The sequence below is a fragment of the Gossypium arboreum genome, chromosome 10 (assembly GCF_025698485.1).
Source record: "Gossypium arboreum isolate Shixiya-1 chromosome 10, ASM2569848v2, whole genome shotgun sequence".
Lineage (NCBI taxonomy): Eukaryota > Viridiplantae > Streptophyta > Magnoliopsida > Malvales > Malvaceae > Gossypium > Gossypium arboreum.
Genome location: NC_069079.1, coordinates 126,870,620 through 126,942,708, shown reverse-complemented (window position 1 = coordinate 126,942,708; position 72,089 = coordinate 126,870,620). Strand labels below are relative to the sequence as shown.

At 34.7% G+C, this 72,089-nt stretch overlaps 1 protein-coding gene and 2 long non-coding RNA genes across 3 annotated transcripts; 2 read left to right on the top strand and 1 right to left on the bottom strand.

The window, feature by feature from the left end:
* Positions 1–16,441: 16,441 nt before the first annotated feature.
* On the top strand, positions 16,442–19,135 carry LOC128281369 (uncharacterized). Its single transcript, XR_008271575.1, has 2 exons — positions 16,442–17,097; positions 18,936–19,135. It is a non-coding gene; the product is annotated as an uncharacterized LOC128281369 (long non-coding RNA).
* A 1,321-nt stretch (positions 19,136–20,456) lies between these two features.
* Positions 20,457–22,834, top strand: LOC108463586 (uncharacterized). Its single transcript, XM_017763510.2, has 2 exons — positions 20,457–20,651; positions 21,797–22,834. The coding sequence occupies exon 2, from the start codon at positions 21,812–21,814 to the stop codon at positions 22,565–22,567; it is 756 nt and encodes a 251-aa protein (XP_017618999.1). The 5' UTR covers positions 20,457–20,651; positions 21,797–21,811; the 3' UTR covers positions 22,568–22,834.
* Positions 22,835–43,938: 21,104 nt separating this feature from the next.
* LOC128281370 (uncharacterized) lies at positions 43,939–46,051 on the bottom strand. The gene is made up of 2 exons (XR_008271576.1): positions 45,868–46,051; positions 43,939–44,154 (listed from the first exon to the last, which is right to left on the bottom strand). It is a non-coding gene; the product is annotated as an uncharacterized LOC128281370 (long non-coding RNA).
* Positions 46,052–72,089: the final 26,038 nt, after the last annotated feature.

The following is a 72,089-nucleotide window of genomic DNA, read 5'->3' as shown; positions in this document are numbered from 1 at the left end:
GGGATAATTTATGGAGTTAGTGTATTGATGAATTTAAATTTGGATAAGTAATTTAGTTGGATTAGTGATTAATTATAGCTTAGGGACTAAATCATAAAATTTAATCACTATAGATTTTTAATTAGGAAATGGCTTGAGGACTTCAATTGTTATTAACCGAAGGTTCAAAATGGTGTATAAACCATTTTTCAATAAGAGATAGTGCATTATGATGACACCATCCACTAATTTATGATTAAAGGTTAATTATACTAATTAAACTATGTTTAATTAAATTATTTAAGATTAATTTATGGTTAATGTTAGTATAAAAGATAAACTTAATGGAAAGTTATCATCTTTTACACTTTTCAAATCATCCAAAGAAAATAAAAAGGAAAGGGACGCCATTTTCATAAGGTTTCAAGCTTTTAGCTTCTAATTTCAAGTAAGTCCTTAGTTATTTTTCTTTGATTTTTATTTTTTTTTATCTTGGGAGCTTGATTAAGCTGACCCAATGATCAATTTGATTAATTTATGAAGTTTGGATAAGATTCCATTATTTAGAATGAATGATTTAGATGTTAAGTTGATCAAAAATAAGCTTAGGTTAAGATGAGGACTAAATTGTAAAGCTTAATTGATAGTTTTATACATTAAGGACAAAATTGAATAAAATACAAAAATGTAACGAAATTTAAATAGAAATAGAAAGTAGGAGGTATCTAATGAGTAAATATGAAATCAAATTTTAATTTGAAGGTCTGGATTGAAAGTTATATTAGTCCCGATTTTAGGGACTAAATTGAATAACTTGCAAAACTTGTATAAATTGATTATTTATTGTGAATTGGTTGGAATTTGATAGTACTATATGTTTTGAGACTATTCATAGCTAACATTAACTCGGATCTGTCAAGAGGGAAATGAAAATTCAAAGTCGTCGACGAGTAGCTCGGAATTCCGATTTTGTATTTCTATAATTCATAATCAATTTATTTGTTGCCTAAACATAACATAATGCATTACATAGTGTTGAGGTGAGTTGGTAATGACCAATTGAATTGAATTACTATGGTTGAGGTTGAATATCGGAATATGGTTTAGGTTGAGGTTGAATTTGAATATCAGGATTTACTTGATATGTCATAATTGATGTAAAATTGTATTGAAACATGTTGTATATGTTAAGAAAGTGTAAAATTCCACAGGGTCAGGATATCTTCAATATTTCTTTTGATTATTTTTGTATATATTCATATTTAATATTTACAGACTTGGTTTATGGAAATGGAGTTTCGAAACCACATTTTTTTGTACCACTAAAAATCGGGCCATCACAATTCTCCCCCTTAAGAAATTTTGTCCTCGAAATTTTCTTGAGAAAAGCTGGGGTTACTGAGATCTCATAGTTCTTCTAGCTCCCATGTAGCCTTTTCTGCTCCGTGATGATGCTATAATACTTTCACCAACACCACACATTTATTTCTTAATTCTTTCACTTCCCAAGCTAAGATTTTAACTAGTTCCTTGCCATATGACAGATTAGGCTGTAGTTCAATTTTGTCAAGAGATAAAACATGGAAGGTATCGGATCTTTATCTTCTCAGTATCAACACATGAAAAATATTGTAGATTTTATCTAATTCCAGAGGTAGAGCTAATATGTATGTTACATGTCCAATCCTTTCGAAAACTTCATAAGGTCCAATAAACCTCAGATTGAGGTTCCTTTTTCTACCGAATCACAGGATTTTCTTCCAATGAGAGACTTTCAAGAAGACTTTATCACCAACTTCAAATTCAATGTCTTTTCTTTTCAGATCAACATAAGACTTTTGTCTATCAGAAGCAGTCTTTAAGGAATCTCGAATAGTCCTAACTTTATCTTTAGTCTCTTACATCAAATCCGTTCTTGTCATCTTTCTTCCACTCAACTTCGACCGGCACAGAGGAGTTTGAAACTTACGACCATATAAAGCTTCTTAAGGTGACATTTTCATACTTGATTGATAGCGCTATTATTGTATGCAAATTCAACCAAAGGTAGGAATCTTTCTTAGCTTCGCTTTAATTCAATTACACGACAATGCAACATATCTTTGAGTATTTGAATTACTCGCTCTGATTGATCATTTGTCTCAGGGCGAAACATTGTACTACAATTTAATCTAGTGCCTAGAGCTTCGTGTAATTTACTCCAAAATCTGAAGGTAAATCTCAAATCTCGATCCGAATCGATAGACATTGTTAGTCTATGTAACCTCACAGTTTCATAGATGAACAATTCAACTAGTTTATCAAGCGAATAATCAACTCTCACCGGAATAAAATGAGCAGACTTTATCAAGTTGTCAACTATCACCCAAATAGAGTCTTTCTTTTTTGGTGGTAATGACAATCCTGTTACGAAATCTATAGTAACTTGCTCCCACTTTCATTCAGGAATCAATATATGTTGCAACAATCCTAAAGAAACTTGATGTTCTGCCTTTACTTGCTAACATACTAAACACTACATATTCAATTATCTCCCTTTTCATGCTTCGCCACCAGTATAACGGTTTCAAGTCATCATACATTTTTTTTGCCACTAGGATGCATCGCGTGGACATTGTTGTGAGCTTCATGAAGAATATCTCATTTCATCCCTGGATCATTTGGCATACATAATCTATTATGATGGTTAAGCAATGGCTATAGCCATATTGACCTAAGTATTATCAATGGTTGAAAGTTGTTTGCCCTGGCTAGAAATCGCTTGGATTAGGGCATCAATCCTCTAATCAGGAGTGCTGGTGTGTCCAGTGACCTATGAAGGACTAACTGCATTTGTTTCTATGGAAGTTGTAGCTCCTTCATCCACAATCTTTAATGAGGTTGGGGCAAACAGTTCTGAAGAGGGATTGGACACAAAAGGCATTGACATAGTCAAGGTTACCTCTAGTTGGGAAGTGTTCAATGAGGTGGGAACTTCCTAGGTTTCATCAACTTCCTTTTAAACCTGGGGACTAGATGTCCCCACACTAATCTACTGCCGAGGTTGTTGTTGCTTTTCATAGTCCTCTGTGGAAGTGATCTTAGTTTGTTCCGTGATAAAAAATTGAAGATTTCTTGAACGGAGAGTTAGAGTTTCGAGCAAGAGAAAGAACTTTGGTAGTAAGAAAACTGATGAGGCTTATGAAGAGAATAGGGATTGAATACATATCAACAATAAGGATACGAGAAGATATGATTGAGCATTTATAGAAAGAAAAAGTTGTCACCTCCAAATATAATTGAGTTCGCTCCAAGATACGAAGAGAGAAACATCTCCAAGATTTATTCCCACCAAAAAAAATTGGAGGCAAAAAAATAATATTTTTTTAGCCTTCAAAACTTTAATAGATAAAAATCACCATGATGATCACAAAATAAGTCAAAAACAACATCAAGGATCGTCGTGCGGATACCGTCCATAATTGTCAACACTTTAAAGCTTGACACACCCCAACAAAGCTTGTTAAACTCTTGAATCTGTTGGACTCCAATGCTTGGGTGAACAAATCAGCTAGCTGGCCTTGAGTGGACATATACCTCAGCTCAACAAACCCATTCTCAACTAATTCTTGAATAAAATGGTGTTTGATATCAATGTGCTTGGTTCTTGAATGTTGCACAGGACTCTTTAAACTGTTTACGGCACTCATGTTGCCATTAGTTCATCACGAGATTTCCACATATTAACATTGATTAATATTTCATCAAATTGAGTTGAATTAAAAATAAAAATAATCGAACTCAAGAAGTAAGCTCGTTAATTAAAGTGAATTTATGTATGTTCGAGATTAGGGTTCAATTTGCAGGTCTACCAGTATAATAATGTAATGTGTGTGAGTTTATACTTACATTGTATAAAAAATTAATTACGTTAATAGAATGGATGAATCTAATTCTATATGTCAAACTTAAATTAAAACTTTATCATTTCAAACCAAATCGAATATATTTTATTTTTAAACAAAATCATATGTCGTTCATATTGAGATAAAATGACCGGTGTGTCATTGATTTACTTTTCATTTACCGAATAAATAAATCCATACCTAATATCATGAAGCAAACATTTTATATTTTTAATTAACTTTTAAAATAATTATAATGATGTTTTGAAGTAAACATTTTATTTTTTTCCTTCATACTTGTTTCTCGACATCATATTATATAAAATGACTCTGGAGATTATATTATACTTAAAACAAAAAGCCCTATTAACAACCACCATACATTCACAAAGATTAATTCGTGAATTTTTACTTTTACTTCTTGCATATACAATTGTTAATTAATTCATTTTTTTCGAGGAATAGATTCAAATATTGAGATCCACATTCATTATCTGCTTATTTATTTAAAACACAATTTAAAACATAAACCTAATGAAAGTTTCTATGAATACGGGTATCTAATACATCGAAACTCATTTTCCATGGATAAAGAAAAACCGTTTCAACATCAAAAATAACAAAAACTAGAGCAAACATATAGTAACGGATTCGAAATTGCAACCAAGCATCCCCCAATGGTTCTATACCCGATTCATAACTAGAAAGTTTTTCTGGACCATTTCTAATCGCGGCTAAAACTCCAGAAATTAGAAATGCCAAAATAGGAATAGCACTTGATATTATTAGAAATGCCCAAAAAATATCATATTCGTAAAGCAGAAACATAGACGAACTCCTATGAATGTGAAAAACAGATCGGATTAGTTGCTTCAACCTGGAATTCATTGTCAAGTCATCCGCAACTGTTTGTTTAGTCAATTCTACTGAATTCGAATATTTAATTGTAACGCCCCAATTTTTGGGAATCTTGTGAATGTTGGCATAGGTTTAATTATGTTAGTGGGCCTCTAGAAAGCCCAAACTTAAGATAGAACCCGACAATTTTAGTTAATTTTTGTTCCATAAGAAAAAGGGGGTGAAATTATGAAATAGGACCTATGTGAAAATGTTTGAAAATGATATAGGCTAAATTGAAGTGGCCAAATAAATAGGAGTGCAAAATAGGAGGATTTGCATGACAAACCTCCCATTTTACATGAAGTGGCCAACCATCATGTTGTTGTAGACAAAATGTACACTTGATATCCATAATTTATGGTACAAATTGATACAAATTGATAATAGGTTAGGTAAATGTTCCATGATAATGGGTTAGGTAAATGTTTCATGATAATAGGTTAGGTAAATGTTCCATGATAATGGGTTAGGTAAATGTTTCATGATAATGGGTTAGGTAAATGTTTCATGATAAGAATATCATGTATTTTGTATTAAAGAATTAAATGGATGAAATATGAAGTTTTATTAAAAGAAAAAGGGGTGAAAAGAACAAAGTTTTGTCCATCTTTGTTCATCATAGCTGAAAGTTAGAGAAGAGAAAGGAGAGGAGAAGGCTCTTGAGTATTCGGTCATTAGGAGGAGGAAAATTGAAGGTAAGTTCTTGGTACCTTGCTTCTATTTTGAGGTTCATGAGTTCTTCTTGATTCTACCTTAACTCTTGAAGTATATTTTGATTTTTAGTTGTGTTGTGAGCATTTAGTCATGAATTAAAATGAAGGAAATGGTTGTTGTTTCATGTTCTTTTGATGAAAAATGGAAGATAGGTGAAGTTGAGCCAAACAAATGAACATGCATGTGCCTTAGATGCTAAAGGAAAAATCGGCTAACATGTTGTGCTTTAAAATGATGAAATGGAGATTATACTTAAGTAAAATCATAGATATGTGATGATTGATTGGTGATATACATGTTTAAATAACATGCATTCAAGTTAGGTGTGAAAGAGTGATTTGGTAATAAATCTGCTTGGGACAGCAGCAGTAACGTGACTTTGGAAAATCACCATAAATTGTGGGAGATGAATTAGAAGCTGAATAAATTATGTAATTAAAGCTTATCGAGTCTAGTTTCTAATGAAATAAACAAGAATATATTTTGAATTCTGTACAATGAGAAATTTGATTCATAATGAAGAGTGGTCAGATTAGTCAAACAGTGAAACATGGGAAACTTTGAGAAAACTCTGGTATTGATTGGATAAACCAAAAATTCTGAAAATTTTATGGATAGAAGATATATGAGTCTATTTTCAGGGAAAATTAATGGAACTTGATTTGGAGTTTCGTAGCTCCAGTTATAAATGATTTAGTGACTGTTGCTCAGGAAGACAGCTTGCAGTGAAATTATGATTATGTGGTAAACATTGACAAAAATTTGTTAATGGGTTGCTTATTGATTTCTTATAAGCTTACTATGATCTGTAGGTGTGGTTGGCGAATATTGTAAGGTATTAATCGTAGTTCGTATTTGAATAGTTAGATTAACGTGTTAGTAATCCAATTGTAGGCGGTTCGTGTGTGGATCTAAATCGAATATAAATCGCAAGCAGTGTGTAACTAACACCCTCTTTCTTAGTCTAGATCGGCAAAAGCGAAAAGCGAAATGCAAAAGCGGTATTTTGTAGATTTGCGAGTGTGCGAATGCTCGTGAGGTAAATCGATTAATGTTTTTGGTAAGCTGCAATGTTTGGACTGCAAAGTGCATGATTTCTATGCCCTCGATATTTTTGGGCTTAATGGGCCAAAATTGGAATGATGGGCCAACGGGCCCAATTCGGTAAGAACCCTCGGTACGTGATTCTATTAGTACGTGAAAAGTAGGAATATGCATGAAAAACCCTAAAATAGATAAATTACTGAAATACCTTTAAAAGTGGAAAATTTACGGTTTACCCCTAGTAGATAAATTACCGAAATACCCCTAGGTTAAATTGACCTAAATGCATGTTTGATGTTGTTATTTCTTGCATGCCATGTTGTTATTATCGAATGCATGGGATTTGGGATATTGACGGAGGAAGTATCTGAAAGTGGCTTGTCCACGTCTTGGAGGCTTTGCCTCAATTCTTTGATAATCGACGACAAGAAGCAAGCGTGGAAGTGTGGAGTGTTTTGGGTGGGTTGAGCTATTCCCCACATGGAGTGTATGGCTGGTACGGGTGGAGTGTAGTGGTTGGTGGGTTGAGTAGTCTCCCAAATGGGCTTGCATATGTTTCTTGATGTTGCATGTATTTTGAAATAGGCCTATGGGCCATCTTCATTATCTGAATAAGGGCTAAGGCCCGTTTATTATAATCTGAAAAGGGCTCGGCCCAATACCACTATTACCGAATGGGCTTAGGCCCAATGGGCTTGAGTGACTTGGACTTTGAATGGGTTTTCCTTACACACTGAGTTTCCCCAAACTCACCCATTTTATTTTCATCCACGCAGAAATCCCCAACCATAGTGGGCTTGGAGCGTGAGGAATTTGAGTGGCCACCGCTCAAAGTTTGATTTTCTTCGGTGAACTGGACATCCTTTTAATTACGTTTGAGGTTTTGGGCTTTTAAATGTAATAAGGCCGCTTATTTATTTTTGATGGTTTTAATATGTATTACTAAGATAGGTAATACTTATTTTAACTATTGAAATTGGATAGCTTTAGGCGAGTTTTCAAAAACAACAGTTGATTTCAAAATAACACGATAACAAGCAAAGCTTCCGCAATGAAAGTATTTTCCAAAGTTAATCACTTTTCCCAAAAATGACTTAATCAAATCGGTTTCTAGAAATATCCATGACGTTAAGGTGTGGCAATGGCGGTATGCATGTCTAGGATTGGATCCGAAGGAGCTTGGTACTTAAGCGATCCGATGGACTCACCACCTCTTTTCGGTTTCCTACGGTGCATGACTTCCATTCACTTTAACCCTTAATGAATTAATCTTTTGAACATCAAGTACGATTTTCTAGACTTAGAATGAAATTTTTTTTTACGTTTTTGATGTGGCATGCCGGATCCGGCCATAACTTCTGGGCCGGGTTTGGGGTGCTACATTTAGTGGTATCAGAGCCTAGTTACAACAACTCGGCTGTGGAATGGGTTTACAAAATTTAGATCTTCGAAAAAAAAAATTATAAAGATTGTGAAAAATGCGATTTTCAAAATTTAGATCTTCAGAAGGTGGCATTCCGAATCTCCGGCTCAAGCCTGTAAGTATTACTCTGAACTTTTCTGAACATTGTCCTGAATTATCTCTCTGTACTGAAACACTATTAGGATACTCTAGCTAGGATGATACTGAAACCATAGGAAAATCGATAAGAGATCAAAGCGTAGCTAGACTTCGATTCTGCGAAAACAACTCTGAACTACTATCTGATTCATAAAACATCTGTAATAAACACTAGAATATTAATTGATGCATAAAATTAAGTAATCAAGATAATACGATATGAGTACAAGAGCTACTCGTGGAAGAGGCCGTAGACGTAGCCGAGGAAGGGCTCGGCGGTATCTTCGTCTTGGGACATATCTTGCGTGTGAGATGCACCGTACCACCGCAACAGAGGTAGAGTCTCATGACCGCGGTGCCGAGGATGATGCCCTGTCACATGCATTGCTTCGTGTTCTGGAAAGGGTTGCCGGACCAAGTTTGGGCAACGAAATTCAGGGATCTATTTCTGAATGACTTTGGGACTAACGGAACGGAGATCTTTAAGGGCGTGTCTGGTATAGCCCCGAATGTGGCGGAATATTGGTTGGAGGCCACAGAACGGATTATGGATGACTTGGACTGCTTTGAGGAGATTGTGAGTAGGGTATCTGTACTAAGTCCCTTGGGTCACTCGGTTGGGGTAGACAAACTGTATAGGAATGTACCCTTAGAAACTCAAGGGAAAGTTTTTCCTGGAGATCTGATGGAGTTACCATTCGGAGAGTTTGACCTCATTCTGGGAATGGATTGGCTTGTTAAGCATAAGGCGACTCTGGATTGTGCTGCTAAACGAATGGTGTTAAGAACTACAAAGGATGAGGAGGTTATGGTAATAGGTGAGAGAAGGGATTATTTGTCCAATGTGGTGTCGGCATTAAGAGCCGAAAAGTGGATTTGGAAAGGTTGTGAGGCCTAATTGGTATTTGTAAGTCAGTCGAAAGAGGAGGGACTGACAAGGATAAGGTTAGGACCATAAAGGAGTTCCAAGATGTTTTTTCGGAGGAGCTTCCAAGATTGCCTCCGAATCGAGAAGTTGAGTTTGGAATAGACTTGTTGCCTGGAATGGCGTCTGTGTCTATCGCTCCGTATAGGATGGCATCGAAGGAGTTAGTGGAGTTAAAGGCTCAAATTCAAGAGATGTTGGATAGGGACTTTATTAGGCCAAGCGTGTCTCCATGGGGAGCACCGGTGCTATTCGTGAAAAAGAAGGATGGTACGATGCGGATGTGCATTGATTATCTCTAGTTGAACAAACTGACGATTAAGAATAAGTATCCACTGCCAAGGATTGACGATCTATTCGACCAGCTTAGATGAGCTTCTGTATTTTCCAAGATCGACCTTCGATCTGGATATCATCAGTTAAGGGTCAAGGAGGCAGATATCCAAAAGATGACATTCAAGACTAGTTATGGTCATTACGAGTTTCTGGTTATGCCATTTGGACTAATGAACGCTCCTGCAGCGTTTATGGATCTGATGAATCGTGTGTTTCAACCATTTTTAGATCAGTTCGTAGTTGCCTTTATTGACGATATCCTGGTATATTCTAAAACTGAAACGAAACATGATGAGCATCTCCGTATAGTGCTATAAGTATTAAGGGAGAAGGAACTCTTTGCGAAGTTCAGCAAGTGTGAATTTTGGTTGAGGGAGGTAACCTTCTTAGGACATGTGGTCTCTGCTGAGGGGATTAAGGTGGACCCTCGAAAAATTGAAACGATTTTGGAGTGGAAGCCGCCTAGGTCGGTGTCAGAAATACGGAGTTTTCTAGGGTGGCGAGGATATTCTGAAGGTTTGTGGAAGGTTTTTCTGTGATGACAGCACCTTTGACAAAACTCATAAGGAAATAAGTACCGTTTATATGGACTAAGAAGCAGCAGGAAGCTTTTGAGAAGTTGAAGAAAGTTACATTGAAGCACTGAGTTGATTCAGTAGAGTGCGGGAAGGATTTTAGTGTGTGCAGTGGCGCATCACATGTGGGTTTGGGCTGCGTGTTAATACAAGAGGGTAAGGTGGTTGCATATGCATCACGATAGCTTAAGCCTCATGAGGGAAACTATTTGACTCATGATTTAGAGTTGGCGCGATGATATTTGCACTTAAGATTTGGAGACATTACTTGTGCGGAGAAAGGTGTATTATATACACCGACCATAAGAGTCTTAAGTATTTGTTGACTCGAAGGAGTGAACCTTAGGCAAAGGAGATGGATTGAGTTGCTTAAGGATTATGATTGTTTGATCGAGTATCACCCAAGCAAGGCTAATGTGGTAGCCGATGCTCTAAGTCGTAGAGTCAGATGTCGATCCGAGAGCAATGTTTGCTCGTCTGAGTCTCAGTATGATGATGGAAGTCTGTTGGTGAGTTACAAGTGAGGCCAACTGGGTGGATCAGATTAAGGAAAAACAGTTGAACGATGAGTCTTTGGTCGCTCGTTTTCAATAAGTTAAGGAAGGGGAAACTTCTGAGTTTGGGAGCCAGAAGAGACGATGCAACAGCAATACCCTCATTTGTTTGGAATAGGTAAATTTCGAGGATGAAATTTCTTTAAGGAGGGTAGAGTTGTAACGCCCCAATTTTCGGGAATCCTGTGAATGTTGGCATAGGTTTAATTATGTTAGTGGGCCTCTAGAAAGCCCAAACTTAAGATAGAACCCGACAATTTTAGTTAATTTTTGTTCCATAAGAAAAAGGGGGTGAAATTATGAAATAGGACCTATGTGAAAATGTTTGAAAATGATATAGGCTAAATTGAAGTGGCCAAATAAATAGGAGTGCAAAATAGGAGGATTTGCATGACAAACCTCCCATTTTACATGAAGTGGCCAACCATCATGTTGTTGTAGACAAAATGTACACTTGATATCCATAATTTGTAGTACAAATTGATACAAATTGATAATAGGTTAGGTAAATGTTCCATGATAATGGGTTAGGTAAATGTTTCATGATAATAGGTTAGGTAAATGTTCCATGATAATGGGTTAGGTAAATGTTTCATGATAATGGGTTAGGTAAATGTTTCATGATAAGAATATCATGTATTTTATATTAAAGAATTAAATGGATGAAATATGAAGTTTTATTAAAAGAAAAAGGGATGAAAAGAACAAAGTTTTGTCCATCTTTGTTCATCATAGCTGAAAGTTAGAGAAGAGAAAGGAGAGGAGAAAGCTCTTGAGTATTCGGTCATTAGGAGGAGGAAAATTGAAGGTAAGTTCTTGGTACCTTGCTTCTATTTTGAGGTTCATGAGTTCTTCTTGATTCTACCTTAACTCTTGAAGTATATTTTGATTTTTAGTTGTGTTGTGAGCATTTAGTCATGAATTAAAATGAAGGAAATGGTTGTTGTTTCATGTTCTTTTGATGAAAAATGGAAGATAGGTGAAGTTGAGCCAAACAAATGAACATGCATGTGCCTTAGATGCTAAAGGGAAAAATCGGCTAACATGTTGTGCTTTAAAATGATGAAATGGAGATTATACTTAAGTAAAATCATAGATATGTGATGATTGATTGGTGATATACATGTTTAAATAACATGCATGCAAGTTAGGTGTGAAAGAGTGATTTGGTAATAAATCTGCTTGGGACAGCAGCGATAACGTGACTTTGGAAAATCACCATAAATTGTGGGAGATGAATTAGAAGCTGAATAAATTATGTAATTAAAGCTTATCGAGTTTAGTTTCTAATGAAATAAACAAGAATATATTTTGAATTCTGTACAATGAGAAATTTGATTCGTAATGAAGAGTGGTCAGATTAGTCAAACAGTGAAACATGGGAAACTTTGAGAAAACTCTAGTATTGATTGGATAAACCAAAAATTCTGAAAATTTTATGGATAGAAGATATATGAGTCTATTTTCAGGGAAAATTAATGGAACTTGATTTGGAGTTTCGTAGCTCCAGTTATAAATGATTTAGTGATTGTTGCTCGGGAAGACGACTTGCGGTGAAATTATGATTATGTGGTAAACATTGACAAAAATTTGTTAATGGGTTGCTTATTGATTTCTTATCAGCTTACTATGATCTGTAGGTGTGGTTGGCGAATATTGTAAGGTATTAATCGTAGTTCGTATTTGAATAGTTAGATTAACGTGTTAGTAATCCAATTGTAGGCGGTTCGTGTGTGGATCTAAATCATATATATCGCATAAGCATGTGTGTAACTAACACCTCTTTCTTAGTCTAGATCGGCAAAAGCCGAAAAGTCGAAATGCTTAAAAGCGGTATTTTGTAGATTTGCGAGTGTGCGAATGTTCGTGAGGTAAATCGATTAATGTTTTTGGTAAGCTGCAATGTTTGGACGCAAAGTGCATGATTTCTATGCCTCGATATTTTTGGGCTTAATGGGCCAAAATTGGAATGATGGGCCAACGGGCCCAATTCGGTAAGAACCCTCGATGCGTGATTACATTAGTACGTGAAAAGTAGGAATATGCATGAAAAACCCTAAAATAGATAAATTCTGAAATACCTTTAAAAGTGGAAAATTTACGGTTTACCCTAGTAGATAAATTACAAAATACCCTAGGGTTAAATTGACCTAAATGGATGTTTGATTGTTGTTATTTCTTGCATGCCATGTTGTTATTATCGAATGCATGGAATTTGGGATATTGACGGAGGAAGTCTGAAAGTGGCTTGTCCACGTCTTGGAGGCTTTGCCTCAATTCTTTGATAAGCGAGCGACAAAGTAAGGCTCAAGAATGTGGAGTGTTTGGGTGGGTTGAGCTATTCCCCACATGGAGTGTATGGCTGGTAATGGGTGGAGTGTAGTGGTTGGTGGGTTGAGTAGTCTCCCCAAATGGGCTTGCATATGTTTCTTGATGTTGCATGTATTTTGAAATAGGCCTATGGGCCATCTTCATTATCTGAATAAGGGCTAAGGCCCGGTTTATTATAATCTGAAAAGGGCTCGGCCGATACCACTATTACAGAATGGGCTTAGGCCCAATGGGCTTGAGTGACTTGGACTTTGAATGGGTTTTCCTTACACACTGAGTTTCCCAAACTCACCCATTTTATTTTCATCCACGCAGAAATCCCCAACCATAGTGGGCTTGGAGTCGTGAGGGAATTGGAGTGGCCACCGCTCGAAAGTTTGATTTTCTTACGGTGAACTGGACATCCTTTTAATTACGTTTGAGGTTTTGGGCTTTTAAATGTAATAAGGCCGCTTATTTATTTTGATGGTTTTTAATATGTATTACTAAGATAGGTAATACTTATTTTAAATGTTGAAATTGGATAGCTTTAGGCGAGTTTTCAAAAACAACAGTTGATTTCAAAATAACACGATAACAAGCAAAGCTTCCGCAATGAAAGTATTTTCCAAAATTAATCACTTTTCCCAAAAAATGACTTAATCAAATCGGTTTCCTAGAAATATCTATGACGTTAAGGTGTGGCAATGGCGGTATGCATGTCTAGGATTGGATCCGAAGGAGCTTGGTACTTAGCGATCCGATGGACTCACCACCTCTTTTAGGTTTCCTACGGTGCATGACTTCCATTCACTTTAACCCTTAATGAATTAATCTTTTGAACATCAAGTACGATTTTCTAGACTTAGAATGGAAATTTTTTTTACGTTTTTGATGTAGCATGCCGGATCCGGCCATAACTTCTGGGCCGGGTTTGGGGTGCTACATTTAGTGGTATCAGAGCCTAGTTACAACAACTCGGCTGTGGAATGGGTTTACAAAATTTAGATCTTAGAAAAGAAAATTTATAAAGATTGTGAAAAATGCGATTTTCAAAATTTAGATCTTCAGAATGTGGCATTCCGAATCTCCGGCTCAAGCCTGTAAGTATTACTCTGAACTTTTCTGAACATTGTCCTGAATTATCTCTCTGTACTGAAACACTATTAGGATACTCTAGCTAGGATGATACTGAAACCATAGGAAAATCTGATAAGAGATCAAAGCGTAGCTAGACTTGATTACGCAAAAACAACTCTGAACTACTATCTGATTCATAAAACATCTGTAATAAACACTAGAATATTAATTGATGCATAAAATTCGTAATCAAGATAATACGATATGAGTACAAGAGCTACTCGTGGAAGAGGCCGTAGACGTAGCCGAGGAAGGGCTCGAGCGGTATCTTCGTCTTCGGGACATATGCAGGTGGCAGATGCACCGGTACCACCGGCAACAGAGGTAGAGTCTCATGACCGCGGTGCCGAGGATGATGCCCTGTCACATGCAATGCTTCGTGTTCTGGAAAGGGTTGCCGGACCAAGTTTGGGCAACGAAATTCAGGGATCTATTTCTGAATGACTTTGGGACTAACGGAACAGAGATCTTTAAGGGCGTGTCTGGTATAGCCCCAAATGTGGCGGAATATTGGTTGGAGGCCACAGAACGGATTATGGATGACTTGGGTGCTCTCGAGGAGATTGTGAGTAGGGTATCGTACTAAGTCCCTTGGGTCACTTTCGGTTGGGGTAGACAAAGCGTATAGGAATGTACCCTTAGAAACTCAAGGAAAGTTTTCCTGGAGATCTGATGGAGTTACCGTTCGGAGAGTTTGACCTCATTCTGGGAATGGATTGGCTTGTTAAGCATAAGGCGACTCTGGATCGTGCTGCTAAACGAATGGTGTTAAGAACTACAAAGGATGAGGAGGTTATGGTGATAGGTGAGAGAAGGGATTATTTGTCCAATGTGGTGTCGACATTAATAGCGGAAAAGTGGATTTGGAAAGGTTGTGAGGCCTAATTGGTATTTGTAAGTCAGTCGAAAGAGGAGGGACTGACAAGGATAAGGTTAGGACCATAAAGGAGTTCCAAGATGTTTTTTCGGAGGAGCTTCCAAGATTGCCTCTGAATCGAGAAGTTGAGTTTGGAATAAACTTGTTGCCTGGAATGGCGTCTGTGTCTATCGCACCGTATAGGATGGCATCGAAGGAGTTAGTGGAGTTAAAGGCTCAAATTCAAGAGTTGTTGGATAGGGACTTTATTAGGCCAAGCGTGTCTCCATGGGGAGCACCGGTGCTATTCGTGAAAAAGAAGGATGGTACGATGCGGATGTGCATTGATTATCTCTAGTTGAACAAAGCGACGATTAAGAATAAGTATCCTTGCCAAGGATTGACGATCTATTCGACCAGCTTAGATGAGCTTCTGTATTTTCCAAGATCGACCTTCGATCTGGATATCATCAGTTAAGGGTCAAGGAGGCAGATATCCAAAAGATGACATTCAAGACTCGATATGGTCATTACGAGTTTCTGGTTATGCCATTTGGACTAATGAACGCTCCTGCAGCGTTTATGGATCTGATGAATCGTGTGTTCCAACCATTTTAGATCGGTTCGTAGTCGCCTTTATTGACGATATCTGGTATATTCTAAAGCTGAAGCGAAACATGATGAGCATCTCCGTATAGTGCTATAAGTATTAAGGGAGAAGGAACTCTTTGCGAAGTTCAGCAAGTGTGAATTTTGGTTGAGGGAGGTAACCTTCTTAGGACATGTGGTCTCTGCTGAGGGGATTAAGGTGGACCCTCGAAAAATTGAAGCGATTTTGGAGTGGAAGCCGCCTAGGTCGGTGTCGAAAATACGGAGTTTTCTAGGGTGGCAGGATATTCTGAAGGTTTGTGGAAGGTTTTACGTGATGACAGCACCTTTGACAAAACTCATAAGGAAATAAGTACCGTTTATATGGACTAAGAAGCAGGAAGCTTTTGAGAAGTTGAAGAAAGTTCATTGAAGCACTGAGTTGATTCAGTAGAGTCTGGGAAGGATTTTAGTGTGTCTGTGGCGCATCACATGTGGGTTTGGGTGCGTGTTAATGCAAGAGGGTAAGGTGGTTGCATATGCATCACGATAGCTTAAGCCTCATGAGGGAAACTATTTGACTCATGATTTAGAATTGGCAGTGATGATATTTGCACTTAAGATTTGGAGACATTACTTGTGCGGAGAAAGGTGTATTATATACACGACCATAAGAGTCTTAAGTATTTGTTGACTCAGAAGGAGCTGAACCTTAGGCAAAGGAGATGGATTGAGTTGCTTAAGGATTATGATTGTTTGATCGAGTATCACCCAAGCAAGGCTAATGTGGTAGCCGATGCTCTAAGTCGTAGAGCTGTATCTGATCTGAGAGCAATGTTTGCTCGTCTGAGTCTGTATGATGATGGAAGTCTGTTGGCTGAGTTACAAGTGAGGCCAACCTGGGTGGATCAGATTAAGGAAAAACAGTTGAACGATTAGTCTTTGGTCGCTCGTTTTCAACAAGTTAAGGAAGGGGAAACTTCTGAGTTTGGGAGCCAGAAGAGACGATGCAACAACAATACCCTCATTTGTTTGGATTAGGTAAATTTCGAGGATGAAATTTCTTTAAGGAGGGTAGAGTTGTAACACCCCAATTTTCGGGAATCCTGTGAATGTTGGCATAGGTTTAATTATGTTAGTGGGCCTCTAGAAAGCCCAAACTTAAGATAGAACCCGACAATTTTAGTTAATTTTTGTTCCATAAGAAAAAGGGGGTGAAATTATGAAATAGGACCTATGTGAAAATGTTTGAAAATGATATAGGCTAAATTGAAGTGGCCAAATAAATAGGAGTGCAAAATAGGAGGATTTGCATGACAAACCTCCCATTTTACATGAAGTGGCCAACCATCATGTTGTTGTAGACAAAATGTACACTTGATATCCATAATTTATGGTACAAATTGATACAAATTGATAATAGGTTAGGTAAATGTTCCATGATAATGGGTTAGGTAAATGTTTCATGATAATAGGTTAGGTAAATGTTCCATGATAATGGGTTAGGTAAATGTTTCATGATAATGGGTTAGGTAAATGTTTCATGATAAGAATATCATGTATTTTGTATTAAAGAATTAAATGGATGAAATATGAAGTTTTATTAAAAGAAAAAGGGATGAAAAGAACAAAGTTTTGTCCATCTTTGTTCATCATAGCTGAAAGTTAGAGAAGAGAAAGGAGAGGAGAAAGCTCTTGAGTATTCGGTCATTAGGAGGAGGAAAATTGAAGGTAAGTTCTTGGTACCTTGCTTCTATTTTGAGGTTCATGAGTTCTTCTTGATTCTACCTTAACTCTTGAAGTATAGTTTGATTTTTAGTTGTGTTGTGAGCATTTAGTCATGAATTAAAATGAAGGAAATGGTTGTTGTTTCATGTTCTTTTGATGAAAATGGAAGATAGGTGAAGTTGAGCCAAACAAATGAACATGCATGTGCCTTAGATGCTAAAGGGAAAAATCGGCTAACATGTTGTGCTTTAAAATGATGAAATGGAGATTATACTTAAGTAAAATCATAGATATGTGATGATTGATTGGTGATATACATGTTTAAATAACATGCATGCAAGTTAGGTGTGAAAGAGTGATTTGGTAATAAATCTGCTTGGGACAGCAGCAGTAACGTGACTTTGGAAAATCACCATAAATTGTGGGAGATGAATTAGAAGCTGAATAAATTATGTAATTAAAGCTTATCGAGTCTAGTTTCTAATGAAATAAACAAGAATATATTTTGAATTCTGTACAATGAGAAATTTGATTCGTAATGAAGAGTGGTCAGATTAGTCAAACAGTGAAACATGGGAAACTTTGAGAAAACTCTAGTATTGATTGGATAAACCAAAAATTCTGAAAATTTTATGGATAGAAGATATATGAGTCTATTTTCAGGGAAAATTAATTGAACTTGATTTGGAGTTTCGTAGCTCCAGTTATAAATGATTTAGTGACTGTTGCTCAGGAAGACAGCTTGCAGTGAAATTATGATTATGTGGTAAACATTGACAAAAATTTGTTAATGGGTTGCTTATTGATTTCTTATAAGCTTACTATGATCTGTAGGTGTGGTTGGCGAATATTGTAAGGTATTAATCGTAGTTCAGTATTTGAATAGTTAGATTAACGTGTTAGTAATCCAATTGTAGGCGGTTCGTGTGTGGATCTAAATCGACAATATATCGTCGCAAGCAGTGTGTAACTAACACCCTCTTTCTTAGTCTAGATCGGCAAAAGTCGAAAAGCGAAATGCTGAAAAGCGGTATTTTGTAGATTTTGAGTGTGCGAATGCTCGTGAGGTAAATCGATTAATGTTTTTAGTAAGCTGCAATGTTTGGACCGCAAAGTGCATGATTTCTATGCCCTCGATATTTTTGGGCTTAATGGGCCAAAATTGGAATGATGGGCCAGCGGGCCCAATTCGGTAAGAACCCTCGATGCGTGATTACATTAGTACGTGAAAAGTAGGAATATGCATGAAAAACCTAAAATAGATAAATTACTGAAATACCTTTAAAAGTGGAAAATTTACGGTTTACCCCTAGTAGATAAATTAGAAATACCCCTAGGGTTAAATTGACCTAAATGCATGTTTGATTGTTGTTATTTCTTGCATGCCATGTTGTTATTATCGATGCATGGGATTGGGATATTGACGGGAAATCTGAAAGTGGCTTGTCCACGTCTTGGAGGCTTTGCCTCAATTCTTTGATAATCGAGCAGACAAGGTACAAGCAATGTGGAGTGTTAAATTTGGGTGGGTTGAGCTATTCCCACATGGAGTGTATGGCTGATGCGGGTGGAGTGTAGTGGTTGGTGGGTTGAGTAGTCTCCCCAAATGGGCTTGCATATGTTTCTTGATGTTGCATGTATTTTGAAATGGGCCTATGGGCCATCTTATTATCTGAATAAGGGCTAAGGCCGGTTTATTATAATCTGAAAAGGGCTCGGCCCGATACCACTATTACGAATGGGCTTAGGCCCAATGGGCTTGAGCTGACTTGGACTTTGAATGGGTTTTCCTTACACACTGAGTTTCCCCAAACTCACCCATTTTATTTTCATCCACGCAGGAAATCCCCAACCATAGTGGGCTTGGAGCTGTGAGGGAATTCGGAGTGGCCACCCGTTCTGAAAGTTTGATTTTCTTCTGGTGAACTGGACATCCTTTTAATTACGTTTGAGGTTTTGGGCTTTTAAATGTAATAAGGCCGCTTATTTATTTTTGATGGTTTTTAATATGTATTACTAAGATAGGTAATACTTATTTTAACTGTTGAAATTGGATAGCTTTAGGGCGAGTTTTCAAAAACAACAGTTGATTTCAAAATAACACGATAACAAGCAAAGCTTCCGCAATGAAAGTATTTTCCAAAATTAATCACTTTTCCCAAAAAATGACTTAATCGAATCGGTTTCCTAGAAATATCCATGACGTTAAGGTGTGGCAATGGCGGTATGCATGTCTAGGATTGGATCCGAAGGAGCTTGGTATAGCGATCCGATGGACTCACCACCTCTTTTCCGGTTTCCTACTACGGTGCACTGACTTCCATTCACTTTAACCCTTAATGAATTAATCTTTTGAACATCAAGTACGATTTTCTAGACTTAGAATGGAATTTTTTTTTACGTTTTTGATGTGGCATGCCGGATCCGGCCATAACTTCTGGGCCGGGTTTGGGTGCTACATTAATTGTTTCAAATACACAATAAATAATATTATTTAATTCAGATATGATTTGATTTCGTATAGTAATACTCGAATTTAATACAACAATAAACAAATTAGAAGAATAAAATATTATCTAACAAACCTTTGTTAATATTTATATTGTCAACAACTTGCAGGGTGATAGCTAAAACAATATAAAAATTTAGCACTAAGAAAATGACAGGATATAAAATGCAATATTACCCTTTTCTTTTATCTTGATCAGGGATAAAAAATCATTCCAGATAAATTTTTTTGAATCAAAGTTAGGTTTCTATGGTGTGAATTTGATCCCATAGGATTATATTATAATTATTAATTGATAATCTCATTTTAATTTTATTGTTTTAGTTATAAATTAAAACTAAATAAGCATTTTGACTTAACATCTCGAAAATGTTAGTCGAGTTCAGATTAAGCTAGCTCGGTCCATACTCCATAGTAGCTAATTACAATTATTGTAAATATGATGGAACTGAAAATTAAAATATATTGTTTTTGTGGTATAATGAGAAATTTGACTTAGTCGTCTAGTTTAAGCTCTTTTTAATGAAAAAATATACATTTTCCTTTTGACTTTACATAGAAAAATCAAATAAAAATTTTAAAATCAGACATAAATCAACACAAGAAATTCCTATTTAATATGTTCTTTCCTAATTGTCACGTATCAAAAAAATGTTATAATATAAGTATAATTATAAATAATATATGTTTAAATAATTATAATTCGAATTGAAATATCTTCGAACCAATCTCAAACTTATCAATATGTAAAAAATATGATGTATAGGTGGGGACTGGGAAAGAAACAACCATTAATTCATGAACCAATGAAAGAGCATTTGGGAGTTAGTTGTGAAAAAGTCAACCTGTCTTTATGTGCTATAAATACATAACTTGGTTCTTTTTATTTCTGCATCTTAAAAGCCTTCAAAGAATTTATTAAACCATCTTTGTTCGTTAGTTCCTTGAAGGTTGCTTATTTCAACATCGGTTCATCGGATTCGTTGAGTTGGAACTGATTAAAGTATTGGTCGACTGAGAGATATAAAATTGGATAGCTCTTAAACAGGTACAAATCAATTGAATCGAATTAAAAAACTGGTTCAACAGGAGGTTGAATTATTTTTTTTATTTTTGAATTTTTAATAATTTGTATTTTTTTTTTGAATCACTTAAACTGATCCAATTGATCGAGTTCAGAAACAAGTGATTTGACCACTGATCCGCTTGAAAAATTATTCAGTAACAGTTTAATTTTTTTATAGATGTATTAGTTTTTGTAAAAATAGAATTTCTAGTATTATTTTTTCTCATTAATATATCGGTCTTAATTTTTCTTTTCACCATATAGCTTTGGTTAAGAAATGATTAATTGAACGAACTACAATTAGTTATCTATATTCGGTTCGAAATTTAACGTTTAAAATATTTATATTTTCTACTATAGTTAGGGGCGAAGCTAGCTAGAACAATTTTTTAGGGGGTCAGATGAAATTTTAATTTTTTATAGTCTATATCTTTATAATTTGTAAAGGATTAAATTGAATTTTTATAATTTTAGGGAGAGCCAAAGTGTAATTTTACCTTTACTAATATAAAATTTTTAAAAATTTTAAGGGCCTACATAGTAATTTTACATTTTAGGGGCAAGGACGTGCCAGCACCCCTAGCTTTACCTTTGACTATAGTAGAACATATAAAATTAGTTGCATATATTTCTTTTTAAGTTAAATATACATGCATATATACTCTCTCTTTTTTCTCATCGCGTATAACCCATATAAATGTATAATAATATTAATTAAATTAGACATTTTTTGCCCATCGAATCATAGCTTATTAAGTATTGGTATGGCTGTCAATACAAAAAGATGTAAGTTTGAGCATGCTAAAGCATATTTATATTTTTATTTAAGAGTTGGGAAAGGTTATTGGTAATTTTAAATATTGTATAAAAAAACTTTAAGTATATTTATAAATTTATATCAGTTCTTTGATTTGTTTTGTCACCCATCACTAAAATTCAAAGGAATTTACCCACAAAAATAAGTGGGTATGAATATTTGGATTTCGAGATGAAAATTTTAATTTAAGTGACAATAGGTTATCTATACCGATTTGATTCCTAGGCAAGCCTAATACTTATAAAAGGAAATTACAAATAAAACAAAAGTTTGCAATGAAGTAACATTAGTGGAATTTATTTCTTTGCAGAAAGCCAATTAGGAGATGCCAGGACTGGATAAACAAAATGATAACAAGCACCTACATGACCTTGAGCGGAGAACTAGGGAAGGTCTTTTCATTTGCAACGGTTGCAAAGAGCTAGGGTTTGGGAATTGCTACAGATGTCCCTGGGTGTGGTTTTGCGATTACGTCCTTCATGTGGGTTGTATAAGTGAAGGTCGCACACCCTTATCAAATCCATTATTCAAAGACTGCAAGTTTCAATTTTACCAGAAAAATCCTTTAACTGTAGCCCCAACCTGCCACATTTGTGCCTTAGACATACAAGGACGCATGTACCACTGCTCTAAAGGGAAATACAGTTTACATCCCTACTGCGCGACACTTCAGACGACCTTCTCCCTTCGAGATTCCGACATGAAAATCAAACTTCGCAGAGGGACCAAATTGAATTTCTTTAAATCGAAATGCTTGAAATGCGATAGGAAGAACAGATCATCAAACGATGTCCAATGTTTGTCCTATGTTTCCTCGGATGGTAACCTATGTTACCATGTGGCATGTATGAAAGAAGCATGTCGCGATAACTGGAATAAAGGTTATTTTAGACCTGGTTCTGAAACTAATCAGCAGAGTAAATTCCTTGCACTGCAAAATCTAGCTCCAAAAGTGGTACTATCAAGCGTTGGGCAAACCTCGGAAGTTTCGTTGATCACATTTCTCAAGCTGGTGGTTTATGCTATACTTGGAGAGCCATTTGATTTAATTGCCCCTTTATTTCAATTTTCTCAGAACTAGTTAGATAAGGCTTGTTGTTGTTTATGTTTATGCTAGGTTTGCTAAATAAGGCTTGAACCTGTTCATGCAACAAGTTGAGCCAATTTCAAGTGTGATTTGTTTTTTAAACAACTTGGTTTGTTGTCGTTCCAACTTCAGTTGGATTAGAGAGTAGAACGTTGAGTTGGAACAGAGTGCTTATCAACAAAGTAAAGTGCAAAGTACGCTGGGAAATAACAAGTAATATCGACAATTTTAATTTACGGTTTTGGATAACCTATTACTTTATTCCAATCTACTTTTACACAGTGAATAATTATAACCCCAATAATAAATCTATTTGTTACAATCACTTATCCAAAATATCCTCACATACAAATCATGAAATTTCACTCCAATAAAATCTATAAAGAGTGTCAAATAAAATTATCAGTAAAAACGCAAAGCAGCAAAATAAACACTCTTAAGAATTATATTTTGCAAGCCGACAATGCTACTTCGTCAAGAGTAGACCTGTTTATAGTCCGGATTATTCATCCAGGCTCGAAGATCCGCCCGAAATTTAGAAGGGTTTGGGTAAAAAAATTAAGTCCCGAAAATGTGTTTGGACAAAAAGTTAGGCCTATTTAAAATATGGGTCAAGTTCGGGCTTCAATATTCAAGGCCCGAGCCCATTTCGTTTTTAAGTTTATAATACTTTATATTATGTTATTTGTTATGAATATTTTATTAAGGGAATGCCTATCAAGATATAGATAAGTTTTAATATACTTTAAATCAGGGCGAAGCCAGAACAATTTTTTAGAGAGGCCGAATGAAATTTTAACTTTTTATAGTCTATATCTTTATAATTTTTAAATGATTAAATCAAATTTTTATGATTTTAGGGGGTCAAAGTGTAATTTTACCTTTACTAATTTAAAATTTTAAAAAAATTTAAAGGGCCTAAAATTTTCATTTTAGGGAGGTCGGGGCCCCTGCGAGCCCCCCTAGCTATGCCTTTGCTTTAAATTCTAATAGTGATTAGAAGAAGATCTCTACTTCATTTATATTTCTTATGCCTATAAATAGAGACTTTAGAGAAGCATTCTAAACATCCCATTGATCAATAAAATACGCTCTCTTTTGCTTTCTCATTTTCTTTGTTCTTTACTCTTTATCTATTTATTTTATAATATTATTTTTATATATTATGTAATTTAGAACACATTAAAAAATAAATTTATACTACATATATAATACTACTCTAATGTAAACATTAAAATAATATTAAGATGACTATATAAAAAATTTTAATAAATAAAAAATATATAAAATCATTAAATTTTGAAATAATATAATATAAATATATATTTTAAAAATTTTAAAAATAATATGGAATGGCATAAAATGGGCTTGAATTAGTCTTTTGCAAATATTGGCGGGTTTGGGCAAAATTTTAGTCCCATATTTTGAGTTAGGCTACGCTTGGGCAAAAATAAAGTATCTTAATATCATACTTAGATCTGACCCGATTCAGCCCATGAACACCTCTAGTCAAGAGTAATTTCAACAGTATTTTGATAGACTTTAAAATATCATTTTAAAAGCTGAATTTATCACTTTCATCTCCGATGATTATTCCATTAATTTCTTCATAAGCTTCAAGTACTATGATTATGATAAAGAAGCATGGACTCTTCTCCTCCTTTTAAGTAAGCCATTTGAATGAACTAAAATTCTTCACATGGATTTGGTTTTCATTATCACAAACTACATGCTCATTTGTTGCATAAACATATTTTATTCATGATCCAAATAGAATTAAACATGTTCAAATATGCCAACAATCTCACAACATTTAACTGTCCCAACTGAATGTTCCAATTGCTACTCTAACATGAAATGGAGCAGAACAATGTTGTTGGTTGTAATTTCAGTATGATATTCATCACTAACTTAATTTGTAATGTGTTGGTTTTATGATATATATTTAAAATTTTAGATTTTATTTGTTATATAAATTGTGACAATCTGTATTGATTAATTAATATTATATAATTCCTTCGGGGGAGTATTCAAGTGCTAACCAACGAAAGTGATCGAATTATACACTATTAATCATCTACTCACCCAGCGCATGATCTTCGTCGCCAATCTACTCCCGTTTATTACATCTGCAAAGTCTGCAACCATTCAGGCTTTGGACAGCGATTCTCGTGTACCTTCGGCTGCAGATTCGATATCCATGAAGAATGCTGCACCAATTTTACTCGCACTCGTATCAGTTCCTAACCTTTCCTGGCTAGCTCTAACTTCGTCATTTCCAAATCTCCTCCCCGAATTCTACCATGCACTGCCTGCCAGTTGCCTATAGATGTTTATATTTTCACTGCAATAACAGGGGAACCAATTTAAACTACTTTGTGCAAGGCTTCCCACGACCCTAACTATAAGTGGGAGGCAAACGACACTTACAAATCATTCCAAAGCTAAATGCTCGTACCGAGCGTGTCCTAATATAAATACCGGTTTGTCCTATCCCACCCCTTATCATACCAATTATCACGTGGCTTGTTGGAAAGCTATGATGGTGAAGGACTAAAATGAACCTGAAAGATATAGATCACAATCATGGTGGAACAATATCGCTCGGATTGCGCTTATAAACCGTAATTGAAGCTCTTTTTTGCGGCTCGTTGCTAACTAGGCTGTTACGGGCGTTGTTTTTGCCTTGTGTTTTGCTTTTGTCGTTCTGCTTATTGCCATGTTATGTTTCGCTGTGTGTTTTGGTTTTGTATGTGGAGCATGTGCGTGTGGATATACCAAGCTGTTTTGCTTCTTATCTCCTGTTTTATGTGTGGGGTTGGATGATTTCTCCGTTAATAAATAAACTTTTGGATGAAAAATTTTAAAATTTTGAAGATTTTTAAAAATATTAGTATTTTAGATTTCATCCTTTGAAAATGCTAATAATTATAATTACTTTGTTTAGATAAATAATTATTTTAATAAAATTATGTTATTGGATTTTTTGAGTTAAAGAATAATTATAAAAGAACATAATTATATTAAAATAAATAATATAAAAAATTAATATGTATGTTATAGCCCAATTTTGCCCACTCTTAAACCTCAACCCATTTCATAACCCCAGCTACCCATACAAATTAACCCAAACCTCAAACACCCATTTAAGCTAACCTAGTCAGCCCATTTACCCCTTTTACACCCCAAGCCCAATACAAAACCCTTAGCCCAACTAAACCTAAGCCCAAGAACAGAAACCCTAGCCTACTCAGCATCCCACTTGCCTCCCCACTTGTGCCGCAACCATGAAGCAACCCCATACCCCCACTACAACAGTCCCATACCGTCTGACACCCCCACCACCAACACCGGCCACCACACCCTGCAATCAGACAAGCACGCGCAAACAATAGATTAATATTTGTAGAAGGGTTATAAAAACCCGAAGAAAATAATGTAAAAGGGGTTCCTTTTTTTTCGGTTTTGGATAGTCTTCTTTTTTCGGTTTTTCGATAGTTTAAAAACAAAAAGCAGAGAACACACACATCAGTTTTTAGGAACAACAATAAATCAGTATTGATATTATCAAAACCCAGATCAAGGAAAAAGGTGAAAAAAACCTATTCTCTTTCATATTACCGAATCATTTTTTTCTTTTATTGGATTTTTTCCTAGACTCTAATACATTTATACATATATATATATATACAATATTATAAAAAACAAAAAAAAATCAAATTTTTACCTTTCCTACAGCGCGTGCGGTAACATTGGCAATCTTGGCGGACCTCGTGATCGTCCGGTGGCAAGGCCCGTGGTAGGAGCTCCCCTCCCTCTTTTCTTTCCCGCTCCTCTTTTCTCTCCTCCTTCTTTTTTTCTTTCTTCCTTCATTTCAAATGAAAAAACAAAAAAAATTTTGGCTTATATAGGGGTCCAAAACGCACCGTTTTGGACCCCCCCTTTTTAAGCAGAAAACGGCGCCGTTCTGATGCGGGTCGGGTTGACCCGACCCGTCCGACCAGGGGATCCGCGTGTTTTTTTAAGGGGGGCTATTTGCGCAGTTGGCCCCTCCGCTTTTTCAATGTTTTATAATCAAGTTTTTTATATATTTTAAATTCGGCCCCGCTGTTTTGCCCTGATTTCGTTTTGGTCCCCCACGCTGCGCAGCGTTTTAACATCTGGGTTTATTGTGCTTTTGACCCTCCTAGTTACGCGCGTGTTGTAATTAAGTCCCTCCCCTTTATTTCCTTTTTAAATTGACCCCATAACCGTTATTGTTTTAATTCTAGTCCTCATTCGTCTCTTTTGTTGTTTTTATTAAATATCATCATTATTTTTGAATTATTAATATCATTAATATTGTTATTATTATCATTATTATTATTATGTGTTAATATTTTTTTTTCCTTTTTTCCGCTTCATATGTGTATGTATATATGTATTGCTTAATATTCAATATTTTTGATTCCATTTTATTCAATATTTCATGAATGTCGTGTTTGTTTCTTCTTAGTTCAATATTATCTTTATTATTATTATTATAATCATAGTACATATTTTGTTATGTAATTTATATGTTGTATGTATTATCATTTTAATTATATATTATATACATGTTGGATGTGGTATTGTTCATGTATTTTATTATATATGTACATAACTTTAATATATTATATATATATAATTATTTTTATGTAATATTAGTACTCAAATATGTATTTAACCTTAAAATCACATGTGTATATTATGTAAATGATTTAATATTATATTTCTTTACACGTGTTATGTACATAAGTTTTAATTATTATATTTTATATATATTATTATGTATATTTTAATATTATTAGGTATCTATTTTTCTTTACTAGTATGTGTATCTCTAATATTATCGTTTCTAATACTATTATTTATATAAAATTATATATGTATATATATATGTGTATGTATGTGTGTAATGTGCAAAAATAGTTCTATTATTATTATATTTATTATTTCTAAGGTAGGTATGTATTATATATGTTCAATATATGTCATATGTATTTTATCGATATGATTATGTATTTTTACTATCTTATGTATATACTCCTAACACTATATATATAGTATATTTCCAACACTACTACTATTTAAATATATATATATACATATTTATATATTACATATATACTCTTAATTATCCGTGTATGTATATTCGTTGTATTCTCATTGTATTCTCATGTATGATACTATTGTTACATTTAATATCACGCATTGTCATTATTTTTAAATATCGTTGTTGTATGTATTATGTGCCATGATGTGTTCCGACTATTATCTTTCGTTTTCCGTCCGTTCTTGTATATTTCTCCGTTTCTCATTATTTTAAAATATTTATTCGTGTTTTTATTAATCTCAATACGTAAGGCAATATATCGATTTAACACCATGTCGTCGATTTCATCGCTATGTTGGGTGAACATCAATCGACTCGTGTTAGGACGGTATACCCTTCTCAAAAAAAAAGAAGGAAATCAAAAATTGAAAGTTTTCGTCTTTTGAATCGGATCACGATTGAATATTACTTTGAACTCATATTTTGAAAATCAAGACAACACTTGTTTATGAGATACCAATTTTTGGGCGTCGCGAGGGTGCCAATACCTTCCTCGTGCGTAACCGACTCCCGAATCCTAATTTTTCTCTGGCCTTTTAACGTAGACCTTAACTCGGCCTTTTTCTCGTTTTAAATAAAGGAAATCTAATAGGTGTCCGATCACACCTAGAAAAAGGATCGGTGGCGACTCCCGGTTTATTTTAGATCAAATTTTAATTTTCAAGTTTTTAATCGCCACAATTAGCGACCGAAGCTAAAGCTAATTTTTACGTCGCTACAGCTGGCGACTCCACTGGGGACCCTTTTTGAGAGTCGTGTCTGGAATTAAACACGTTTGTCAAAATTTTCAAGTTTCCTTGTTCAAAGTAAATATTTGGTCGTGATCCGGAAATCTCGTTTTCAAAATTCATGCATTTGTATCGTGTTGTAAATATTTCTTCTAACTTACTTATTTGGTTGTTTTTTAGTTTTCAATTTTTATGGTTTTAATTTTGGTTTAGTTTTTTAAGTAAAACGTAAAGGTTTATGAAGTTTTTCCCCACATACCGTGCACTTGCATTTTCACATAACATGAGCTCTCTACCCGGGCTCCGTCCGTTTAAGTGAAAGTAAACGCTACGCCTTCGTGAGTTAACTCGTCCCTCCACACAGGCTAGTGAATACTTTCGGGTTACATATGACTTATGCTTTCGTGAGTTAACTTGTCCCTCCGCATAGGCATAAGTAAATGTAATCCCTCGAATTGAACTCGTGAGCCTGTGATGGGTTATGACCGAGGCTTCGTGCTAATCTTAGCAGATGATAGTACGAGCAATTCGAGTACCTGTCTAGAACCGAGACTACATATAATGAACCATACGAGCTATCCAATTAGAGCCATGCCGAACCTCTGTCCGCTTATAGTCACCAAAATAAGTACACGGGGAAAATGCCTTTTGCCCTTCATTTACACTGTTTATGCAAAGTAATTGGATTGGGTAGTTTAGTTTGTTTTTCAAATTGTATTTGTTATGTTTACTAACCAAGTTTGTTTGTTTTTATTTTTACTTTCATCATGCATCATAGGCATCATATTAGGAAGGTGTTGATTAAAGGTTGGTTGCCAAAAACGAGTTTTTGATGGAGGAGTCAATTACACAAATGACCGAGAAGAATGCTTGGAAGTGGGATGGTCTCTAAAACTCGGAGGGACAAGGGGATAGTCTTGTGGAAAGGTGTGCTGCCAATTTGCCCGAACAAATAACTGTGAATGTTCGTCAAAATAACTTCGAAGATTTGGTTCAAATTTGGAATCAGTGGGATTCAGACACTAGAGACATTTTCACTGAGAGGTATGGAGATATAGCTCACTGATCACCATCCGTGTAGACGAACAGTTGATTCAAGCCATGGTTCGTTTCGGGACCCAGTTTATCGGTGTTTCACCTTCAATCAAGAAGACATGACTCCAACCATAGAAGAGTATCTTTGCTTTACTCGCATCAACAATGTACAATTGGCAAAATATATGTGAAGGAGCCTAAGCCGATGACCTTCAAGAAAAAGTTAGTAAGACCGCAGACATGACCGATGCATGGGCTGAAAAATAGATAAAGAAGAAGAACGAAACCATTTGCATTCCATGGTCCTCCTACGAGATTTGACTCGAACCATCCCGACATCTTTGAAAAGGGTAAATCTATTCGCTTTGGCCATTTATGGTTTGGTTATTTTCCCAAAGGTTCTCGGACATCTCGAAGTTGCGATAGTTGATTTCTTGAAAGGTTAAAACAAGGAATCAACCTGTCCCAACCATCCTAGCCGAGACCTTCGGTCCCCGAGTAGTTGTCGAAGAAAAGGGAAGGGACGATTTATCGGATCTGTGTGATTGCTCAATGTTTGGATTTTGAGTCACTTACGGAAGGTGGGCGCACTCCATTCCATATGTTTTCTAAAACATTCTCCCGCTAGAAGCTTTCCTCAAGAAAGAATGGTAGAAGGAAGTCACCGAGCAACATTGGGTATCGATCTTCGAATCTTTCTGCCGAGGATATAACATGGAGAGCACCCGGATCCGTCCTTGATTCGCTATACAAATATGGAAGCCAAGATTGGGTACCTTTACTTGGATTATGGGGAGGAGTTGGATATGCTCGCTATTGGTCCAAAGGTAATTTTCTTGCGACAATTCCTCCCATAGCTGGAGGATTAGCACGATTCGAGTTCGCTTTCACGGGTGAAGGATATATGAAGAGAGTCCGAGACAACGCAAAGTCTTGGAAGGAAATTCATTTCATGGAATTAGCCTTGTATGCTGATACCCTTACCCAAGATTACAACGTATGGAGGAAGCAACGGGTAAATAGTCGCAAATCTCGACAACAAACCACCCCATCCGAATCCTTTCTCGAAGGAAATGCCGTCTAAGCTAGAAATGGCAAGACAAGAATTGACGAAAAAAGGCCAAGATGTCTCGAGACCTTAGTGCCCTTCAAGAAGAAAACTATCAATCAAGATTGAAGTTCAGGTTGAAAGATCCGAAGCGAAAAAGTACAAAGAGAAGCCGAGATTATGAGAAAGCGACTTAAGGGACCTTCATTTGGAAAATAAGAAATTAAGAAACACTATAAAGAATAGTGGGTTAGGCAAGTCGACAGCAGAATGGAAGGAAGAAATTAGCAATATCAAGGGAGGAATAGAGTTTTGGAAGGGAAAAGCAAAGAAAGAGGAGGAAAAGGCTGCGCGCGCTGTGATAGAGTTAAGAAGGAAGAACGCCAAGTATGAAATAGCGACTGCAGAATTGGCGAATAGTCAATCTGAACATCAAGAATTAAAAAGGAAAACACGAGATCTAGAAAATATGCTGCAATCTCATCAACAACAATTGGATAACCTCCTGAAGGCTCTAGAAGAAAAGAGTGAGCAGTACGATAGGGACATTCACGCGTATGAAGGAACTCTCAAAGGAAAAGAAATGCAACTCGACTTCTTGATCAATGAAATTCGCAAAGCGGCTATGCAAGTTGTCCAATTATCAGATGAAGCCGAAGTCCTCAGCTGCCAATTCCCTCCGAGCCGAAGATCGAGTATATCAGAGTTTTTAGAACAAGTGAAGAAATAAGGCAATGTGGCTAGGAAATTTGTGTAACCATTGGAAAAATGGAAACTTTGTGTAATAGGCTATGTTGATAAATGAAATGCCTAAATATGGGGCTACCTTGAAATCAACACCAATTTTTTGCATTCCTTGCATAATTAACATATTAACATTTTGACATTCGTGCATTCGTTCATGCATTCATCCATACATTGCATATCCCATACTGTTCATTTGAAGACAAAATATATAATTCGCAGGTTGTAATACCACAAGACTGGAACCACGTCATCAGTATAAAACGCGCCGACAAGCTAGAGTGATGGAAGCTGAATTCAATGAGAGAATTGAAAGGATGGAAAAGGCTCAAAAAGAATTACAAGAGCAACTGGCCAAATCGCAACAAGAGACGAGAGACCTAATGGTGAGATCTCGAGAGGAATCACTCGAGCAAAGAGATCAAATGGCCAAGATGAAGGAGATGATGTCAGCTCTAGTTAAAGGAAAAGGACCCATGCGGAGCCCTGACATTGAGGAATCTCGATCAAGAATTCACCACGATCAGGATCCACTCTATCCCCCAAGATTCACTCCACCGCTCGCATATACAACACAGAGAGGGTATACTCAAGGGAAACCCACTGGCTTGGAACATCGACCTATGCCACCTGCTCCACCCACTAATTTGGGGCAAGGAATATTCGCGTCAAACCCGGGGCTAGTCTTGCGATCCACTAGTTCCGGATCTGGATGACCCCAGAGGTAGCCAAGTTGAAATCGGATAACCATGACGCAAAATATAGGAGTCTAGAGGAAAGACTCAAAGCGATAGAAGGCAATCAAGTCTTCTCCACACTAGGTGCCAAAGAGCTCGATTTGGTACCGATCGATTTTGCCCCAAAGTTTAAAGTGCCGATTTTGAGAAGTATGATGGGACAAGATGTCCAAAGGCGCATTTGGTCATGTTTTGTCGGAAAATGGTGGTTATGTGAACGAGGATAAACTACTCATACATTGCTTTCAAGATAGTCTAACAGGGTCAACTCTCCGGTGGTACAATCAACTTAGTAGAGAAAAGATTCGATCCTAGAAGGACTTGGCGTCAGCATTTTGCGATCAGTACAAGCATGTATCGGAGATGGTGCGAACCGTATGACCTTGCAAATGATGGAGAAGAAACCAGCAGAATCCTTTAGACAATATGCGCAAAGATGGAGAGATATCTCGCCCAAGTGGAGCCTCCATCGACTAAGGCGAGATAACATCCTTTTCATCAATACTCGAAAGCACCGTTCTATGACAAGTGGTGGGAAGTGCTACGAAGGATTTTTCGGATATCGTAATATCTGGTGAACTCATCGAGAATGCCGTCAAGAGCGGCAGAATGGAAGGATCAGAAGGCTCAAGAAAAGCAGCACCCGTAAGGAAGAAAGAGCCAGAAGCCCACATAGTAGGAACTGGGAGTCATTACATTCCCAATTCGTATCCTAACCAACCCCGACCTCGAAATTATCCACCCAATTTACATTATCCTACTCAAACCCCTTACTACCAAGCATCACCTCCTTCCTACCTCAGATACGCCATGAATAACCAAAGGCCGTCACCACATTCCCACAAAACACTCTACCCACTCAAAGCCAACCCGAAATGAACCAAGACCAACAAGGCCCAATCCCGAGAGCGACAATTCACCCCTATTCCTGTATCATATGGGGAGCTGTACCCAAACTTCTAGAGAAGCAATTAATATCTCCCCATTACATGGCACCCCTTAAACCTCCATACCCGAAATGGTACGATCCAAATGCTAGTTGCGCATACCATGTAGGAAACCAGGGGCACTCTCTCGAGAAGCATCCTGCTTTCAAAAGAAGAGTTCAAGGACTTATTGACGCGGGTATCCTACGATTCGATAGTGCCAGTAATGCCACGGGAACCCGTTCCTCAACCATACCGAAGGGAATGTGAGCACTGATGGGGAAAGAGGATGAATGGAAGGACGAAGATGTGTTTGAAATAAGGGCGCCTCTGCAGAAAATCTGGAGGTATTGGTTAAGAAAGGATTGCTCATCACTCTGATAGAATTTTTGGAGAAGAAGGTCAAAGTTTTGCAATTTTCATGGGAGTGTTGGACATGACATTCAGTCATGTGAGGACTTTAAAAGGTTACTTCAAGACCGGATGGATAATAAGGAGATCAAGGTCCTTAACATGAGGAGGATGTCAACGAAAGAGAAGTATCGTCTCTGATAGCCAATCATCAGGGCCCCTTTATAGTGCTGATCGACCATTGGTAATTTATTACGACACGAAGAAAGAGCCGGTAAAACCAAAAATGATAATCGAAGTACCATCTCCTTTCCCTTATAAGGACAATAAAGCGATCTGTGGAAGTACAATGTCAATATCATCGCTTTGAAGGGAAAAGCCCAAGCCACTGGCGAAGACATTGGGAAGTAGGTCATTTTACCCACAGTGGGCGTTGTTATTCGAAAGAAGTTGAACCGGTAAAGAAAAGTAGCGACTCGAAACAAAAAGGGAAAGCAGTGATGCACGAAGTCGAGGTCGAGCAAGAAATTCCACCCGTGCAAGAAACTAAAAAGCCTGTGAATGAGGAAGAAGCTCAAGAATTCTTGAAATTTATTAAGCACATGAGTATAGTGTGGTGGAACAATTGAGCAAGCAGCCAGCACGAATCTCAGTTCTATCTCTACTGTTAAATTCAGAGCCACATCGGAATGCTTTATTGAAGGTGTTAAATCAAGCTTATGTGGCCAACAACATATCTGTCGAAAAGCTTGATAGATGGGTAAACAATCTGAATGCGGACAATTTCATCTCTTTTAGTGATGATGAGATACCGCCAAATGGTAGAGGCTCGGTGAAAGCGCTGCATATCATGACTCGCTGCAAGGGCTACATAATACCAAACGTACTCATCGATAATGGGTCAGCATTAAATGTTATGCCATTGGCCACGCTTTCCAGAATACCGATGGATTTATCCTACTTAAGGCCCTGTCATTCCATGGTAAGGGCATTCGACGGGACGAGGCGCGAAGTCATGGGAAAGATCGAAATCCCTTTGGAAGTGGGCCCTTACATCTATGAGGTCGAGTTCCAAGTCATGGACATTACACCCTCTTATAACTGCCTTTTGGGAAGACCTTGGATCCATTCTGCTGGAGCAGTTCCATCATCCCTCCATCAAAAGTTGAAATTTATCATGGACAGCTGTTTGGTCACAGTCGAGGGTGAAGAAGACATCGTCGCATCTATCTCTGTTGATGCGCCATACCTGGAAGTAAGCAATGATGCAGTGGAATGTTCCTTTCGATCCCTCAAATTCGTCAATGCCACTTTCGTCGCTGAGGGAAACAGAATTCCGATGCCAAAACTGTCGAAAAATACTAGAATGGGTGTTAAGTTGACCATAGGAAGAGGAACTCGTGCGAGAAAAGGTTTAGGGAAACATCTTCAAGGAATAGTTAGGGCTTTAAAGCGGGTGCACCACAAGGCCCGATACGGTTTGGGGTTCCAGCCTGACATGCGTCAAAGAAGAAGACAGTGGAAGAAGGATCAAGAGAGAAGAATTGCAAGAACTTTAGGCCGAGAACCAGAATGGGAACCGATAGAGTATCCTCATTTGTCAAAAACATTTACATCTGCGGGAATGTTGTACCTTGGACAAGATGATCCACGAAACGTGCTGGGGTTAATTGAAAGGGGTTTTCAGAATGTCAGTATAAGTGTCATTGACAAAGAAGCTGGTGTAAGTAAAGATGTCTCGAGGATATGCCCTTGCCCTCCTGGTTTTATGTTGAACAATTGGACTGCTGAGGAGCTTCTTGTAGTTTATAAGTCTTCAGAGTAATGCTAAACATTAACCTTCTATTGTGTCCTTAGATATAATAGAATTCTTTTGTAAGAGCTTTCATTCGCTCTTTATCATTTAAATAAATATCGATGAAGATGCATTTTGTCACGATTTTTCGCGTTATCGCTAATTTCATAATCATTTTCTCATTTCATATCCTATCCTTACATTTGCCTCATTTCCATGACATAACATTTTGTTTGTTATTTCCAATACTTGGATGTCCCCCTATAGCTTCCTTTTCTATTCAACTTTCAGGTGCTCAGATATTGACGACATGAATAAGCGAATTCTGAATCTTGAAATTGATTTTGAGAAGGTTTGTTTGCTTAGGAGAATTTGAAGTCAAGAAAATCTTTGAAGATTATGTCTCGTCTCTGAATTGTTAAGAATGGTGGAACAAGAGGATAAGCAGATTACGCCTCATGAAGAATCTGTGGAAACAATAAATTTGGGCACTGAAGAGAGGAAACAAGAAGTAAAGATTGGGACTTCTATTTCAGAGAGTACCAGGCATAGTATGATCACTTTACTCCGTGAATACAAAGATGTTTTCGCATGGTCATACCAGGACATGCCAGGGCTAGATGAGGATTTAGTGGTCCATAAGCTCCCATTAAAGCCAGAATGCAAGCCCATCCAGCAGGATTCGTTCTTAATGGGGATATCCTATATAAAAGGGGAAAGGATCAAATACTCTTGAGATGCGTGGATGATGTCGAAGCCAGAAAGATACTTGGAGATGTTCATGAAGGAATCTGTGGGACACATGCCAACAGTTTCAGTATGGCTAGAAAGATTATGAGACTCGGTTACTACTGGTTGACGATGGAAAGCGACTGTATTAGTTTTGCCAGAAAATGTCACAAATGTCAAATCTATGGCGACAAAATTCATGTAGCCCCTTCGCCCCTTCACGTCATGACTTCTCCGTGGCCTTTTTCTATGTGGGGCATGGATGTTATAGGGCTAATTTCTCCAAAAGCATCAAATGGACATCGATTCATTTTTGTGGTTATCGATTACTTCACAAAATGGATAGAAGCTACTTCGTTTGCTAATGTGACGAAGACTGCAGTTTGCAAGTTTTTGAAAAAGGAAATCATTTGCCGGTATGGTTTGCCTGAAAGAATCATTTCAGATAATGCCACGAATTTGAACAATAAGATGATGAAAGAAATGTGCGAGCAATTCAAAATAAAGCATCATAATTCCTCGCCCTATCGCCCAAAGATGAGCGGGTCATTGAGGCGACTAACAAGAACATCAAGAGGATCATTGGGAAAATGGTGAGACATATAAAGATTGGCACGAGAAACTTCCATTTGCTTTGTTTGCATATCGCACATCTGTGCGAACGTCACGGAGCAACTCCTTTCTCTAGTCTATGGAATGAAAGTCATGCTACCCATCGAGGTTGAGATCCCTCTCTGCAGTATTGATGGAATCAAAGTTAGAAGAAGCGAGAATGGATTCGAGCTCGATATGATCAGTTGAACCTCATCGAAGAAAAACGTCTAAGGGCAATTTGTCACGGGCAAATGTACCAAAAGAGAATGATCGCAGCCCATAACAAGAAGGTACGACCAAGAGAATTCCATGAAAGAGAACTCGTGCTGAGAAAAATTCTCCCAATACAAAAAGATCTGCGAGGGAAATGGGCACCAAACTGGGAAGGACCGTACGTCGTAAAGAAGGCATTCTCAGGAGGAGCTTTGATCCTTACCGAGATGGATGGGAAAGAGTTGTCGAATCCAGTGAACTCAGATGCAGTGAAGAAATATTATGCTTGAGATGAAAACTCGAAAAGGGCATCTAAAAAAAAAAAAAAGGGGAAGGGATCAGAGCGAAAACCCGAAAAGGCGCTTTGGTTAAACATAAAAGATTAGAATGAAAACCCAAGAGGCGTTCTAATGGAACAAATATTAGGTTTACAAGGCAAGGCGTTCTAAATCATGACGACAAGCAGTGAGGCTGCGATATTTGAAGCATCTCTGAAAGCTCGAAATCTTCTACGCAAGGAGCCAGACTCTAAAAGATTCTTGATTGAGGAACGTGAAGAGTTCATGTGTCAAATATCTAAAGCATTTGTATCCATTGAATACGATCTCTTCTTTGCACATTTGTACTATCATTAGTTAACTTTCTTTGTTTGCCACATTTGAAATAAAGGAATATGAGATATCCTTTTTGTCCCTACCTGACCATTTTCATGCATATCATTATGTGTTTATTTACATGATAAATGGTGAAATGACATGCCCTAAACAAAAGAAAGGTTAAGCATTACCTGGATGAAAATTTAATAAGCGCAAGAGTCTCAAAGTAGGAACAAAGTTCAATTGGGGACAAAAGAGTGACATCTGAGGAACGTCGATTACTCGTGAAGCTTGAAGACATGTACATGGCGTAAAGAGAAAGTAAAGAGCCGAAGTAACGAATGCGGACCATCACAAGAATCGAGACGAAAAAGACATACGACGAACATACTTAAAGAGCACTGCATAATTATGTAGGCATAAAGGCATTTAAGACAAACATGTGCATATCATGATAACATTATGCATGGTATTTACAGTACTCAACAGAGCAAGAAATCGGAATGAGAGTCGCATTGAATCAAATGAAAAGACACTTGAATTCTACCAAATGACAGGTTTTGATATTTTTGATGTTCAATTTCTGTCCTCCAATTTTGTTTTTTTTTCAAAAATCAACCCATATTGCGAGAAGTGAGTTAAGCCTCAGGGCACGCTGAGGTATTTTCAATTTCTGCTTTTTAATTCATGTTTTCCAAGAAAATCAGCTCATATTGCGAGAGATGAGTTGAGCCTCAAGACACGTTGAGGTAATTTCAATTTATGTTTCAAAAATCAACCCATATTGCAAGAAGTGAGTTGAGCCTCGGCTCACGTGCTGAGGTATTTTCAATTTCTGTTTCTGTTTGTCAAAATCAACTCATATTGCGAGAAGTGAGTTGAACCTTCAGTCACATATCGAGGTATTTTCAAAATCTGCTTTTCAAGTTAAGTTTCAAAAAATCAACTCATATTGCGAGAAGTGAGTTGAGCCTCAGGGCACGCTGAGGTATTTTCAATTTCTGCTTTTCAATTCATGTTTTCCAAGAAAATCAGCTCATATTGCGAGAGATGAGTTGAGCCTCAAGACACGTTGAGGTAATTTCAATTTATGTTTCAAAATCAACTCATATTGTAAGAAGTGAGTTGAGCCTCGAGAACACGTTGAGGTATTTTCAATTCTGCTTTTCAATTCATGTTTTCCAAGAAAATCAGCTCATATTGCGAGAGATGAGTTGAGCCTCAAGACACGTTGAGGTAATTTCAATTTATGTTTCAAAAATCAACCCATATTGCAAGAAGTGAGTTGAGCCTCGGCTCACGTGCTGAGGTATTTTCAATTTCTGTTTCTGTTTGTCAAAATCAACTCATATTGCGAGAGGTGAGTTGAACCTTGATCACATATCGAGGTATTTTCAAAATCGCTTTTCAAGTTAAGTTTCAAAAATCAACTCATATTGCGAGAGGTGAGTTGAGCCTTTGCTCACGTCTTTGAGCTATTTTCAATTTCTGCTTTTCAAAAGAATCAACTCATATTGCGAGTGATGAGTTGAGCCTCGGGTCACACGCTGAGGCGTTTTCAATTTCTACTTTTCAAAAATCAACTCATATTGCGAGAGGTGAGTTGAGTCTCGAAGCCACACACCGAGGTCTTTTCAAATTCATTCTTAATTTACGCTTTTCAATTTACATTTTTCAATTTATATTTTTCAAAAATCAACTCATATTGCGAGATGTGAGTTGAGCCTTGGGTTCACATGTCGAGGTATTTTCAAAATCTACTTTTGCGAGAGGTGAGTTGAGCCTTGGCTCATGTCTTTGAGCTATTTTCAATTTCTTTTTAATGTCTAGTTTCTGAGTCAATTCATATTGCGAGAAATGAGTTGAGCTCAGGATCACATGCCGAGTAAAGAATCAATATTAGAGCTGATTGAAGACACTAGATTTTGTCTCCCTGAAGTTGCAGTGGAGTTGATCGAGGATATCAGATCTTGCCTTTCTAAAGTGGCAGGAGAGAAGACCCAAAACCTTATCTCACTCAAGCGATAGAAGAGCATATTGAATTATATTGGAGCAGATTGAAGCTACAAGGCATATCTCCGAATTTGCGATGGATTGAACCAAAGCTACAAGATGCGATAGATCTGGAAAGAGAATACCGGATGAGAAGAGCACCAAAGAAGTCCATACTTAGCAAGACCAAGGGCAAAATTGGCCTTTCTTTATATCTTTGCTCTATTCTCGTTACGATAATAAGCAAAGAGGGCAGCTATTATAGCCCAATTTTGCCCACTCTTAAACCTCAACCCATTTCATAACCTTGACTACCCATACAAATTAACCCAAACCTCAAACACCCATTTAAGCTAACCTAGTCAGCCCATTTACCCCTTTTACACCCCAAGCCCAATACAAAACCCTTAGCCCAACTAAACCTAAGCCCAAGAACAGAAACCCTAGCCTACTCAGCATCCCACTTGCCTCCTCACTTGTGCCGCAACCATGAAGCAACCCCATACCCCACTACAACAGGTCCCATACCGTCGACACCCCACCACCAACACCGCCACCACACCTGCAATCAGACAAGCGCGCAAACAATAGATTAATATTTGTAGAAGGGTTATAAAACCCAAGAAAATAATGTAAAAGGGTTCCTTTTTTTCGGTTTTGGATAGTCTTCTTTTTTTCAGTTTTTCGATAGTTTAAAAACAAAAAGCAGAGAACACACACATCGGTTTTAGGAACAACAATAGATCAAGATTGATATTATCAAAACCAGATCAAGGAAAAGGTGAAAAAACCTATTCTCTTTCATATTACCGAATCATTTTTTCTTTTATTGGATTTTTCCTAGACTCTAATACATTTATACATATATATATATATACAATATTATAAAAAAAATCAAATTTTACCTTTCGACCCACGTGCGGTGGTGGTGGCCATGATCTTGGCGGACCTCGTGATCGTCCGGTGGCCGGCCCGTGGTCAAGCTCCCCTCCCTCTCTTCTTTCCCCTCCTCTTTTCTCTCCTCCCTTTTTTTTTTCTTTCTTCCTTCATTTCAAATGAAAAAACAAAAAATTTTGGCTTATATAGGGGTCCAAACGCACTGTTTGGACCCCCCTTTAATGAAACGGCGCCGTTCGATCGATGGTCGGGTTGACCCGACCCGTCCGACCGAGGATCGCGTGTTTTTTAAGGGGGCTATTTTGCTGATTGGCCCTCCGCTTTTCAATGTTTTATAATCAAGTTTTTATATATTTTAAATTCGCCCTCATTGTTTTGCCTGATTTAGATTCTGGTCCCCACGCTGCAGCGTTTTAAAATCTGGGTTTATTGTGCTTTTGACCCTCCTAGTTACGCGTGTTGTAATTAAGTCCCTCCCTTTATTTCCTTTTAAATTGACCCCATAACCGTTATTGTTTTAATTCTAGTCCTCCTTCGTCTCTTTTGTTGTTTTTATTAAATATCATCATTATTTTTGAATTATTAATATCATTAATATTGTTATTATTATCATTATTATTATTATGTGTTAATATTTTTTCTTTTTTTCCGCTTCATATGTGTATGTATATATGTATTGCTTAATATTCAATATTTTGATTCCATTTTATTCAATATTTCATGAATGTCGTGTTTGTTTCTTCTTAGTTCAATATTATCTTTATTATTATTATTATAATCATAGTACATATTTTGTTATGTAATTTATATGTTGTATGTATTATCATTTTAATTATATATTATATACATGTTGGATGTGGTATTGTTCATGTATTTTATTATATATGTACATAACTTTAATATATTATATATATATAATTATTTTTATGTAATATTAGTACTCAAATATGTATTTAACCTTAAAATCACATGTGTATATTATGTAAATGATTTAATATTATATTTCTTTACACGTGTTATGTACATAAGTTTTAATTATTATATTTTATATATATTATTATGTATATTTTAATATTATTAGGTATCTATTTTTCTTTACTAGTATGTATATCTCTAATATTATACGTTTCTAATACTATTATTTATATAAAATTATATATGTATATATATATGTGTATGTATGTGTGTAATGTGCAAAAATAGTTCTATTATTATTATATTTATTATTTCTAAGGTAGGTATGTATTATATATGTTCAATATATGTCATATGTATTTTATCGATAATAGTTATGTATTTTTACTATCTTATGTATATACTCCTAACACTATATATATAGTATATTTCCAACACTACTACTATTTAAATATATATATATATACATATTTATATATTACATATATACTCTTAATTATCCGTGTATGTATATTCGTTGTATTCTCATTGTATTCTCATGTATGATACTATTGTTACATTTAATATCACGCGCATTGTCATTATTTTTAAATATCGTTGTTGTATGTATTATGTGCCATGATGTGTTCCCGACTATTATCTTTCGTTTTCCGTCCGTTCTTGTATATTTCTCCGTTTTTCATTATTTTAAAATATTTATTCGTGTTTTTATTAATCTCAATACGTAAGGCAATATATCGATTTAACACCATGTCGTCGATTTCATCGCTATGTTGGGTGAACATCAATCGACTCGTGTTAGGACGGTATACCCTTCTCAAAAAAAAAGAAGGAAATCAAAAATTGAAAGTTTTCATCTTTTGAATCGGATCACGATTGAATATTACTTTGAACTCATATTTTGAAAATCAAGACAACACTTGTTTATGAGATACCAATTTTTGGGCGTCGCGAGGGTGCCAATACCTTCCTCGCGCGTAACCGACTCCCGAATCCTAATTTTTCTCTGGCCTTTTAACGTAGACCTTAACTCGGCCTTTTTCTCGTTTTAAATAAAGGAAATCTAATAGGTGTCCGATCACACCTAGAAAAATGATCGGTGGCGACTCCCGGTTTATTTTAGATCAAATTTTAATTTCCAAGTTTTAATCATACAATTAGCGATCGAAGCTAAAGCTAATTTTACGTCGCTACAATGTATATCAATATATTTGTAAAAAAATTATAAATATTTTTAATGAAATAACATTTTAAAATATATATTAGAATTAAATAAAAATAACTTTTGAAGTTCTAATATTGATCTTATAGTGAGATCATGTGTATTAAATGAAATAAAATTATAGGGAATTTTGAAAAACTACTTCTGGAACTTGAGAAGGAAATTGAGTCATTAAATTTTAAAAATTTTCAGATTTTTTACCCAAGTAAGTAAACTCACTTTAAAATTTTTGAAAACTTTGATAAAATGGAATCTCTCCTTCAAATCCCTCGTTGAAACACAGCCTTGTTATTTTACGGATATATTTTATTTGACTCAAAAACTCTTGTTTTAACATTCTTTTTTATTTGACTCAAAGTTTAAGGTTAATTCCACCAAAAATCCCAATTTATAAGGTCGAATTTTAAATTAGTTCACTAAAAAAAAGGAAAGCTCTAAATTGGCTAACTTAAAACATTCTAATAGAGTCCTTACACCATTAGTATAATTAGGGATAACAAAACTCAAATTGCTCAATAAATTCCAAATCGATCTACTCTAAATGGAGTAGTTTTTTTAAAAGTGGACACAAGATGAGTTTTTTTTTCTTCTATATAGTGGGTATGGAGCGTTTGTGATAATTATTTGTACCACCCGCTGCACTATATTAAATTATCATTATATCCTTATATATATATATATATATAGCTGCTAAAAGGGTAAATGTAATAATGTATTACAAAATATTAAAAAATTCATATATTTTTATTTTTTAATATTTTATGAGGAATTATGTTTAAATATTTACTTGACTTTAAGAATATTAAAGATAAATAGAAAAAAATAAATTGAAGCATAGTGAGGTGAGGCGAAGATAGATGCTTTCAATATCTATGGAGGTGATAATAAGTTTTAAAATTGTACATCTATAGTGGAGCGGAATAGGCCGAATGATGGACAAAAGTATACTAACTATAGAGCAATGGTAAATTTAGCAACATCCACCCTCATCCCATTCCATTGCCATCCCTAATTGCAATTCCAATATGGTCCTTCCAATAATCATTCAGTTATCTATTAAAATTATAACTTCTTCTTTCCTTTATATTAATGAATACAATAATTTATATGTTAGTTTAAATTAGTTTTTAATAAATAATTTATAAATATATTCATTTTCCTTAATAAATAATTGAGAAAAGTTATTATAATAAATCTTTTTTGTATAAATAATAAATTATTTTTAATCAAATAAAATTTTGAAAAATTCTTTCTCTTTTCATTATTTAATTTTAACTATTCAAACAAAATGGATAAAAATTCTTTCTTTTCCTTGACCTTCTTTTTTTTTTTATAATTGTTTATGTGTAAAGGTTTCTAAAATAATTGATGTTGAGAAGAAACTTGGTATATGCAACAGATTCAAATTTTTATTACTGTTGATAAGCTCATTTCAATAATGCTATACCTTTATGTGCCCAAGAGGAAGATAAGGTCAAGTTGGCTATAATTGAAAATGGGGTTGTACACTCTGAAAACTGAGTTAATTTAATTTGGGACTTGACATTCCTAATAAGGTGAAAGACTTCATTTAGAGACCATGTGGTAGCCATATTACCACTAATGATAACCTACGGAAGAGGAAGTTGAATGAGATCTCTATATGTCCAAATTGGCTAAACGAAGTTGAAGCTGTAGAACATGTGTTACTGATGTGACGGTGGAGTGAGTTTGAAGAAATTGATTGTATAGGTATACAATCTTTTTTGATAAATGTTTAATTGAACCTTTTAAGATATAAATCCCAACAAATTCAATTAATGATGACAACAATACCTATAGACATGCCACATAAACGAGTCCAAAATGTTTAAAAGACTGCCAAATCAAAGGCTTGATAGTGTGAGCTTCGAAGTGATCCGATCTCCTCGTCCAGTAAAAGACAACTACAAACAAAGAAAACACAACAGAGTAAGGATTATGTATCCCTAGTAAGTTCATAAAAAATCAACTTACTTACCTTATCATTGTAACAATTTAAATAATTGTAGCACAAAGGCATGACATATCCTTGGAATCCTTATAAATCTATTCATAAACCATTCCACAAGACAACCTATAGGTTAATATCGCACATAACAAGATTATGATATTAATTTCCATATACATGTACAACCAAACTACTTTACGTCATACTATTTAACATTGTTCAATATATAAACTTATCAAGGGAATCCATATTGAATCATTTTATTACCATTTAATTTTCGTTTTCTGTCTGGAGAACTACAGTAATTTAACTTCAGATAGACGAGATTAATCTACTCCCACAAGCTGTAGAGCTGATCTATTTATAGAAGCTTTATTTAGTGCTACTCACTTGAGTTGTCGAGAATCCACAACATATATTGGATCTTGGCCATTGATAAAGAAAGATTTGATGTTGCTCACTCTAGTTGTCGAGAATCCACAACATGTGTTTGATCTCAACCATCAATTAAGAAAGATTTGATGTTACTCACTTAAGCTGTCGGGAACCCGCAACATATACTGGATTTTAGCCATTGATAAAGAAAGATTTGATGTTGCTCACCCAAGTTGTCAAGAATCCATAACATGCGTTGGATCTCAACCATCAATTAAGAAAGATTTGATGTTATTCACTCAAGCTGTCGAGAATCCGCAACATATGCTAGATCTCAGCCATCAGATTAATCCCTAATCACAACACCCATTTTCCTTTCTAGAACTTAATGACATGACATTCCTATCTCAATTGTTTACTAAATTCACACGGGCCTATTGTTGAATTTGTATCATTTCCATTTCTATTATTGTAAACACTTGTCAAATTACAATAAAAATCCATATACCTTTTAAACATTACAGTATCAACATGTACATATGGTCCCTTTGTATGACAATTTTACATCCATTAGACATTGCATATCCATTCATATTTATCGTATAGTTCATATATTTCGATTTAGTCCTTTTTTATGTCAAACATTTTCTATACATAAAAATTAGACTAAAAATAATATATATAATATAGATATGTCATCAGTTAATAGAGTAACTCTCACATGAACTTACCTGACAAAAACAACAACTAACAAGACATCAAAGACTAATCTAAAATTTTGTCTTCTTCAATTATCTTCTAGTTGATTCCAATCCCGATCTATAATAATTCATTACAACTTATCAATTCTAGACATATTTTAACATTCTATTATAACCATAAGTGATTTCAAGTTCACTTTTCAAAAGTTTCCTAAAATTTTGTAATTTATTCAATTTAGTCCCTAAAATTGAAATAGCTATAAATTTAAATTTTGAGCCTCGATTGCAAAATCAGTCTCAATTCCATCCTTCTATAATCCTCTAATAACTATATTTATAAAAATTTCACATCAAAATTGAAATTATTGCATTTGAGTCCCTAAGTTCAAAGCTAACATTTTTCATTTTAAAAACTAGTTCTTTTTTAATCTAAGCTTAAAATCTAACAATTTAGTATCAAAAGCTTCAAGATTCAACAATCGTAACTTTTGTAAACTTTAATAATTTTGTAATTTAATACACGAGTTATCTAAATCGAGCTACCACGATCTCAAAAATATAAAATTTAAAAAAACAAATCAATTTAAACTTACCATGCGCATAGGGCCGAACCTTTAAAGCTTCAAACATGGCTTCCCTCTTCTCTTTTGGTGGTTTAGGAGGTGAAGAAAGAAAAATAAAATGGGTGGCTTTTGTTTTATGCTTTAAACATATAATATTTTTTAGTTTAAACAATTTTTAATAATAATGGATAGAAACATCCACCAAACCGTCACTAAATTCAAAAGTGAGCTAGCCATTTCAACCTTTGATTTAAAAAAAATTCAATGCTTAAATTTTACCGATTCAATTTTTTAACCATTTTTACGATTTAAATTTTTTACTTTAATTAATTATTAATTTAGTAAAACTATCTATCTAAAATTTAACTTATCTATATAATAACTTTATAAATATTTAATAGAAATATCTACGAGTTCGATTTACGAAAACAATGTCCTCATACCTCATTTTCTGACACTATTGACTTTAGGGTCAATACAATTGTACTTTAATTAATTATCAATTTAATAAAATTAATGGACCACTCTCTAATTAAACTTCATACTAAACTTGTAAATATTAAATAATAATATTTACAGACTCGATTATTAAAAAATAGGATTCCAAAATCACCGTTTTAAGCGCCACTGAAAAACGAACTGTTACAAAAGTTTTCAAAATTTGAGATGGTCAAATCGATGAGATCTTGGATTTTTGGTCCCATCATTTCGACCAATTCAATCAATTGTCCGATTCAATTGAATAAATTATAAACTTTCAAAATATTAAAATAAAGAAAATCGATTCAACTAGTCCAACAAAAAAATTCAACCATTTAGCAAATCAAGAAGTCAAACTCCTTATTTCAAACCGATTCCTTTAATGATTTTCGATCTATCCAATTCAATTGATAAATCAATTCTTATTATGAAAACAATGATGAATCTAAAGTGGAATTGGGTAATCAATATGACATATCAACAAACCTGCCAAGAAATTGGGCGTGAAATAGGAAGGAAGATAGATGGACAATGTTAATTTCTGGGAATCCACTCAGATTCTAACGTGTTGACCAAACTTTTTCCAACGACCAAAAGGGGAAGCAAAAACAAGTAATTATTTATGCTTATGCTTATCTGTTTAATTATGATACAGATATAAAAAAGGAAAAAGGAAAAGTAAGGTCAATGATTTAATATGTTAAAAAAAATCATATAAAATGACCTGTGTTGCTGGTTTACTTTTCATTTATGGAACAAATAATATCATGAAGCAAACATTTTATTTTTAATTAACTTTTAAATAATTGTAATGATTACTTTTGATAAAATGACTTTATGGGATTATATTATACTTAAAACAGAAAAGCCCTATTATATAAAATGGTTTATGATTTAATAATAAGTCAATATTTAAAAAGAAAATGATTTATATGTGGGGTCTGGGAAAGAAATACCTATTAAGAATGAAAGAGCATTTGGGTGTTACTTGTGGAAAAACCAAGGGGTCTTTATGTGCTATAAATGCATAACTTGGTTCTCTTTATTTCTGCATCTTATAAGCCTTCATAGAATTTATTAAACCAGCTTTGTTCGTTAGTTCCTTGAAGATCGGCTGATTAGGGAATTGGTTAAGATATTGATCAATTGAGAGATATTAAACAGGTACAAATTAATTGGATTGACAATCGAGTTAATCTTTTATAATATATTTTTTATTTTTTAAATTTTTAATAATTTATTTTCTTTAAATCACTTAAATTGGTCTAAGTGATCAAGTTAGAATCAAGTGATTTGATTAGTTTAATCATTTATTGACTTTCAAAAACATTCAGTACTAGTTTCTTTTTTTATATATAGATATATTAGCTTTTGGAACAGTAGGATTTCAAGTTTTTCTTCTCTCATTAATATATTTGTCTTAATTTTTCTTTTCACCATGTAGCTTTGGTTAAGAAATGATGAATTGAATTTACCACCGTGAATATTCACAAAAATAAGTGGATATGAATATTTGAATTTTGAGATGAAATTTTTTATTTAAGTACTGATTTGATTTCTATGTAAGCCTAATTCTTATAGAAGGAAATTACAAATTAACAAAACAAAAGTTTGCATGGAAGTAACATTAGTGGCATTTATTTCTTTGCAGAAAAGCCAATTAGGAGATGACAGGACTGGATAAACAAAAGGATAGGGGGCACGTCCTACATGAACTTAACGTGGAAACTATTAATGGTCTTTTCTTTTGCAACGGTTGCAAAGAACTAGGGTTTGGGAATTGCTACAAATGTTCCTGGGTGCGGTTTTGCAATTACGTCCTTCATGTGACTTGTTTAAATGAAGATGGCACACCCTTATCAAATCCATTATTCAAAAACTGCAATTTTCAATTTTATCAGGAAAATCCTTTAAGTCCTGTAGTCCCAACCTGCCGCATTTGTGCCTTACACATACGAGGACGCATGTACCATTGCCCTAAAAGGAAATACAGTTTACATCCCTACTGTGCGACACTTCAGACGACCTTCTCCCTTCCAGATTCCGACATGACAATTAAACTTCGCAGAGAGACCAAATTGAATTTCTTTAAATCGAAATGCTTGAAATGCGATAGGAAGAACAGATCACCAAACGATGTCCAGTGTTTGTCCTATGTTTCCTCGAGAGGTAACCTATGTTACCATGTGGCATGTATGAAAGAAGCATGTCGCGATAACTGGAATAAGGGTTATTTTCGACCTGGTTCTGAAACTAATGAGCGGAGTAAATTCCTTGCACTGAAAAATCTAGCTCCAAAACTGGAACTATCAAGCGTTGGGCAAACCTCGGAAGTTTTGCCGATCACATTTCTCAAGCTGGTGGTTTGTGCTATACTTGGAGAGCCATTTGATTTAATTGCCCCTTTATTCCAACCTTCTCGGAACTAGTTAGAACAGGGCTTGTTGTGGCTTATGTTATGTTTGGTTTGTTAAATAAGGCTTGAACTTGTTCAAGCAACAAGTTGAGCCTAATTTCAAGTGTGTTTTGTTTTTGAAACAACTTGGTTTGTTGCCGTTCCAAATTCAATACTGGATTAGAGAGTGGAACGGTGAGTTGGAACAGAGACCTTATCAACAAAGTCAAGTGCAAAGTAAGGTGACAAATAACAAGTAATATTGTTATTGTAATTGGGATCAAGAATCTTACTCTATAGAGCCTTATCAATGAGTGGTCTTATTTAACAATTGTGTTTGGATCACCTATTAGCTTTATCCTAATCTACTTTTATGTGTGATGTCAGATAGTACAAGTGCCTAACAATTTTGTTGGTTGTGATGTCAGTATGATCGTACTAGACTTAATTTTATGTGTTGTTTTGGTTTTGTATGTAGAGCATGTGTGGATATACGAAGCTGTTTTGCTTCTTATCCCCTGTGTTTTATCAGTATGGTTGGATGATTTCTCCCTAATAAATACTTTAATTACTTTATTTGGATAAATAATTTTTAAATAAAAAATAGGTTATTAGAATTTCTTGACTTAAAGAATAATTATAAAAGAATAAAATTATATTAAAATAAATAATATAAAAACATTCAATATGCATATCAATATATTTGTAAAAATATATATACTTTTAATGAAATAAAATTTTAAAATATATATTAGAATTAAATAAAATTATTTTTGAAATTTTAATATTTATCTTTATTGAGACCATGTGTATTGAATGAAATAAAATTATAGTGAATTTTGAGAAAAAATCTACCTCTTTAGATGGAATTTGAAAAGAGAAATTGAGCTATTAGAGTCTCTTCTTGAAATTATTCACTAATTTTGAAATTCTCCAAATTTTTTACCGAGGAAATTCACTTTTAAAATTTTGAAAATCTTGATACAAATAAATTCTCTCCTTCAAACCCCTCGTCCAAACAAACCTTTATTGGAGAAATTATTAGGTGGACCTATCTCACCACATAAGTGTTATAGCCCAAATTTTACCCCATTTACAATTTTGACCCACCTACCCAATACACAAGACCCATTAAACCCAAACTAACAAATCAAATCCCATAGCCCAAATACCACCAGCCCAATACTCAACTAGCCCAACATAAAAAAAAAAAAAAGAAGAGAAACAGACAACAAGAAACATTGGCTACCACACCCCACTTTCCTCTGACACTAGCACCATCTTTGGTCACCACCATATCGGCTACCACGCCCCATGCTACGCCAACACCATCCCCAAGATGCACGGCACCTCCATACCGCAAGCGACAATGAAGAGATAGAAACTAATAGAAAATGAAAGTGTAAAGGCTATAAAAGCCATGAAAACAAGTGTATAAAAGGGGGAAGCAAAAAAATTTTCCAGCAAAAAAATTCCAGCAGTAAAAAAATTTTTTCAGCAAAAAAATTCCAGCAGCAAAAAAATTCCAACAAAAAAATTCCAGCAAAAAATTCTAGCCAAAAAATTTCAGCAAAGAAAATTCCAGCAAAAAATTTCCAAAAAAAACCAAAAAAGGAACATTCAGTAATCTAAGCAAGAAAAAAACTTCAATATCCGGCAAGCAACCAAGAAACCAAGGACTAACCACCATTAACACCACAACCAAGCTCCCAAACCGAAACCCACTCTAAATACCCGAGCCAATCGATTATAAGCCACCCCAAAACCCAAATCTCAACTACCCGTAGCTTGATTTCACTGGCGACACGATGGTGTTGGTGGCGTGCAGTGGAAGGAAAAAGAGGGTTCGTGCTTGAAGCTTGGATCTCTTCTTTCTTTCTTTGTTTCTGCTGGAGATTTGTTTGTTTTGGGGGTTAGTATTAAAAAAGAAAGAAATATTTTAGTTAATGGGTTGGTTTATGTAAGGTTTGATGGGTTAAATTTAGTTTGGGTTAATTAGTATGTTGGGTGATATGTTAAGTTAGTGGGTTGGGTTGGTTGTGTTGGGTTTATTAAGTTAGTGAGTTGGGTTGGTTTGTATTATTATTATTATTTTTAAATTAGTGAGTTGGGTTTAGTTTGGTTTAGAAAAAAATAATAAAAATAAATAAATAAATAAATAAATTTTTAAATAGTCGGGTCAACCCGACTCTATTTGCGGCAATCTAATCCAGTGACGATCACCAACAAAGGCCCATTTCAGCAACCCGAGGAGAAAAGAGATTAATTTCAGAACCCATAATATTGGACTTGGTATATTCTTACCCTTTTATTATTATTTACTCATTCAATTTAATATACATTTTAGATCACATATTATTACAACATTATTATTAGTTTCCTTTTTATTATTTTAGAAATATTTTTATTTTCTTCTAATTAATTTTAATAAATAAGGCAACGATCGATTTAACATAAGGTCGTTGATTTCATCGCTATGTTGGGTGAATATCATTGGCTCGTGTTAAAATGGGACGTCCTTTTGAAAAATCGAAAAATTTAAAAATTCTTGTGTTTTGAAATAGGATATTTATTTTTGTGATTATTGGTAAGTGATCAAATTTTATTTTTAAAATGCAGATGAGGATAGGTAATTTGTCAAAATTCTAGTGTTGTAAACTTTTCGTGTTTCCAAAATTTTTCGTGTTTTTCTAAAAAAAAAAAGAAAATTCAGGTTTCAAAAATTTTCGTGTTTTCAAAATTTTCGTGTTTTAAAATTTCTCATTTTTCAATTGGATCATGATTAAATATTAAATTGAATCCATTCTTTGAAATTAAAGACAACGTGTTTAACAAGATACCAATTTTGGGCGTCATGAGGGTGCTAATACCTTCCTCGTATGTAACCGACTCGAACCCTATTTTTCTCTGGATTTTTGTGTAGACCCAAATTTGGCCTTCATTTTTGTTCAAATAAATTTTCTTTTCAAAAAAGATGATTTATTACGTGTCCGATCACACCTAAAAAAAAGATCGGTGGCGACTCCCCTTTTTAAAAAAAAACGAAAGTCGATTTTTCAAATTTCCAATAAATTACCTCAATTAGCGACCGAAAGCTAAAATTTTTACGTCGCTACAGCTGGCGACTCCACTGGGGACCCTAACCTTTTTTTTGAGAGTCGAGTCGAATTAATCGTGCATTGTCGAAATTTTCAAAATTCCTCGTTCAAATTAATATTTAATCATGATCCTTAAGTTTTGTTTTTTTTTTTTTTTAAATCATACATACGTATCTCCTAATTTGTTTTATCTTTCGTTTTAGTTTTGTAGTTTTCAAATAAACGGAAGGATTGCAAGTTTCTCCCACACACCGTGCACTTGCATTTTGCATAACATAAGCTCTCTACCCGGCTCTGTCTGTTTAAGTGAAAGTAAACGCTATGCCTTCGTGAGTTAACTCGTCCCTCCACAAAGCTAGTGAATACTTTGGGTTACATATGACTTATGCTTTCGTGAGTTAACTTGTCCTCCGCATAGGCATAAGTAAATGTAATCCTCGAATTGAACTCGTGAGCCTGTGATGGGTTATGACCGAGGCTTCACACTAATCTTAGCAGATGATAGTACGACCAATTCGAAAATTCGTCTAGAACCAAAACCGCATATAGTGAACCATACGAGCCACCCAACTAGAGCCATGTCGAACCTCCGCTCGTTTGGTAGTCACCGAAATAAGTACACGGAAAAGCACATCTTACCTTCTATTTCTTTTACATTTGTGCTTTCTAAGCAAGGGAATCGAGTCCACTGGACCAAGTAGCTTAATTTGTTAGATTTTCCCCAGTTTTTCTCTGTTTATATGTGTTGCGCTAACCAAGGTCGTTTGTCTGTATTTTTATTTTTCATCATGCATCGAAGGCATCTTGTTAGGAAGGTGTTGATTAGAGATTGGTTGCCAAAAACGGGTTTCTAATGGAGGAGTCAATTATACGAGTGACCAAAACGTTGTGTAATACTCCTTTGATTAAGGAAATGCCTAAATAGGGGCTATCTTGAAATTAACACCAAATTTTTGCATATTCATTCATGACTGACATTCATTTGACGTTCATGCATTCATTCATGCATCCATTCATACATTGCATATCCCATACTCGGTCGCTGAAGACAAAATATATAATTCACAGTTGTAATACCACAAGACTGGAACCACGTCATCAGTATAAAACGCGCCGACAAGCTAAAGTGATGGAGGCTGAATTCAACGAGAAAATTGAAAGGTTGGAAAGGGCTCAAAAGGAATTACAAGAGCAACTGGCCAAATCGCAACAAGAGACGAGAGACCTAATGGTGAGATCTCGAGAGGAATCACTCGAGCAAAGAGATCAAATGGCCAAGATGATGGAGATGATGTCAGCTCTAATTAAAGGAAAAGGACCCATGCGGAGCCCTGACATTGAGGAGTCTCGATCAAGAATTCACCAGGATCAGGATCCACTCTATCCCCCAGGATTCACTCCACCGCTCGCATATACAACACAGAGAGGGTATACTCAAGGGGAACCCACTGGATTGGAACATCGACCTATGCCACCTGCTCCGCCCACTAATTTGGGGCAAGGAATATTCGCGTCAAACCCAGGGGCTAGTCTTGCTGATCCACTGGTCCCAGATATGGATGACCCAGCAGAGGTAGCCAAGTTGAAATCGGATAACCATGACGCAAAATATAGGGGTCTAGAGGAAAGACTCAAAGCGATAGAAGGCACTGAAGTCTTCTCCGCACTAGGTGCCAAAGAACTCAGTTTGGTACCTGATCTGATTTTTCCCCCGAAGTTCAAAGTGCCTGATTTTGAGAAGTATGATGGGACAAGATGTCCAAAGGCGCATCTGGTCATGTTTTGCTGAAAAATGACGGGTTATGTGAACGAGGATAAACTACTCATACATTGCTTTCAAGATAGTTTAACAGGGTCAGCTCTTCGGTGGTACAATCAACTTAGTAGAGAAAAGATTCGATCCTGGAAGGACTTGGCGTCAGCATTTTGCGAGCAGTACAAGCATATGTCTGACATGGTGCCTGATCCAATGACTCTACAAAGGATGGAAAAGAAACCAGCAGAAACCTTTAGGCAATATGCTCAAAGGTGGAGAGATATCTCGGCTCAAGTGGAACCATCATTGACTAAGACTGAGATAACAGTCCTTTTCATCAATACTCTGAGAGCACCATTCTATGACAAGTTGGTAAGAAGTGCTACGAAAGACTTTGCGAACATTGTGATATCCGGGGAACTTATAGAGAATGCCATCAAAAATGGAAGGATGGAATGCCCTGAGAGCTCAAAAGGGTAGCACCCATGAAGAAAAAAGAGCCAGAAACCCATGTGGTGGGAATAGGAAGCCACTATACTTCTAATTCGTACCCAAATTTCACATACTTGGGAGTGTTTTGAATAATGGGACAGTGGAAGAGATCTGTGTACTTTTAAAGCTAATCTAGAGTAATATTCAAAACATACTTATTGCCTTAAGACCTAGAGGTGATAAGATTTCTTTTGAGAAATAGGTTTCGGTCCAAGATTTTTATTTCAATGAAATGCATTCTTTTGAGTAAATTTTATTTTATTTATAGATTCTTTTATTATTTATTCTTTTATTTTACATTCATGATCATCCTATAAAAATAATCATCCTTAGAATCATTTATTCTCTAGAATTTGCCTTCGCACCCACAGCAGGTCCCCAAATATCAATGTCACGAGCGACGCTGTTACTAACTCCCTTTGGAGTAAGATATGTGTCTAGAAGGATCTCGGACTTCAAGATGATGAGATTGTGTCTATCTTACGACTCGTGAAGATGATGAGAATGAGACAAAAGATGACCCTAACTTACAAAGGGTCGGTGACATTGTGAGCTTAGGAAAGGGATGAAGATCGAAACCTAGCCCACCGCAGAAATAAGGCAAGACTATTGAGTTATTTTCAAGAATTCAAGGATGTTTTCGCACGATCATATTAAGACGCACTTAGGAACATCTTGAAAGAGGTCCATAAGGGTTTCTAGAGAACACATGACAATGGTTCTGTAATAGCCAAGCTAATCAATGAGGATCGGATGTTGTTTGTCCACCATCGGAAGGGAATAGCATCAGTTATGACGTCAAGACTCACGTGCTTCTTTCATCTCTTCACAAACTTTTCAATACGTGGGGCATAGATGTTCTGGGGATAATCTTGTCAAAAGCTTCCAATCGACATCATCGTCGTGGCCGTCAATTGCTTCACTAAGAAGATGAATGTAGCTTCATATGTCAATATTATAAAGTCGACAGTCATGAAAAGAAAAAGAAAAAAAAAATAAAAAGAAAAAAGACAAGAAAAAAATAAAAAAGAAATCAAATGCCAGAAAGAATCATGTTTTAATGCGAATCGTACAATGTCATATCACAATGCAACAAAGGCTGCCAAAAGAAAAATACAAAAATCAAGAAAAGTTATAGAAGGTGACCGAGACTTGTAAATATTGGCATAAGAAGCTACCTTTTACTCTTTGTGCTTATTAAAGTTGACCAGGACCTTCACTGGGGCATTAGAGGTGTTTCGTCCGTGGAAATTAAGATTCTTTTTCTCCAAGCTTTGATTGAATCAAGAATTGGATGAAGTAAAATGTCTTCATTAAACTTGACTGCAGAAAAGGGTTTGAAAGTCAAACGTGTATGATGCTGAGTTATGGTGGAAATGGTTCACCCAAAGGAATTTCATAGTTGAAACTTGGTATTGCAGAAGATCCTTTCTATACGAAAGGATTTCAAAGGGAAATGGATGCTTAAGAACTTTATGAGGTAAAGGAGGCTTCCCCCGAAAGAACACTGATCCAATCCTAAATTTGGATTCAGTCTAGAAATACTTGAAAAGGAGTGGCCAAGGTGAAAACCCGCAAAGGGCACCTTGTGACCTTCATTCAAAAAAAAAAAAAAGAAGAAAATGGAGAGGTCAAGGTGAAAACCCGCAAAGGGCACCTTGAGACCAAAGGGATTTTGAGTTGAAAACCTAAAAAAGGCAGCTCAAATTTTGTTCAAAGGTGGAGCATATGGTAGTCTTGCTATACTTGAATTGACAGTGAAGAAGTATGCTACGTCTTGGGGCATCGACAAAGTACTCTGAATCCCCTAAACACATGTTGAACTCAAAATGGTCTCAAAGGAGTTTGTACAGAGAAGCTCAGGCTGTGATATTTGGGGCACTTAGCTTTCCATTTTACCCATTTCTGAATTTATCTTTGATTATCTTATTCTTTTCAAAATGGACTTCCAATAAACTTGCATTTACTCTCATTGTTCAACTTGTTTGTTTCGAGCTATGCTCTTAACCGATTTTTTTCTTGTCATCAGTTCGATCCTTTTCAAGCATTTCGCATTGAAATAATGATTAATGGACTAATCATACTTTTATAAAAGGAATTTTGCATATTACTCTAAAAGCTTCTAAATAGTACAGGAACCTGAAACCAGTCAGTTGTTCAAGAGCTTACCAAGTGTAAGGGTTGGAAATATTTGAGCTCAAATTGAGTTTATCTCCTCAGATTTTCTGTCAGAAATATCAGTTGATGGGACAAATTACAGATCATATACCCTTGAGTTACAGTAGGATACAGATCCTATAGCCAGAAATTGCAGTGGAATGGTTTAAGGATAGTGCCAACCTTGTATCCCCAAATTACAGTGGAATGGACTCTGAAGTTACGGTGGGGCAAACTGGTTGAGCAAAACATGATTATTTCTTCAGATTTTGGGTCAAAATACTAACCGAGCATTAGGGCAGCGACTACGTCGATAATAGAGTCGATGGGCAATGAGTAATGACGCCTTAAAAAAAAAAAGAGAAGAAGATCGAGATGAAAACTTGAAAAGGGCGTCTTGATAAACAAAAATTAGGATGAAAACCTGAAAGGGCATCCTAATGAAACAGGTTTGGGCCCAAGGAGTAAAAAGATTCAAGAAACAAGTCAAACAAAGAAGACTACAAACATTTGAAGCATTTTCAGCAACTCAAAAATTTCTATGCAAGAAGACATACTCAAAAGGATTCTTGATTAAGAAACGTGGAAGAGTTCATGCTCCAAACAAAACAAATGTTGAGTATTACCCGAATGAGAATTTGATAAGTACAAGAGCCTCAAAGCAAGGACAAAGCTCAACCAGGGGCAAAAGAGTGATATCTGAGAAATACAGATTATTCGTGAAGCTTGAGGACGGGTGCGGGTACTGAAAAGAAAGTCAAGAGTCGAAGCAATGAACACAGATCACCAAAAATCATGACGGAAAAGGACATACGACAAACATGCCTAAGGCGCATAGCAAAATCATGTAGGCATAAAGGCATTTAAGACAAACATGTGCATATCATGATAACATTATGCGTGACATATACAGGTAATCCAGTAGAATAAGAAGATGTGATGATAGAATTAAAGGAAAAGACACCTAGTTCCACCAGACGACAGGTTTTGATATGTTGATGTTTTATTTCTGTTTTCAAAAATCAACTCATATTGCGAGAGGTGAGTTGAGCCTCAGGGCATGTTGAGGTAATTTCAATTTCTGTTTGTCAAAACTCAACTCATATTGCGAGAAATGAGTCGAGCCTCAAGACACGTTGAGGTATTTTCAATTCATGCTTTTCAAAAAAAATCAACTCATATTACGAGAGGTGAGTTGAGCCTCAGGGCACGCTGAGGTATTTTCAATTTTCGTTTTTCAATTTATGCTTTTCAAAAATCAACTCATATTGCGAGAGGTGAGTTGAGCCTCAGGACATGCTGAGGTAATTTCAATTTCTGTTTTCTTCAATTTATGTTTTTCAAAAAATCAGCTCATATTGCGAGAGGTGAGTTGAGCCTCAGGGCACGCTGAGGTATTTTCAATTTTTTGCTTTTCAAAAAAATCAACTCATATTGCGAAAGGTGAGTTGAGCCTCAAGACACGCTGAGGTAATTTCAATTTATGTTTGTCAAAAAAATCAACTCATATTGTGAGAGGTGAGTTGAACCTCGGGGCACGCTGAGGTATTTTTAGTTTATGTTCTAAATTGACTCATATTGCGAGAGGTGAGTTAAGCCTTTTAATTTTTGTTTTTCAAAAATCAACTCATATCGCGAGAAGTGAGTTGAGCCTCAGGACACGCTGAGGTAATTTCAATTTTTGTTTGTCAAGAATCAACTCATATTGCGAGAGGTGGGTTGAACCTTTTAATTTTTACTTTTTCAAAATCAACTCATATTACGAGAGGTGAGTTGAGCCTCATGACACGCTGAGGTAATTTCAATTTATGTTTGTCAAAAAATCAACTCATATTGCGAGAGGTGAGTTGAGCCTCAGGACACGCTGAGGTAATTTCAATTTATATTTTTCAAAAATCAACTCATATTGTGAGAGGTGAGTTGAGCCTCAAGACACGTTGAGGTAATTTAAATTTCTGTTTTCAAAATTCAACTCATATTGCGAGAAGTGAGTTGAGCCTCGGCTCACATGCTGAGGTATTTTCAATTTCTGTTTTTCAATTTCTGTTCGTCAAAATCAACTCATATTGCGAGAGGTGAGTTGAGCCTCAAGGCACGCTGAGATATTTTCAATTTATTTTTCAAAAATCAACTTATATTGCGAGAGGTGAGTTGAGCCTCAAGACACGTTGATGTATTTTCAATCTCTGTCTTTCAAAAAAAAAAAATCAAAAAAATCAACTCATATTGCGAAAGGTGAGTTGAGCCTCAAGTCACATTGAGGTATTTTCAATTGATCATCAAAAAATCAACTTATATTGCGAGAGGTGAGTTGAGCCTCGGGTCATACGCTGAGGTGTTTTTCAATTTTTGTGTTTAAAAAAAATCAACTCATATTGCGAGAGGTGAGTTGAGCCTCGGGTCATATTCTGAGGTGTTTTCCATTTCTGTTCTTCAATTTCTGTGTTTCAAAAAAATCAACTCATATTGCGAGAGGTGAGTTGGGCCTTGGCTCACACGTTGAGGTATTTTCAAATTCTGTTTTTCAAATTCTGTTTTTCAAATTCTGTTTTTTCAGAAAAAGTCAACTCATATTGCGAGAGGTGAGTTGAGCCTCAAGACATGCTGAGGTAGTTTTAATTTCTGTTCTTCAAAAAAAAATCAACTCATATTGTGAGAGGTGAGTTGAGCCTCAGCTCACGTGCTGAGGTATTTTCAATTTCTGTTTTTTTAATTTTTCAAATATCAACTCATATTGCGAGAGGTGAGTTGAGCCTTTAATTTTCGTTTTTCAAAATCTACTTTTCAAATTATTAACTCATGTTGCGAGAGGTGAGTTGAGCCTTTTAATTTCTGCTTTTAATTTCTATGTTTCAAAAATCAACCCATATTGCGAGAAATGAGTTGAGCCTCAGTTCACCTGCTGAGGTATTTTCAATTTTTGTTTTTAATGTCTGTTTTTAAAGAATCAATTCATATTGCGAGAAATGAGTTGAGCCCAAGATCACATGCCGAGTAGAGACTAAAGATTGAAGCTGGTTGAAGACGCCAGATTTTGTCTTTCTGAAGTTGCAGTGGAGCTGATCGAGGATATAAGATCTTGCCTTTCTGAAGTTGCAGAAGAAAAGACAACAAACCTCACTTCCCTGAAGTTGTAGCGGAACATATTGAAGATATCAGATCTCATCTCTCTGAAGTTGCAGAAGAGCAAAACACGACGGATCTTACAACCCTGAAGATGCGAGTAGATTGAAAATACAAGTTTCTACTCTTTGAAGTCACAGTGGAATGAACTAAAGCTACAAGATGCGAGGGACTGGAAAGAGACTACCTGAAGAAGAGAAGCGCTAAAGAGGTCAAAGCTCGACGAGGCTGGGCAAAATTGGTCTTTCCTAAAAGTCTTTACTCTATTCTCGTTACACGACAACAACTCTGTTCTCGTTACACGACAATAAGTAAAGAGGGGCAACTGTTATAGCCCAAATTTTGCCCCATTTACAATTTTGACCCACCTACCCAATACACAAGACCCATTAAACCCAAACCAACAAATCAAATCCCATAGCCCAAATACCACCAGCCCAATACTCAACTAGCCCAACATAAAAAAAAAGAAGAAGAGAAACAGACAACAAGAAACCTTAGCTACCACACCCCACTTTCCTCTGACACTAGCACCATCTTTGGTCACCACCATATCGGCTACCACGCCCCATGCTTCTGCCAACACCATCCCCAAGATGTCTGCACCTCCATATCCTGCAAGCAAGAATGAAGAGATAGAAACTAATAGAAAATGAAAGTGTAAAGGCTATAAAAGCCATGAAAACAAGTGTAAAAAGGGGAAGCAAAAAATTTTCCAAAAAAAATTCCAAGAAGAAAAAATTTTTTCAAGAAAAAATTCCAGCAGAAAAAAATTCCAAGAAAAAAATCCAGCAAAAATTCTAGCCAAAAATTTCAGCAAAGAAAATTCCAGCAAAAAATTTCCAAAAAAAAACCAAAAAGGAACATTCAAGCAATCTAAGCAAGAAAAAACTTCAATATCCGGCAAGCAACCAAGCAACCAAGGACTAACCACCATTAACACCACAACCAAGCTCCCAAACCGAAACCCACTCTAAATACCCGAGCCAATCGATTATAAGCCACCCCAAAACCCAAATCTCAACTACCCGTAGCTTGATTTCACGCGGCGCATACGATGGCTGTTGGTGGCGTGCACGGTGGAAGGAAAAAGAGGGGTTCGGCGGCTTGAAGCTTGGATCTCTTCTTTCTTTCTTTGTTTGCTGCTGGAGATTTGTTTGTTTTGGGGGGGGGTTAGTATTAAAAAAAGAAAGAAATATTTTAGTTAATGGGTTGGTTTATATAAGGTTTGATGGGTTAAATTTAGTTTGGGTTAATTAGTATGTTGGGTGATATGTTAAGTTAGTGGGTTGGGTTGGTTGTGTTGGGTTTATTAAGTTAGTGAGTTGGGTTGGTTTGTATTATTATTATTATTTTTAAATTAGTGAGTTGGGTTTAGTTTGGTTTAAAAAAAATAATAAAATAAATAAATAAATTTTTAAATAGTCGGGTCAACCCGACTCTATTTATGCAATCTAATCCGGTGACGATCACCAACAAAGGCCCATTTCAAAGAACCCGAGGAGAAAAGAGATTAATTTCAGTAACCCATAATATTGGACTTGGTATATTCTTACCCTTTTTATTATTATTTACTCATTCAATTTAATATATATTTTAGATCACATATTATTACAACATTATTATTAGTTTCCTTTTATTATTTTAGAAATATTTTTATTTTCTTCTAATTAATTTTAATAAATAAGGCAACGATCGATTTAACATAAGGTCGTTGATTTCATCGCTATGTTGGGTGAATATCATTGGCTCGTGTTAAAAATGGGACGTCCTTTTTGAAAAATCGAAAAATTTAAAAATTCTTGTGTTTTGAAATAGGATATTTATTTTTGTGATTATTGGTAAGTGATCAAATTTTATTTTTAAAATGCAGATGAGGATAGGTAATTTGTCAAAATTCTAGTGTTGTAAACTTTTCGTGTTTCCAAAATTTTTCGTGTTTTTCTAAAAAAAAAAAGAAAATTCAGGTTTCAAAAATTTTCGTGATTTCAAAATTTTCGTGTTTTAAAATTTCTCATTTTTCAATTGGATCATGATTAAATATTAAATTGAATCCGTTCTTTGAAATTAAAGACAACGCGTGTTTAACAAGATACCAATTTTGTGCGTCGCGAGGGTGCTAATACCTTCCTCGTGCGTAACCGACTCCCGAACCCTATTTTTCTCTGGATTTTTGCGTAGACCCAAATTTGGCCTTCATTTTTGTTCAAATAAATTTTCTTTTCAAAAAAGATGATTTATTACGTGTCCGATCACACCTAAAAAAAAGATCGGTGGCGACTCCCCTTTTTAAAAAAAAACGAAAGTCGATTTTTCAAATTTCCAATAAATTACCTCAATTAGCGACCGAAAGCTAAAATTTTTACGTCGCTACAATAAGGAATGGTCCCACCAAATTATATAAATTTACAAAAAAATTGTTTTCTCTTTCAATCATTCTCATATCTGAACAACGAAAATGAAAAAAAAAATGAAGAAAAAAGATTAAAAAAACCCCTCGTTTTTCATAATATGAAACGAAAAGAAAGTTTCATCCACGCACCCTTTAGTATTTGTCGAAACCATTTTTTTCATTTTTTTTCGATTTAAAAATGATAGATCGACTTTTTGGAAAGCGAAAATGGAGTCGCCACCAATCTTTTCTTGTTTAGGTGTGATCGGATCACCTAGAAATTTGGGTTGTTTTAATAAAACATTTTGGTTTACTAAAACAATGATTTTGGTCTACGAAAATATGAGAAAATAGGCTCGGGAGTCGGTTACGTATGAGGGAGGATTAGCACCCTCATTATGCCCAAAATTGGTACCAAATCGATTAAATACTGTCCTTTTGTCTAAAATTAAAAATGTTTTTGAAATGTGGTTCTTGTTAATAACATTTGAATAACCCGAGTCCTTTGCCAAAAATCTTCTTGTTTCGACGTTCAAAATTTATAATTCAAAATAACAAAAGGATGCCCAACTTTTGGTCCAACGAAATATCGATACCCATTTCAAGAGAGGCACGATTCCTCGAATTTCCAAATATTGACCATTGCCTCACCTTGGAAGATATGAGTGAAATTTCGAAGAGACATTCGATTATTTTGAACAAACGGGAGATTACAACCCAACACGATAGGGCACTATTCCCCGAATTGCCAAACATCGAACATTTCTTTCATTTTAAAGAGTTTTAGAAAACGTGAGTGAAATTCCAAAGGATCTTCGATTATTTTAAACAAATGAAAAAGCGCAACCCAAAGACGATAGGACACAATATTTCAAATCCTCGATACAAGATCATTTTATAATTTCCAAAACTCATGCTTTTGAAATTTCAAAAGGATATTTAGTTATTTAGGTTAAACAAGAAAAATTGAAACCTAGTAAGTTAGGGTACTATTTTCTTGAATTTCCTAAATTCAAATATTGCCTTATTTTTAATTTGAAAAAATAAGCGAAATCTCGAGAGAATATTTATTTGGTCAAACAGAAAATCGAAACCCAACACGTTAGGGCACAATTTCTAATTACCAAACACGAAATATTACCTCGCTTTGAAATTTTATTTTTTATTTTTTAAAAGGAGTGATTATGGAAACAAACTTGCAACGTATTTATTCGATTCATTTGAAGCAAAGAAAATGAAATGAATAATTTCAAGCAAATAGGTTGATTTCAAGCAAATAGGTTGGCAATCTCAATCATAATATAATACATGAGGATGCAAAACAAAGTAACAAATATGGAAAACATATATCAATAATATATTATTGTAACGCCCCAATTTTCGAGAATTCTGTGAATGTTGGCAAATTTCATGCTTTAATTTTGTCATTTGTGAGTGAAATTATGAAATAGGACCTATGTGAAAATGTTTAAAAATGCTATAGGCTAAATTGAAGTGACCAAATAAATAGGAGTGCAAAATAGGAGGATTTGCATGACAAACCTCCCATTTTACATGAAGTGGCCAGCCATCATGTTGTTGTAGACAAAATGTACACTTGATATCCATAATTTATGGTACAAATTGATACAAATTGATAATAGGTTAGGTAAATGTTCCATGATAATGGGTTAGGTAAATGTTTCATGATAATGGGTTAGGTAAATGTTTCATGATAAGAATTTCATGTCTTTTGTATTAAAGAATTAAATGGATGAAATATGAAGTTTTATTAAAAGAAAAAGGGGTGAAAAGAACAAAGTTTTGTCTATCTTTGTTCATCATAGCTGAAAGTTAGAGAAGAGAAAGGAGAGGAGAAAGCTCTTGAGTATTCAGTCATTAGGAGGAGGAAAATTGAAGGTAAGTTCTTGGTGCCTTGCTTCTATTTTGAGGTTCATGAGTTCTTCTTGATTCTACCTTAACTCTTGAAGTATATTTTGATTTTTAGTTGTGTTGTGAGCATTTAGTCATGAATTAAAATGAAGGAAATGGTTGTTGTTTCATGTTCTTTTGATGAAAAATGGAAGATAGGTGAAGTTGAGCCAAACAAATGAGCATGCATGTGCCTTAGATGTTAAAGGGAAAAATCAGCTAACATGTTGTGCTTTAAAATGATGAAATGGAGATTATACTTAAGTAAAATCATAGATATGTGATGATTGATTGGTGATATACATGTTTAAATAACATGCATGCAAAGTATGTGTGAAAGAGTGATTTGGTAATAAATCTACTTGGGACAGCAGCAGTAACGTGACTTTGGAAAATCACCATAAATTGTGTAATTAAAGCTGAATAAATTATGTAATTAAAGCTTATTGAGTCTAGTTTCTAATGAAATAAACAAGAACATATTTTGAATTCTGTACAATGAGAAATTTGATTCGTAATGAAGAGTGGTCAGATTAGTCAAACAGTGAAACATGGGAAACTTTGAGAAAAATCTGGTATTGATTGGATAAACTAAAAATTCTGAAAATTTTATGGATAGAAGATATATGAGTCTATTTTCAGGGAAAATTAACGGCACTTGATTTGGAGTTTCGTAGCTCCAGTTATAAATAATTTAGTGACTGTTGCTCAGGAAGACAGCTTGCAGTGAAATTATGATTATGTGGTAAACATTGACAAAAATTTGTTAATGGGTTGCTTATTGATTTCTTATAAGCTTACTATGATCTGTAGGTGTGGTTGGCGAATATTGTAAGGGGTTAATCGTAGTTCGTATTTGAATAGTTAGATTAACGTGTTAGTAATCCAATTGTAGGCGGTTCGTGTGTGGATCTCGTCAAGATATCGTCGCAAATGTGTGTAACTAACACCCTCTTTCTTAGTCTAGATCGGCAAAAGCGAAAAGCGAAATGCCGAAAATCGGTATTTTGTAGATTTGCGAGAAAAGCGAATGCTCGTGAGGTAAATCGATTAATGTTTTTGGTAAGCTGCAATGTTTGACCGCAAAGTGCATGATTTCGTGCCTCGATATTTTTGGGCTTAATAGGCCAAAATTGGAATGATGAGCCAACGGCCCAATTCGGTAAAAACCCTCGACGTGATTCGTTAGTACGTGAAAAATAGGAATATGCATGAAAACCCTAAAAGCAGTTAACTTACTATAATACCCTATGTATGGAAAATTACCGTTATACCCCTAGGTGCAAAATTACCAAAATACCCCTAGGGTTAAATTGACCTAAATGCATGTTTGATGTTGTTATTTATTGCATGCCATGTTGTTATTATCGATGCATGGGATTGGGATATTGACGGAGGAAGTACTGAAAGTGGCTTGTCCACGCATTGGAGGCTTTGCTTCAATTTATCGTTAATCGAAAGCAACAATGCCGCAATCGTGGAGTGTTAATGGGTGGGTTGAGCTATTCCCACATGGAGTGTATGGCTGGTACGGTGGAGTGTAGTGGTTGGTGGGTTGAGTAGTCTCCCAAATGGGCTTGCATATGTTTACTTGATGTTGCATGTATTTTGAAATGGGCCTATGGGCCATATCATTATCTGAATAAGGGCTAAAGCCCGGTTTATTGTAATCAAAAGGGCTCGTCCAAGACCATCATGTTACTGAATGGGCTTAGGCCCAATAGGCTTGAGTGACTTGGATTTTGAATGGGTTTTCCTTACACACCGAGTTTCCCCAAACTCACCGCTTTTATTTTCATCCACGCAGGAAATCCCCAACCATAGTGGGCTTGGAGTCGTGAGGGAATTTGAGTGGCCACCCGCTCGAAAGTTTGATTTTCTTATGGTGAACTGGACATCCTTTTATTTACGTTTGAAGTTTTGGGTTTTTAAATGTAATAAGGCCGCTTAATTATTTTTGATGGTTTTAATATGTATTACTAAGATAGGTAATACTTATTTTAACTGTTGAAATGGATAGCTTTAGGGCGCGTTTTCAAAAACAACAGTTGATTTCAAAATAACACGACAACAAGCAAAGCTTCCGCAATAAAAGTATTTTCCAAAATTAATCACTTTTCCTAAAAATGAGTTAATCAAATCGGTTTCCTAGAAATATCCATGACGTTTATACAATTTTTTGAAAAGTACAAACACAAAAATTGAAACATGCCCAATGATAATAATCTTACCACATACACTATTTAACGTTTCTAACTAATGCTTAAATAAAAATATATTTTAAGAAAAATATTTTAAAAGGTAATAAAAATGTTAAAACAAATAAACTTGGAATGAACAATTTAAAAGTAGCTAAATTATATATATATATATATATATATATATATATATACACATAAACAGATAATACATGCAAAAAATTTACAATAGATCGTAAAATAAATAAAAATAAAAATAAATAATACATAAAGTATATAAAGTTTAACATATAAATGAGCTTCAAAATAAGTATTATAAGAGGAAATTTAAAGTTAGTGTTATGCAAAATAATTTAAAACCAAGATTCAAAAATGTATATATGTATATAATATATATTATGTGCATAGCAATAGTGATGTGTACCTATATAAAATTTTAAAACGAATAATGTACATATTAACAAGTTGTAACATAGATGAATTATATAAATGCAACCATGTAAGAATATACAAAAGAATATAAGAATGACATACTATATAATATAAATCAATAATTATACAAAATAATTTGAAACAAGATTTACTTACCAACAATTAACAAGATACATAAAGCATAAAACTTAATATAAACATTGTATATAAAAAATAGTAATATAGGCAAGTGTTTGAAATAAACAAAGTATAATTTAAAATTGGGGAATAAATGGTATACATAAATAGATTTAAATGGAAGAATAAAACATGTTTGCAAGGGAATTCAAATAAGTAATTCAATTAAATTATGTATATATATAGATATATATATATATATATATATATAAAATAAAGAAAATAAAATAAAATAACAAAAATGAAAAATGAAAAATGAACAAAGGGAATACAAGAAATTAAAATCAACCTTTTTTTGCTTTGGATTTTTGATCTCTATGTGAAAATACAATGTTTTTTTTTTATCCCTCCTCCTCCTTTACATTTGGTTTTATGATGGCTTTTATAGCCTTGTTACAATATTTTTTTTATTATTTACTATCTTTTCTTTTTACAAGTGGTAGACAAAAGAGGACTAGGGCGACGCTTATGGCGGCACATAGGGTGAAGAGGTTAGGTTTTTTTTCTTTTTCTTCATTTTTTTTATTTTTTTATTTTTTATTTTGGGTTGTATTTGGGCTTGGGGTATTTTGGGATTTAGTTGAGTTTTGGTATTTGGGCTGTGATTTTATTAGGCCCCGGGTAAAATTTGGGTTTTACAGTATTCTTACAATCTTTTTCATTAAAGTGAAATTTCGATGAAAACTCTTCTTTAATTTGTGATCTAGATTGAGAAAGAAACAGAATCCCCAAATTTTTGAAATCCCTAATCTCTAATTTATGTAAATAACCAAATTTAAAATGGCCAATTATTTCATAACCCTCAACCTCAAATTAAACTCCTATTAACCATAAACTAAATCCTTAATTCTTGTAATTTGCCTAATATCTCAAATTTCCATTCTCCAATTTTTTATATCAAAGTGGAAATAGAAGCAAAGGGAAAAATTTTGAAATGGAATAGGACAATGATAAGTGAAGATGAAGGGAAAGTAGAATGTTTTATTTGTAGAAAAGATCAGTATTTTAAGTCTTAATCATGGTGGTTTTAGTTTTTGCTTCTTCCCATACTTTAAGATCTATAAATGAAAAAAGAAAAAGAAAAAAAAACTTGATGATTCTCTAAGGTTTGATGCAGAATGGTTGAAGTTCTACTTTTACACAATGAATAATTACAACCCCAATAATCAATCTATTTGTGACAATCACTCACCCTAAAATATTCTCACATACAAATCATGAAATTTCACTCCTATAAAACCTATAAAGAGTGTCAAATAAAATTATCAATAAAAGTACAAAGCATACTCTGCAAGTCGACAATGAAACCTATCTTCAAAAATGACTTCAATAGTATTTTGATAGACTTTAAGATCTCATTTAATAGCTCCAATGTGTATTCCATAAATTTCTTCATAACTAAATGCTTCAGTAGCTTCAAATATTCTGATCAGGAAAAGGATAGAGTTTTCTTCTCCTCCTTTAAGTAAGTCATTTGAATGAACTAAAATTTTTCACATGGATTTGGTTTTCATTATCACGAACCACATACTCATTTGTTGCATAAGCATATTTTATTCATGGTCAAATATGGCAACATTCCACAACCTTTGACTGTCCCAACTGAATGTTCCAATTGTTATTCTAACATCAAATGGCGCAGATAGTATAAGTGCCTAACAATTTTGTTGGTTGTGATGTCAGTATGATCGTACTAAACTTAATTTTATGTGTTGTTTTGGTTTTGTATGTAGAGCATGTGTGGATATACGAAGCTGTTTTGCTTCTTATCCCCTGTTTTATCAGTGTGGTTGGATGATTTCTCCCCAATAAATACTTTAATTACTTTATTTGGATAAATAATTATTTTAATAAAAAAATAGGTTATTAGATTTTCTTGACTTAAAAAATAATTATAAAAGAATAAAATTATATTAAAAATAAATAATATAAAAACATTCAATATGTATATCAATATATATTTATAAAAGGTAGCACCCTCCAGCAACTAGCTGAGTTAAGATAAATGTTGATGGCTCGGTTTCAAGGAACTGTTCAAAGGTGGAAATATGTGGGGTGCTGAGAGGACCAAGCGGTGGGTGGCTTGTTAGGTTCAGAATGAGAACAGGTATGTCGATATCTTTTCTATTGAAGCTAAAGCTGTGTTAGAAATATTGAAATTAGAGTGGAACAAAGATTTTAGACAAGCTAAAGCTGTGTTAGAAATATTGAAATTAGAGTGGAACAAAGATTTTAGACAAGCTGAATTGGAATGTGATAATGCGTTATTAGTTGATGTTTTACGGAATGGACTTGCAGCAATAAGTAGTATTGCGAAATTAGGTTGATATATAAATAGTGCTACAAGAATTGACAAATTAAGTTTCGCCGGATAGTAATAAAGTTGCAGATCAAGTAGCTAAGATGGACGAAGAAAGAATTAATTACTTGGTCATGATTGAAGATCCACCCCTCTATGTGCAGGCTCTGTTGGAGAAGGATATCTATAATTCGAGCATAGATAAGAGTTGAAGCTGTTAAGCTCGTTCAATTAGACATGTTCTAATTTATTCGTGTATCAAAAAATATATATATATTAATGAAATAAAATATTAAAAATATATATTAGAATTAAATAAAAATTATTTTGAAATTTTAATATTTATCTTATATTGAGACCATGTATATTCAATGAAATAAATTTATAGAGAATTTTGAAAGAAAAAAAAATACCTCTTTAGGCGGAATTTGAAAAGAGAATTTAAGCCATTAAAATCTCTTCTTAAAATTATTCACTAATTTTAAAATTCTCTAAAGTTTTTACCCAGTAAATTCACTTTTAGAATTTTGAAAATTTTGGTACAAATAAAATCTCTCCTTCAAATCCCTCAAATCCCTCGTCCAAACACACCTTTATTGAAGAAATTATTAGGTGGACTATCCCACCACATAACCAATGGTCACATCCAATTATATAATGCCATATAAGATTGTTTGTATATGTCATTTGATGACTAAGAAATTAAAAATAAATTCAATTTTTTTTTCTCCTTCAATCATTCTCATCCCTAAACAATGAAAATGAAACGAAAAGAAAGTTTCATTCATGCACCCTCTAGTATATTCTTACAATCTTTTTCATTTTTAGTATATTCTTACAATCTTTTTCATTAAAGTGGAATTTCGATGAAAAATCTTTTTAAATTTGTGATCGAAATTGAAAAAGAAACAGAATCTCATTTTGTTATTTGCTTATGTTGTAGCCAAATCCCAAAATTTTTAAATCGTTAATCCCTAATTTATGTAAATTACCAAATTTAAAATCCCCAATCATTTCATAACCCTTAGCCTCAAATCAAAACTCCTATTAACCCTAAATTAAATCCTTAATTTTTGTAATTTGCCTAATATCTCAAATTTCCATTCTCCAATCCTTTATATCGGGAAAAATTTTGAAATGGAATAGGACTGATAAGTGAAGATGAAGGGAAAGTAGAATGTTTTATTTGGACGAAAGATCAGTATTTTGAGTCTTAATCATGGTGATTTTAGTTTTTACTTCTTCCCATACTTAAAAGATCTATAAATGAAAATAAAGAAAAAAAAAAAGAAAAACAAACTTTGATGATTCTCTAGAGTTTGATGCAGAATGGTTGAAGGTTGGAGAAAGCAGAATTTTTTGGACAATTTTTTTAATTTTTTAGTCAGCAATAAAATGTACAAATAATCTTATATGGTATTATATAATTGGATGAGACAATTGCTTATATGAAGGGAAAGATCCACCTAATAATTTCTCCATTTATTGTTTTACCAATGTGTTTTTTTTTTTTTTTACTTAAAGTTTAGGTTAATTTCACCAAACATGCCAATTTATAAAGTCAAATTCTAAATTAGTTCAATATAAAAGAAAGTTATAAATTAGTTCATAAACTTAGAGCTATTAAACTTACATGGAGATGTTAAGATAATTGCTTGTCCCGCACTATTGCAATATATTAAATTACCATTTCATCTTTATATATAAAATTATTAAAAGGGTAAATGTAATAATATGTTATAAAAAATAAAATTTATATATTTTATTTTTAAATATTTTATAAATAATTATATTTCATTATTTACTTGACTTTAAATATATTAAAAATGTTAAAAATAAATAAAATTAAATTAAATTGAAGTAGTGTGAGGTGAGCTGAAGATAGTTTCATCCAATATTCATGGAGGTGATAGTGAATTTTAAGATTATACATCTAAAGTGGAGCAAGACAGGTGATGGAATAAAATGTATCAACTGTGGAGCGACCATGAATTTAGCAACATCCATCCTGATCCCACTCCATTGTCATCCCTAAGTACAATTCCAATATGGTCCTTCCAATAGTCAATTTTATCTGTTTAAATTGTAAGTTCTCCATAAGTCATTTCTTTACTTTTCACTGTTTAATCAAATAAAAATTCTAATTTTTTTTTTCACTTCTCTTTTCTTTATTAATTTTTACTATCCAAACAAATTATATAAAAATGTTTTCCTTTCCTTAACCTTCTTTTCCTTTCCTTTTACTTTCCTTTCTGTTCTTTCATAAATGTTTATGTGCAAGATTTCTAAAATAATTGATGTTGAGACAGAAACTTGGAATATGGAGCAGATTCAAAATTTTATTACTGTTGATAAGCTCATTTCAATAATGCTATACCTGCTGATATAGTATCTCCAAATCGACTTTTTTGCAAACACAAAAGATTGTTCAGGCACCAAGAGGTGATCCGTTTTCTTGTTTATTACAACAATAACGATGTTAATTAAATTAATATTTAATCATTTATATGTTTACATGCGCGCACATATATATATATATATATAACTTAGAAAGATATATGCAACTAATACTGTATGTTCTACTGCCTATACTTATTTAAAGCAAAAAATTCATACTCTGGAAAAGAAAAACTAGAAATACTCAGTGAACCGAGGATTTAAGATGAGAGAGATAAAATGAGCCCCGGCTGGGAAGTTATGTATTTATAGAAGAAAAGAAAAAAAACCCAGAATTCACAAACTTTTTTTAATGGAGAAGTCCTTTCTCAGCAGGTCCAGTTTCCTAGCAGGTTCGTTGATATATCATCCAATTAAACAATTCTACTAAGACTGATCATATTGTTATTAATTTTTATTCTTTCATTTCGATTTCTTGGGAAAGTTACAGCAAATTTCTCTTTGTTATTTCTCATTGTCATGGCCTATACATGATAACAATGTTTACCGACTACAGTTAATTTTAAAGGGAAAACGACTCGTAATTTGACTGGTAATATAAGTTTAATAGTTATATATATTATATTATGTTCTTTGAAAACTTATGTATTAGATAATTTTCATGAACAAGATAAGAAAACAATACAAAATTGAACCATACATACATGCCTAAAGTGAAGCTGATATTTTATATCTAGAGCTGTTCTTGGCCCTGAACTACGGACATGATGTTTTTGATTTAGAGCTAATCCGACATTCAAATTTTACTATTAATATTGATATTTTATAATACTAGATTTTCTTTTAAAATTCATTTAATAATGAATATAGATGAAGTAGCAACAGATTCGCATTTAATATTATTAAATAAGTGTTTAAATATTGGATTTATCTAACAAATAATTT

Bases quoted from the DNA above. Each gene is read 5' to 3' on its own strand.
- LOC108463586 (XM_017763510.2), top strand. From the start codon at position 21,812: ATGCCAGGACTGGATAAACAAAATGATAACAAGCACCTACATGACCTT.